General features: G+C 40.9%; 1 protein-coding gene across 3 annotated transcripts; it reads left to right on the forward strand.

Moving 5' to 3' along the window:
• Positions 1–7,202: 7,202 nt before the first annotated feature.
• AEBP2 (AE binding protein 2) lies at positions 7,203–50,090 on the forward strand. 3 transcript variants are annotated; one of them, XM_041398692.1, is made up of 10 exons: positions 7,203–7,875; positions 25,190–25,397; positions 28,398–28,505; positions 35,903–36,089; positions 41,062–41,186; positions 43,879–43,946; positions 46,175–46,288; positions 46,546–46,612; positions 47,925–47,951; positions 48,554–50,090. In XM_041398692.1, the coding sequence occupies exons 1-8, from the start codon at positions 7,232–7,234 to the stop codon at positions 46,598–46,600; spliced, it is 1,509 nt and encodes a 502-aa protein (XP_041254626.1). In that variant the 5' UTR covers positions 7,203–7,231; the 3' UTR covers positions 46,601–46,612; positions 47,925–47,951; positions 48,554–50,090. The 3 variants fall into 3 exon arrangements, with proteins under 3 accessions (XP_041254626.1, XP_041254624.1, XP_041254625.1); XM_041398690.1 differs by lacking the exon at positions 46,546–46,612; XM_041398691.1 differs by lacking the exon at positions 48,554–50,090 and having other exon boundaries at positions 47,925–48,052.
• The last annotated feature ends 21,311 nt before the right edge of the window (positions 50,091–71,401 follow it).

Consider the following 71,401-nt stretch of genomic DNA (forward strand, 5'->3'; position numbering starts at 1 on the left):
CCCACGTCAGGCTGGGGCAAAGCCAGGTTATATGGTGATGTTTGGGAACCCAGACAAATACTTACTGGCTTTGCAAGGCCTGTGTCTCTGTGTAATGTGGGAATAATATATCAATTTTACAGAATCACAGAAAAGTTAAGGTTAGAAGGCACCTCAGGAGATCACAGAGTACCCCACTCCAAGCAGCAACAGCTGGAACAGGCTGCTCAGGACCGTGTCCAGATGTGGTTGGAATAACTTCACAAACAGCAATATCACAACCTCTCTGGGCAATCTTTTCCACTGCTTGAAAGTGAAAAAGTTTCTTCTTACATTTAAACAGGATTAATGTTCTGCATCTCAGTTTGTGACCATTGACTCTTGCCCTTACCAGACACCCCTAAGTCTGTCTCCATCTACTTTACTTCCCCTCTCAGATATTTATACCTTGATAAGAACCCCCTGAGCCTTCACTTTTTGGGGCTGAACAGTCCCAGCTCTCTCAGCCGCTCCTCATCTGACATGCTCCACTCCCTCAATTATCTTCAGGGCCCCTTGCCCGGCCCACCACAGCATGTTCTGGGAAGCTGAGAACTTTGTTTGGAAGGACATGTGTTCACAAGGGTTTGATCTTGGAAGGATAGGAGATTCTTTCAAGAAAAAGGGGGGGAAAAAAGCACATAAACTTTATAACTAGATTTCTGCAAGGAGATTTTTGTTTAAATTTTATGAAACATTAATTTAAAGAAATCTAAAACCGTTCTATGGAAAATCCAGATTCTGCTTACCACCACAAATTGAAGAAGGGGAGTTACCACAAGCTGAAGAAGGGGAGTTTTAAAGTAATCCTAGAACAAGGAAAAGCTGTTGTAAACTTGTACTCCTTCCAAGCTGTGATTTGTATTTAATTAGCATTCAATTAATTATGTGTTTCTGTTTGGTTGTAATGGTTACACACCGGTTTTGCAACATGCAAGATCTTGATTACTTTTATGGTTTTTGAAAAGAATTTCCATGAGAGCAAAGAAGCCTCTGCTCCTGACTTCACATCCATATTTTTAGGGAAAAAACAGGATTTACTGTCTAATGTGCTTGTGCAGAATTGCCCCCTCAGCTGGGATGGCCTCCCTGGTTTTACTGTGAGGGTCTGCAGCAAGTGACCTGCAGAAAATAAAGGGACATCCTGGTGACAACCCTCTACATGTGCTCAGGCACACACCTTCATTTAATGCTGGAATCCAGATCTGTTTTGCATAAGAATGTTGAGAAAACCAATTCCCCAAATTAACAGCATGTAAAGACTCTGTAATCTGGAAGCAAATATTTTAATTATCTCTGGCTAAAATGAATCTAAATTACAGCATTTAAGGATGTTGATTCTTCTGAGACTTAAGAATTTTGGCTGCCTTTACTGAAAAAGAGCAAACTGTGCCAAAAAAAGAAAATGTACACAAGGAGCTTTTGGGAGGAAAAGCAAGTATTTCTGATAATTTATGTAGGTTTTTTTAGTCGTGAAAAAAATATTGACAATACTGATGACAGAGAAAAGATGCTTTATTTGCTTGTACAGTCCCACATATATTACTGTTTTACTTGTTCATGTGATATATTGCATCAGTTACTTAAATTTTCCACTTGAAAAACTTTCCCAATAGTTTCAAAGAGAGGCACAGTGCACTTTTAGCATGTACTTATGCAAGTCCCTGGAAGTCACAAAAATTAAGAGACATGGAGTGACAGGATTAATATTCAGCTAGAGCAGTGCAAATGTACTGAGAGTAGCTTTTGTTTCTGAAGCAAATTCTGAGTTCATTCTCAGTGGTATCTATAATAACTAAAAGGATATCACAGCTGAATAGTACCTACTTGAAATTCTGTGTTTATATTTCAGGTTTTGCAGCAACCTGTAGAGCACATCAATGAGCCATATTACAAGGCCTCCTAATGCCTTGAGCTCACAGCTTTTTTATCTTTCACTTACAAGAAATTTTCAGGCTTTATTATTTTGCATTTCCTGTTTTCCTTCAGTATAACTTGACAACAAATTGAGCATCAGTTAGTGTGCATTTTAGAGGTTTCATCTATTTGTAAGGTATGTGATTCCTTTCAAATACATCGGAATATCTATGGAACACGACCTTCCTTCCACTGTTGGTGTTTATAGATGGCTTTAGCAGAGATGCCCTCATCTCCACTGGGCTGGCTGGAGTTTACCAAAAATGCAAAAAGAATGAATGTTAGGATGTGCTTTTGGATGAGCTCCACAATGACAGAACATGGTTTTCCATTCCTGAAGTAACCCCTGGTTCTTCATATCACCTTAGCAAGTTTTTAACTTTTTTTGTTCCTCTTTTCCTCATCCCCAGAGAGTTACATTTGACTGAGCTGTCTGGAGCTTTCTGGAGTTTCATGACCTAACAGGAACAGAATGCCATTTTATTTTTTTTCCTCTTAGTTACCACTAAAAGCAGTTCCCTGGTCTAGATCATGGCAGGAATTTCAGGGACAGCTGTGCTGGCACCAGAGAAGAGGCAGCAGATCAGCGTGACACAAAGCAGGGGCAGGGCAGAGCGGGAGGAAGGTCCCAAGCAGTATCAAGAATTCATTTTGCTGCAAAATGTTTTTCAAAGCCAGTTACAATCCCAGAGAGGGCTCAACACTCCTGGGGAGGGAAGAGGAACCCTTTCCCAACATGCATTCCCTGCAGCCTTCTTCTGGTTGGCCCAGCCTAAGCATGGTTTGTAGTTTCTCAGAGTCATGGTTTCTAAGCAGACAGTACAGACAAAGATTAAAAGCAGCTTTAAAAGGGAAAGAGCATGGGAGCTGAGTTTAAAGGGAGAATTAACTGGGTGCTGCAGGAGAGGGTGGGGTCAGAATTGCATCACGAGGCAATTTCAGCCCAGTCTGAAGGGAAGGGTGAGAACCCAGCGCTGCTCACTCGAAGCAATGACAGATGGCAGCCTCTTCCTCCAGACCTTGGATTGGGATGGGGAAGGGTGGGGCAGAAAGAAGGGAAGGGTGCAGTTTCCAGAGGCTGCTGAGTCGGCAGAATATTGAGCAAGGTGAGTCATGAGGTGCAGGCAGCAGGAATTTCCTGCACTGCTTAAGACGTGAATGGGGAGACAGGGGTTGGAGAAGGGAGCTCAGGGAGCAAATGCTTGGCTTTACAGAGTCTCTCCTGGTATCCTAGCAAGTGTCAGACGGGACGTCACCTTTCCTGTACCTCAGGCCTATTTAATTTTTCTTCTCTCTTTATAGGCCTTTCTTGCTGTATTGGTTTGCTTGTATACTGTATAACATAGTACTATAATGTTGATCAAAGTTAGGGAAAAGCCTCAAGAAACCTGCCTTACTTACATCTTCTGGTGATCTCACCTAAGTGTCCTTCAAGAAAACCCCACAAAACAGCAAAATTGCTGTGAATCAAGAAAAGAAGAAACTACTTCTCTGGAGTGTGCTTGTTACTGATCCTGCTGACAGTGTGAATGCCCTGCACCCTGGTGTTCCTGAGGTAAGAGAATAAAACCTTCATTTCTTCTCCCTGCTCTGCTGCGTCTACAAGTTTTTCTTGAACTAATGGTCCTGCTTGGAATCTTTTGCCTGTGAACAGGCTTCTCTTGGTTTATCTACCGGCTTTTTAAAATGTGTTTTGTTCTTTTGCACTTTGTTTATTCCTCAACACAAATGTCTGAGCTTTAAAGCATCGTTGTAAGGTGGTCATACCAAGCTAGACTGAGCACATCAGAAACCCTTTGTGTGAACGACAGAGTAACATCCACCCAAGTGAATTATGTGGTTTTTTCTCCAAAGGATTTCCTAACAGGAGTCTCCTCCTTTGAGCTTTTATCACTGCATTCAAATGTAAATGATTTAGATGCTTTTGCAAGTTGTGGAATCACCTGTTCTCTGACAGATCTCTTTCAAGAGGTTTGAAAAGTCATGAAACCTTGGAGAAAAAGGAAATCTAGCTTCGGTAAGCTGCGTGGGTTTGTACAGAGAAAGCTCAGTGAGCATTATAATAATCACTGCTGCTTGCACTTGATTAGGACTTTATTACAGCACTCAAGGGCCGAGCCTGGACGCAGAATTTTGTGTGTTTGAAAACCTGAGAGCGGGACACCGAGAGATTACCACGGAGTTTTCCTTTGATGCCTGCCTGCTGCAGCAGTGACCCCGTTGGTACCGAGCTCTTGCTTAAATGCCAAGTGATTTCCACCAGGCAATAGAAAAGTCCCGAGGTTTCCTTCCCTGAGCCTCCCTGAATACACAGATTACCTAACGAGCTGGCGTCTCTACCGCCCTGCTTAGGAGAGCGGAAAGTGGGAGGTCGAATCACCCTGCTCGCTTTCAGTGCCAAACACAGGGAGCCTTTGCGTGCACACAGCACCTCAGGAAACCCAGAGAGACCTGGGGGAGGAACAAAAAAAAAAAGATATTTGAGCACACAGCGGAGCCGATCAGGACTATTGACTATTGACATCAGGGTACACGGAGTTCTTTGTGATGACTTTTCTACCCTTTATCTCATAAGCATCGTTCGTGAAAGGTGTTTTTTTTACCGAAGCCCTTCATATCTTTTTGGTTTCTCATGACTCGATACCTCCCTTGCTGCAGCACAGAACTGCAGAAGGGCATCAGTGCGTACTAGAGACACAGGAATTATTTCAGCTACTGCCGTTTCTGGGCTGAATCAGAGGCTGGGTTGTTTTTGAAACGTCACACTCGGTGTTTGACTAGACTGCAACACCCACCCGGAGCCCGCCGCCCTCCTCCACGGGGAGCGAAGCACAGCACACGCTGTTAGCAGGAGGAAAGGCAGGGCAGGGTACAGAAACTCCGGGTTTGGTGACTGCTTTGGCGGAGTTAGGAGACCTGCAATGCACGTCTTGCAAAGACGAGAAGCAGCATTGCAGCTGTTCTTGTCTTTTTTCCCCTCCCTCTGGATTTTTTTAAAGCATTCTTAGCATTTCTGCTTTCTAGCTGAGGCTGGGTTCTTAGAAATCTGAGGAATTATCATCACTTTTTCATTGTTGTTGGTTTCCAAAATTTGCTTATGCTCCTCTGCAGGCTAAATATGTTACTGGTTTGTTTTCAAAGATTAATCCGGTGTTGAGTCCCCAACCCCCTGCTGCTGTTTCAGCGCTGTGGCTCTCTATTTTGGCTGCTACACCACAGCTTGTTCTTGTTGCTGCTCACAGCTACATCTGTTGATGGGCTGGGAGCCATCTCCAGCTATGCAAATGCAGGTCTTGGGAGCACCTTCTCCAGATTTTAATCCTACGCAGTTAACTTCTCCTGGAATCCAGGATCTCTGTGGAGGTGCCAGATAAACCTGCTGTAACTTGAGTTGGTGATGTTCTTCCTCATGTGCAGAAGGCACAATGCTTTTCTGGACTGAGCTGTGGTTCTGTGTTTGTTTTTAAACTTAACTACCACGGCTTCATGATTTTTGTTTTAAATGTGGCAAGCTCTGTAAGCATTGGCTAAAGACTGACAGATGTAGGATATTTAAAATTCACATGGAACAGCATTTCATTACCTTTGGTTTATTTACCTTTGATTGAATAGCTTTCATTACCCTTCTCATCTCTCCAATACTTTGTCAATCTACCTGATTATATCTCTGTGTTCAGATTCTGCCTTTCTGTTCTACTGCCAATCCCCATCCTATGTACTTTACAGTAAACTTTATCCCATTTCACATGCTCATAAAATGACCTTAATTTTCCAACTCTGCTCTAAAGGCTTCTATGTGATTGACAGTCAACCTGCTGAGATTTCACCTCTCCCCTTTTACACATCCATAGGTTTAGACTGGGTATTAGGAAAAAATTCTTTCCTGTGAAGGTGGTGAGGCCCTGGCACAGGGTGCCCAGAGAAGCCCCATCCCTGGAAGTGTCCAAGGCCAGGCTGGTGGGACTCTGAGGAACCTGCTCTGGTGGAAGGTGTCCCTGCTGGGCAGGGGTTTGGAATGAGATTATCTTTGAAGTTCCTTCCAATCCAAGCCATTCTCTGATATTTCCTAGTCCCCTTTGGTCACACAGCTTCTCCCCGCAGCCGGGAAGCCTCTTCCCTGCCAAGAGAGATCTCAGGCCAGTTTGTTCTGGTCCATTCTCTCTCCTCCCTGCACAACGCGGTGTTTTTCACTCCTTTTCCAGCGGCGCTGGATCGCTTTCCCCGTCTCCTTCCTGCCTCGGCCGAGCCGAGCAGTGCCACTCCTGCCCGGCTGGCTCCCCCGCGCCCTGCAGCTCTTCCCGAGGAGCCTCGCTTCTCCCGTTCCCTGTGCTCCGTGTCCCGCTTCCCCGCCGCCGTGCCCGTGAGGGGACCCGCGGTGCCCGTGAGGGGATCCTGCGTGCCCGTGAGGGGACCTGCAGTGCCTGTGAGGGGATCCAGTGTGCCCGTGAGGGGACCCGCAGTGCCCGTGAGGGGATCCTGCGTGCCCGTGAGGGGACCCGCGGTGCCTGTGAGGGGACCCGCTGTGCCCGTGAGGGGATCCTGTGTGCCCGTGAGGGGACCCGCTGTGCCCGTGAGAGGATCCTGCGTGCCCGTGAGGGGACCCGCGGTGTCCGTGAGGGGACCCGCCGTGTCCGTGAGGGGATCCGCCGTGCCCGGTGCCAGCGGAGCCCTGCCTGCCCCGCCCTCCGCCTACCTGCAGTGCCTGTGAGGGGACCAGTGTGCCCGTGAGGGGATCCTGCGTGCCCGTGAGGGGACCCGCAGTGCCCGGTGCCAGCGGAGCCCTGCCTGCCCCGCCCTCCGCCGGGGCCACCCTGCTCCGGCTCTGCTCCTTCTCCAGCGCCAGCTGGGAATGTCCCCGCCCCGCTGTGGGACACTGGTGCCGCGGGGATTTGTCCTGGAGCGAGGCGCGGGGACCGGCTCCCGGCACTCCCCGCTGTCCATGGAACCGCGGATTGGGATCACGCCATTCCAGCGGGGATGCCTGGGGGATTCGAACCGGGATTCCCGGGGGATTCCAGCCGGGATCCCTGGAGGATTCACGCTGGGATCCCCGGCAGACTCCAGCCAGGATCCCACGGCTCCCCCGCCACCGCCCCTTCGCGCCGGGGGCGGCGGCCGCCGCCGCTCCGCCCTCCCCGCGTTGTTTGTCCCCCGGCGCGCTCCGTAGCGCGTGCGGCGGCGGCGGCACGAGCCGGGCCCCGCCCCGCCCCTCCCCGGCGGTGCGGGTGCGCGAGGAGGGCGAAGGTGCGCACGCCCGCGGCCGGCCCCGCGCGCGCGGCAGCGACTCGCAGGCGCCATGGCGGCCGCTCGCTGCAGCGACATGGCGGAGCCCCAGCGGCGCCTTCCCGGGCAGGCGGCGCCCGCCGAGGAGGAGGAGGAGGCGGAGGTGGCGGCGGCCGCAGCCGGTGGGGCCGGATCCTCGTCGTCGTCGTCGCCGCCGCCGCCGCCTTCGTCCTCGGCCGCGGCGGAGCCGGAGCCGCTGCTGCTGCTGAACGGCGAGGCGGAGAGCATGTCGGAGCCGAGCCCGGAGAGCGCCAGCCAGGCCGGGGACGGGGAGGACGAGGACGAGGAGGAGGAAGAGGAGGAGGAGGGCGGCGAGGAGGAGGAGAGCAGCCTGGTGGGCAGCAGCAGCAGCAGCACGAGCAGCGGCTGCTGCAGCGACGAGACCCGCTCGCCGAGCCCCGGCGGCGGCAGCGAGGCCGACGCCAAGGAGGAGCCCAAGGGCCCCCGGGGCAGCCAGGAGGACGGGCCGGGCCGCGGCGGCGGCGGGGGCGGCAGCAGCTCCAGCAGCGTGTCCAGCGGCGGCGACGAGGGATACGGCACCGGCCCCGGCACGGGCGGCGGCAGCAGCTGCGGCAGCGCCACGTCGGGGGGCCGCCGGGGCAGCCTGGAGATGTCCTCGGACGGGGAGCCCCTCAGCCGCATGGACTCGGAGGACAGGTCAGTGTCCGGCCCTGCCCGGCCGCGTCCCCGCCTCGGCAGCCCCCGCTGCCCGGGCGCCGCCCCGCTCCCGGCCGCGGGGCTGTCACGGCAGCCACAGGTTTCCCCGGCCAACTTGTGCCGGGCCCCTGCTCCTCGGAGCCCCCCCGGCTGCCCGGCCCTGGTCGCGGAGGAGGGGGCGATCCCCGGCCGTCGCCGCCGATCCGTGAGAGCCCCGAGCGGCCCCGCCGGGCGCTGCCGCCTCCTCCTCCTCCTCCTCCGGGGCCTCTTTCCTCGGAAGCTGCGGATTTTTCTCACATGGTGCTTTCGGGGTTCTTCAGGGCTGTGTCTTGCGGCAAAGCGCAGGTGGGGTGTGCTGAAGATTCGGGATGGGAAATGCATCTCTGGATGCGGTTTTACCTGCGCCCGCAACAGGGGCTCTGCTCTAGAGGGAGAAAACCGAGTGAAAGCCTCTTAAAACATGAGGGGGAAAACCCGAGTTTGCTAAAATAAAAAGGAGACTAGCTTTTCCTGCATTGCGTGTGCACAAGTAATAATCGTGCACGGTGTGAAGTGGGGCTCGGAGTCGTCTTTGAATGAGTTCTGTAATTGTGGATTTCAGAATCTGTAAGGATGAGTTCTTGAGCTTTCGTACTGTATGTTAAAGCTGCACATTTTACCAAGATTCTAGCTCGGTTCTGGTGAAAAGGCGCAACCGAGTTCTCACACATGGTTGAATTCGACCATTCAGGTCTGTTTCAGCCTACTGAGTCAAGCGTTTCAAAGAACACAGCTTATGTAGTAGCTCTCTTGGATGTTGTATGCAACAGTTTACTTGAAAAACTGAAAATAGGGTGGGAAAAGGACGTCAAAAGAGTGTGAAAATGCTGTGTGCCTCTTGCTAATTAATCCCTTCAAACAGTTTAAGAAACTTGTACGATTTTTCTGTATGTTTAGCAGAAAATGTATCAGACTTCCCTGCTAGAGTTACACTTAAGTAACAATTAGAATTTTATTTGTATTTTCTTAAGGTAGTTTCGCTGTTAAATGTGGAGAATTACGTGGTTCGGTCCAGAAATGTACTTTGAATATATATATGTTAGATCAAAATCTTTGTAAGTGTACAAGTACCCTTATTTCAGAATGAAAACGGGGCATGACTAGACCTAACCTCGAAGATTAAAACCAGCCCAGCAAACCCCTCGTGAGTCAGTTCCCCAAAACCATGTAATTGGCCTAAAAGTCTTAAGGAGACAGAAAAAAATTCAGGGCTTTGGTTTCCGTCAGACTTCTGAGACTCATAGAAGTCACATTTTCTTTCTTCTAAACTTGTGCGAGTGGAAAAGGGGTGTGGATGTTTGGGTTTGTTTGTAGGTTTGTTTGTTTTCTGTTTTTTTCAAAAGCTGAGATTTTCCGTGCAATTGACTAAGTATGGGAGTAGACTTCTGGAAAAACACCAGGTACATAAAGGAGCTTTAAGATCACAGTTTCTTGTTTTTCATAGAGTGAAAGTCTAAATCTAATCCTGATCTTATCCAAGTGCGTGGCAGGTTGAGGAAATAACAGAAATAACTTGCAGGGGTTTTCTGGAAGCAGCGTCATTTCGCCGTGCCCTCCAGAGCTGGTTGCTACTTTCTTTCTCTGTCATTGTTCTCGTGCTCCTCTTGCTGTAGGTGGTAAAATCCACGTGCGTGGGTTCTTGCTCCTTCCCGTTACCACCAGGAGTGGGACTCTTTGTGTTTAGTGCTTTAAATAAGGACTGTGCCTTGTTTTTAATCTTTGCAAAGTTTTCTCTTGACCTGCCAGGATGGAAACCTGGGGTGTTGAGAGTGTGTTTTGTGCTGTAATTCCAAGGCCTGCTTGTTGAGTTGGTGGGAGGAGAGCAATGCTACCGAGAGTGCAATCTGTCCTTCCTGGGGTTGGAAAATTTCGTTTGGTGCGCACTCTTTGCCGCAGCGTGTTAGAACGCTTTATTATTTTTGTCACACGTAGTCCAGCAAGTTGCTCGCTTGACGTTGCGATCCAAACGATTGCTGCTGCTTGGAAGGCAGCCACAGCATAATCCTGTGCCTTTCAGATGATCACACAGACGAGCAGAGTGTTGCAGAAGGTGGGGATGTGCTGAAGAGTTAGAGTGTGTAAATTGGAATAGTGAAATACCAAGGAAGAGCTGGAAGCAGTTTAGACTGAATATATTGAAATCCCGAAAGAATAAATAATTCGTTGATTTGGTCACCTCTGAATTAAAATGTAGGTTCTGTGACTGTTAGAGAACGATATTTTGTTGTTGTTTAAGTGTTGTTTTTTATGGGGTAGTTTATTGTACAGTACTTCATGACCTTTGCTGACTCCCTGTGTCTCCGAAGTCCTGAGGAACTCGGTGTCTGACTCTCAGCGTGTTGTAAAGTAAGATTCCCTGGGGAGGGAGTAGAGAGAAAAGGGAAGAGATGGAACTAACAGGCTTGACTGTTCAGAACCTGGGTTTAGCCAGAGGAAGCTGGTAGGAGAGTGTTCTCAGTAAAGACTCTCCTGCTGTCAGCAGGTTTGGTAACATTCACATCATGCCCCTGGGCTTGGGATTTTTTTTCTTGCTTCCTCTTTAGAAAATTTGAATGAATTAAAGGGTGTGGTAAGAAGACCTGAATTCCATGAGTGATCAAATTCCCATTTCCTTGTGCATGTTCTTTATCGTTCTCCACGTTGTGTTATCTCTGACTTTTCCTTTATATCAAATACAAATGAAGCAGATGAGGAGGAAAGTCTTGCATATGGTCAAAATAGAGCTACTGTTCAACAACTTTTATTTTTAATATTTTATTGTGTTTTGAGAGTATCTGTTGATAGAAAAAAATAATTTGTAGGAAATTGGTCAGTATTTATAATAACATGAGAAATAAATATAGAGGTGACTATCGATGCCCTGAAATTGAGGGTGAATTTTAACCCTCCATTTCCATGCCTGCAGGTGGATAGATAAATTTGTACTTTGTTACAACATGCTTATCTTCCCTCCCAAAAAACCCAGAAAGGAAAAAGCAAAGCCCAGACTGACGCCTGGGATAAATAACCAAGGTGGCATTTTCAGCACAGCAGGAGAGTTGAGTGCAGTAACTCTGGGACTGGCAGGTATCTCGTTGATCTGTACTAGTTCCATTTTTTTTCCCTGGGAATTGTGCTAAGTTCCCACTCTTGTGCAGGAGTTTGTCTGTGACTTTTGTGAGCAAGCTCAGATCAGCTGGCTGAGTAATAATAGTCTGCATTCGAGCCTAGTGATCCTCTGGATTTACAGTTGGAACAAAGACTATTTATCAGCACGTGAATGCTGCTCATTTTCTTGTGCCTCTCCCCAACTTGAGACCCGTGCTGAAAGGATGGATGTGTTCCTCTGGAGCTGCTAGTCTTGCTGCAGTGCTGAGAAACGTTTGACAGGACTTGAAAAGAAAAAATAATGGTTCAGTTAACTATAAACACTGAAGCTGGACCTAAGCAAATGCGTGGATTTGGTTATAAACCAGCTGAGCTGAGCGTGATGGAGATGCATCTGCAGCTCCCTGCTGTTGTTACTGCTGAATTATGATATTTTCTTACAAACACTTAGTTTACTGAAATAATTTAAATATTGTTTACTGGAACACTTATTATGGAAATATATTTAAATCTGAAATAGTTTCATCGTCAGATTTTGTTTGATTTAGAAAGCAGTGGTAGGTCTCGCAGTTGGAAGTTGTTGAGCAGAAATTCGAGTAGCAAATCTGTATGAAGAGCTTTTTGTTCACCCTGTGAATTTGTCTTGTGTCTTCGTGCTGTCACCTGGAAGCTACCTCTGCTTTACCATTCTCACATTATCTTTACTCCTCTTAGCAGTTTATCCTTTGCTCCCTCCTCCTGGCTGGGCAGTGAGCATGGAAAAGGTGCGTTTGAGCTGCAGGATCAGCTGTCTGCTGCGTGAGCTGATTGATGTGCTCCTGGGCCAAGTGTAACAGGTTGTCTTTGGAACTATGTGGTAATCTTTCCCTTAGGCACAGCACTAAATAATGCCCATCTTACAGGCAATTTTCATGAAACTTGCAAGGCTTTATTTTCTTTTGTTTTGTTTGTTTGTTTGGGATTTTTTGGGAGGGGACAACCTTTTCATGTTTTTTGTTACTCACCAACGAGTCAGTTATTGTGGGGCCCTGACTCAAGGAGTACTTAATAATACTCAATGACAGTTTTTGCTCTTAACCACATAAGACTTGCAAAATACTTCTAGAAATGTTATTATTCTGTTCCTATTTAATAGATGAGCAGTTTTGAAAACACATGTCAGATAAGTTTTTCAGTAGTAAACTTTCCTGTGCTTCAGATTATGATGTTTTTTCATTTTACTGAGTGAAATGACAGTGTGGAACTAATGGGTTGAAAGATAAGAGGTTTAGACATGAAAATTCCAGGCTCTAGCCTGAGTTTTTTTAAATCTCATGTAAAATGAAGGCCTTGTCAACCTTTAAGACGTATGCTGATTTAAAAAGACTAGTTTTAATTCTAAGCTTTATTTTGTCTATTTTTTAAAATCTTAAAAGTGAAGAACTTTGAAGATTGGCTTGGCAGTGGCACTCAAGTTGTATGAGTGACATTTATGAAGGCAGACCAGTAAATTTAAAACACAATCCTGAGGACATGTGGTACTAATAGGTGTGTTTCATAGATCCATGTGACCAGATTAAAAAGTGCTTCAGGCCTCTCTCTGCTGCATAGTCTCACTTGTTCCTATGCAGGAAGTGAAGAATCATTCATTAGCACTTATGGCAAGGTGGTTAAGTCGTTAAATATTTTTTTTTTGAGTGTGTGTAATATTGCCATGTGAACTACACAGAGGTTTACCCGAGTTTCAGAAATTCTGCTGAAAATTGTATTTGCTGTATTTCTAACTGCATTTATTGTTGCTGTAGTTATTTGCTTTCAAATTGCAAAATAAACCCCTTGTTTCTGTAATGGTTATGTTCAGGCCTTTCTGGCACGGGAGAAAATAGCTTTTGATGGGTAGACAAAACAGCCCAGATATTTTGTATGGTGAGTATCTTTATTACTGAAGCTGTTGGTTGGTATAATTGAGTGGTTAACATGAGGTCTTTTTGTGAACTAGATGAAAGAGCTTGGTATAATGAGCTGTTATAGTTATTGTAGTAAGATGTAAATATACTTCATAGAATTTGAGAAAAACATTTTCCTATTCAGTGTAAGACAGAATTAGTTTTGCTTTTTTGTAGGATTTGAACGTCCACACCGGTCTGTGTGCATTTTTTGTTAAGTTTGTGACATCATCAAGTCTGGTAACTTCTAAATACAAGGTTTAATAGTTGGGTTTTTTCAGGGAATTGCCTAGGCAGTAATGGAAAAAAACTGTCTTGATTTTTCCTTCCCCCCCCCTCTTTTTTTTCCCTTTCCCTGTTTCACTTTGCAGTGAAGTTAAACAGGGTGTCACACGCAGCCTGAACAGCAGAGATGTGACATCATGTTCTGGAGCTGGTCACAAATAAATCCAACTCTTTTGGATGATGCAGTGGAAATGTTCCACCATACCACTCGTGCTCAGACCTTTCCACAGCTTTCTATTTCCTTTCATATATTTACATGTTTTTTTAAAACCCCTGCCCAGCTGGAGAGGAACGGTGGGGGAATGAGCAGCAGGGAGAGCAGTGTGGAAATCCACCTAGAACCCCTTGCCTTGGGCTGGTTGTAGAGCAGTCTGGTGTTGGCTGGCAAAGCGGTGCACGGCAGAGCAGGGAGATGAGAAGCAGATGGAGCTTTCGAGACAAGAATAGAGGTTTCTGGCAAGGGGATGATGTGAGATGCACACAGAAAACTTCTGGGATGAGAGGGAATGAGATATGTCTAATAGCCTGAGGGGGGAAAAGAGAACTTAACCCAAAGAAAGTGAAAAATTGGTCTCTGCTGTAAAGTAGCCAAGTAATTGCAGGGAGTCATTGAGACAGGTGGGAATGTAATCTCCAGTGAAGTTGTGCAGGAGACAGAGCAGAAGAGGGTAAGGAACTTCTTTGTATGAGCAGTGAGTTTTATCCACTCTCCCCGTTGCTGTTAAAAAAATACAGTGGCATGACTTGCAAAAATACAAAGTGGTATTTTGTAAGATTCCCTGAGGTAGAGATTTCTTTGGTTCTCTATCCGTGTAAGTGATTCTTTTTTATAACTGTGTGCTTTCTGTCTGGGGTTGTTCAAAAAATGTTTGTTTTAGAAAATGAAATAAATATTCCTTGTTGTGCTTGCTGCTTATCCTTGCTTTTGTGATACACAAAGATAGTGATTACAATTGTGGTTTTGCAGCATTCAAAAACAACAAAGAACTGGGGAAAATTTTTGAAGCCTTTTGAGATGCTGAAGTACTTTTTTCCCCCCTTAAGCATGGTAAAATGTAAAGCAAGAAAGACCTGGGATTTCTTTTCCCATATCTAATTTTCTTCTCTGTACTAGAATTTACATTCTTAAATGTTGCTGAACTTCTGTTGCTAATGTTTAATGAATACTTTCTTTATTTGATAGAGGTTACTTAAGGTATATGCCAAGATATTTGACAGAGAAAAGCAAAAGATTTATGATTTGGAAAGTCCTGTTGTCATCCTGGTGTAGCTTAGAGGAGTGCTGTAATTCAAACAGCTTGTGTAATGTCAGAGGGAGAAAACTGCACCTTGGTGGTTTGACTTGAGACTTGTGAAAAACTTACTATCTGCTCATGCAGTGGTATTATGATTTATTAAATATGCCTAAATAAGAACCTAGCATAAAGAATTTCCACTTACTATTAATGTCATTCCATGTAGCCTTTTGGTAAATTACTAGTTCCCCTGTAAAATTGCAGTAAAGTCCTCATTTTGAGCATTTAAGTTTATTGTGCTGTTGTAATGACTTAGGTTCCAAATGAAAAAAAAAAATCTTAAAAATGCAAAGAAAATATTATCAATGTGTGCAAACAAAGAAATGTAAATATTTCTTTTTCCTTTGAAATAAAACTCCTTTTGGCATGTCTTTAAGTAGGCTTCCTTAGCTTGACTTGAATGCCAAGTTACAGCTTAGACAGTTGGTACAAGTAGGAGTTAATTCAGTGTCCCACAGAACAGGAGTCAAACCTTCATTTATGACCTTTTTGTCATGAATTAAGCCAGTCAGTGGAGTTGTGCTTTGCTGGTTTCTTTGCTTTTGATGCATGGTTACTACTTGAAGGAGCAAGTATTCACTGAGGTAGAAACAGACAAGGCTGCTACTTTCTACAGTGCTATCCCAGCTGTGTATTTTTTTCTGTTTTAAGTTTAATTTAACATGATAACTGAAACTGGAAGGATTTTTTTTAGATCTGCTCTGTAAGTTTGCATCTTTCTTTGGTCATTTTATGTTCCATTTGTTTTCTGTGTTCTGGGGTGAGAGGAGGCATCCTGAGCTTGAGGGAATGGCAGGGCAATACCTACAGCAGGTGAAATTCCCTTGACACCACACCTGAAGGCTGTTGTCTTTCAGTGCTGATTAGACAATTTCATAGTGGTTCTCAAAGTGGGAAGCACTGTTAAAAGAACAAATTATTTCTGGTGGTTCTTTAGTGAGTGTTTTTCTCTTTTTCTCTGCTTGTCCTGAGCTCTGCTAGTAAACACACTCCTTTATCAGTAAAGACTGAAAATTGTGAACCACTTGTTGCTGTTCTCTTAACTTTTCAGGGAGATTATTGAGTTGAAGATGACATGGTTCCCAGAAATGAAAGGCAGTTTTATTTGTATCTTTAAGGCAGAGTCGAGTACAGTTTCTTGATTTGTGTAATCCTTTTGCAGAATGTCACCTTTGTGCTGTCATATCACAAGGCACATATGTTTAACCTGCTCTTATTTTTGCACTGCTCCTCGGATATTTTGGCATTCCAAATTTCCTCCTTGTCCTTCCAGTTGCTCTTTGTGCTGCAAATCCTGTGATGCCCTGGGTTTCTGTTATGCAACTATTATGAGCCCAAATATTCTAGGAATAACAATCTAAATAATCAAATTAAGTGATCCAGGAGAGTGGAAACAGCTCTAGAGGTGGTGAATCATAACACACTTTCTCAGTCTTGTTTTGTTTCCTGTGCATGTTTGTTATTTTAAGTTCCTTCAATTTCTGTATCTCAAAGAGCTTTCCTATCTTCCCTGGTTTTATATTATCAGGCTGAAGTGTTTGCAGTGTTCCCTTTTCTAGGTGTTTATACCTTATCTAGACGTAGCCTTACTCTAAAATAAGCTGCTGCCTCAAAAAGAATTTAAAAACAAGTTTTTAGTGTTAGCACTTGTCATGCTGTATAAAATTCTCTCCCTTGACTATTTTATTCTCTGCTGTGTTCCTTGCTTAGTAGTCATATAACAATACATATATTTAATCCAGAATTTTGCAGTCTTGTTTTGAAGATTGATTTATGAACACTTTTTAAATCTGTTCATTTTGAGAAGTTTTTGTTAGAATAACATAATCAGTGTAAAGCATAGATTTGATAGGTTTGATTTCCAGAAAAATCCTTACGTGATTCACAAGTGCTTCCAAGTGAGTGGGTGCTTTCTTCAGTCATGCAGCCCTGGAAGTGAAGGTCTTTTTTTTTTTTTTTATGTTGCCTTAATGTTGCTTTTCCTTATTTTTACCTGTCCTGCTTTGCCTGCTTGCCTGTGCAGAGCTGTGGAGTCAGTTGTTCTGTCTGTCTGCTGGGGTTTGTGGGTGCCATGTGCCAAGAGAAGGCGCTGCCTTCAAAACACAGTGCTGGACTTTCACTTCATGTAGTCCTGGCTTATTTTTTTGATTTCTTGCTGCCACATGAGTAATCTTTCTCTCTGGCAGTCATTTAGTGTTCTGCGTTCTCTCTTTGCTCTGTTGTGTTGTTTTGTTTTTTTTTTTTTTGTGGTGGTTTATCCACATGCACTATTTTGTTCTTATTGGTGGTAGGATTTCCTGAACTCAGCAAATGATCAATATCATGAAATTATTTTGCATACTTTCTGTATAAAGGTTTAAATTTAAATTGTTTTCTCAGCAAAATCAGCCAAAAAAAAACCCCTTTAGATATGCAGGTAGCTGGAGTTGCTTTCTGTCTCCTTTGAAGATTCTCTCTGGGCTGGTTGCTGGTTCAATGAAAAGGAACTGTGAGAGCTCTAAAGCATAATGGTATTTTCATGCCACAATCAAACTACATCCATTAAAGCAAGACAAACTGTTTTGCTTGTGAAACATAAATGTTTGGTTTAAGGAATTAAATTGATAAATTACTGGAATTTAGTAGGAGTTTGTCTGTTACCAATGTAGATGCATCATAAAATACCAAATTTGCCAAAGATAGGCAGAGGAACAAAAACAAAAATCAGGCAAATCTCAAACTTTGCTGGCTCATGGTGATTGCTCATGTTTTGGGAGCTCTGTTTTTCTTAAGACCTCTTTTAATATTACTTTTAAATTGGCATGATCATTTGGATAACATATAGCCAAAAAATGAATTGAAATCTCCTTGGCCACCTGTGTGTGATTTCCTCGAGCCCTGCATTTTATTGTGTGCTGACCCATGTCACGTTCTGACAGTAGCTTCACAAAGACATTGGCATTAAAGTTTGCTTAATTCTCACTAAAATGTCAGCAAAAATTAAATCTTAGTGCAAAAACATGGAAATTTATTCTTCCTCTGCTTTTGTTTAGGAGCTAAAAATCTAGTGTTACTACTCTAACCTGTTAATAATCTGTTGTACCCTTGGCTCCTCTGTTTGGAATTGATGGAGAGATTTTAAAATGGGACAGGCAAAGATCCTCCCCTGAATGATGGGAGCTGAGGGTTAATAATTTGATAATTTTGAGATTTTGTGAGGATTTATCTTCGCTAGATCTTGATTGCATTAGGAAGTAGCGAGCACAAATTACTTTGAATTTGGTGGTGTTGAAAAGCTGTTGTTTTTGTGGAACTTGTCCATTGGCCAGAGCTGTACACCACGATTTTCCACCTCTTATCTTGGAAAGTAATAGGAGTAGTGGGGAAAATTGTGAAGTTTTTGTTTTCACTCTCGAGTTTTCGTAGTGAAATGAAAATAATGAGGTGCTGGGGGATGTCACTAAGCATGTCATTATTATTTTCTTTCAATGTTTCTGTTTTGACTTGGTGTTTGTAATGGAATGATTGCAGTTGGTGCTGTTTGTTTTCTTTTGGGATTAGTACCTAGTTGTGATTTAGTCTTCCAGGTGGTAAAAGCTTTTCTGTTGATTTCTAGGTTTTAACCCTTGAAGTTGCTGTGAGATGTGACTGTCATTCACATTGTTCCCATTATTCTGAGGTTGTTTTATCTCTCTGTAACAGTTCAGGTTTTCTTTCTTGAGCTTCCCTCATGGGTTGAACCAATGTAGCTGCAGCTGTAAGGGGAAATGACAGACTATTTCACTGACTAGTAAAGAGAAAAAAAGAAGCAGGGTATTTATTTTTATTTGGTTTATTTGTTTGTTTTTATAATCCTTAACCTGCTAGTCACTTCCAGTGAGGTTTGTAGCATTTGTTTTCGGAGGCAATCTGCTGATTTGATGTTTTATGGCTGGGTTATCAGTGTCTTTCAGAAGAAACTGTTCTCAAAACTTGCACTGGTGTAGTGTGGATGGCTGCTCAGCAGCGTTGCTATCAGCCACCCTGCAGTGTGTGCTCGCTGCAATTGCTGTTGGTTTTTAATTTGATGCTTTCCAAAACGAGGATTTTCCATCTAGGATCTGTCAGGATCGTTTGGTGTCGGCTGAATTCAGCTGGGTCCTTTGGTCACCGAACATCTGGGCGCTATGAGCGGGCTCTCGGTGGAGGTGCTCTGAGCCAAATGAGCTCCTGTTGATCAGCCTGAAGGGCTGCTTGTTGACCCTCGAGGGCACGGTGTAAGGCCCATCTGTTAGGGCTGCTTTTTGCCTCAGGGAAGGTTCCTTCAGTTAAGGTCTACGGGGAGTACGTTTAGCAGACATTAAAAGTATAATAGCAAATTGATTGGGCTTCTGTGCATGTGTTCGGTGCCTGGCTCTGCTCTCGCTTCAAGGGGGCAGTTGCTAATGGGACTTGGTGGAAACGAAAAATGAAATTGTTTTGCTGCTCTTTCAGGTTTTTTGGTGTTATTCCTTCTTGACTCTTGCTCTCTGTTGTTCTGAAAGATTAACAAAATCAGGGAAAGAGTGAATTTTGGGCATTTCGTTCATTAAATTCAATAGAAGGAATTACTTGCAGTAGCGAGGAAAACAATCTCCTTGGAGGGCCATGAGTGTGTCAGCAGTGATGTGCAGTATACCATTTTATTTAATGCATTAAATCATAGTCTCATTATATTTTTATTCACATTTAAATGTGCACAAAAATTAGGGCCCGGGTGTATAATATGTAGTTTAAATTTTGTGCATTTTAAATTGTGAATAATTTAGATTTCGTTTTTCTCCTTATGTGGATAATATCCACATTTACAAAGCTCCGACAGTGGCTTAATTTTGCTCAGATCCTTAAAGGAACAGAATGATCCAGAATGTAAAGTGCTTGAAAAATGCTTTTTGTTTTCTGCGAAGTGAAAATGACTAGCAGCTTCTTACAAGCTTTTAGGTATTTTTTTTCGTTTCAGGATTGTTTTTAAGTAGAGTTTGAACTGAATTAACCAGCTAGACGCATTTAATTGTGTAAGCACTAACCTTTTAACATGAAAGTGCTGCTAAAAATACCTTAATGTTCTTGATAATGAAGATCGTATTATTTCTAGCCACAGGTAAAATAAGTAGAGGTAAAAATAAGACCTGAAACAATGCCTTTGAGGTAATGATTCCTCTATTTAAGCTTGCATGGTTTCGCTTAATGAACATATTTTAAATGTCAGTATTGTTTCAAAGCTGTTGATCTCTTGGTAGAGGGAAAATTTGTAGGAGGAAAAAAAAAGTCTGACCCCTCTGAGAAGATTCTGTGTTTTCAGTTCTGCCTTGCTGTGTTTGGCTGACGCTGCCAGCGTTTGCAGACTTGGTGAAAGGAGGTGTGGGTTCAGTGAGGCATTCGGTTCTTGCCTGTAGACCTGTGCTTTTTACGTCAAGTTGATTCAGGTGCTCGATTAGGTTGAAAATAAGGCCAACATAAGCTCGAAGATCATGTTGTGCTTGCTGTAACAGTTCTAAATTTTAGTAATTAGTCAGTCTTTTGAATGGAGCTTCTTAAAAACTGCTATTGTGTATGCAGGCTCTCTCCAGCAGTGACTGTTTTTGATGCTCTATTGTTTGGGATGACCCCTGAGCTGAACTCTCTGAAACTCAAATGTCTAATGTTCTTCATCAGGCCATGGTCTATAGATCCATTACAATGGAGCTGGAGCCTGCCTACAGCTTGGGAGCAAACCCAGACCTGTCTGTCACTGGCAGGAGGGGAATGCCACAAGCGCTTCAGTTCTGCCCGTGTCATTCTGCTTTGGTAGTGGCAGGCAGGCTTTAAACAGATCCCCTGCCTGCGAGAAAGGGACTGAGAAAAAGGCAGAGAAACTTGCTTTAACTTTGCTAAAAATCTGTTTCAGTGTCTCTGTTCTATTAGCAGGATGTCTGTGTTTTTCTTACTTTGTTTTCTCCTCTTATACACACGATTATTTTCCCACTTGTAGGCTTTATGGATTTGGGGTGAGAAAGCAGAAAGGTGTAATTTCCATTACTTACCTTCCCTTCGTTAAGGAACCTTTCCCTCTGTCAGGTCATCCCAAGCAGATAGAAAGTTGTATAGGATTGAAAAGCCCCTTTCATAGACTGAAAGGTGCACACACTTTTTCTGTAGTCCAAGCCCATCTTGGGCTGAGTGCTTGTGCACACATCTTATTTGCTTGTGTGTCCTGTCCTCGTGCCCTTAGTGAAATTCTGAGAAACAAAAAAGTGGGTGAATTGGCAAGCTCCATCAGACACAGTGTTGCAGTTAAGTCTTCAGAGACTTAGTAGCAGCCACAGCTCTGACTGTAAAACTTATCTTTCTGCTTCATCTCGAAATGGGCAGGTCAAGAGACCGCCCAAGTCAGTGCCTTTGGTGTTACATATACTGCAGACTATTCTCTGAAAAGCTTCCTGATATTTTCTCAGTGTAAGAAAGACGACAGAAAACTACACACACTTGAGCTGTGCTGGGCACTGGTCTTTCACAGATTCTCTTTGCAGCCTTTACCTCTTTAGTGAGGGACAGAACTTGCTAAGTGAGACAGAAAATAATTCTAGATTTCTTGGTACTGGGAGGCACCTGATCACCTGAAATACGCTGGTTCTGGAGGCACGGAAGAGGAAACAAAAAATGTAAATTGTGTGTTACATTTTTGTTTAACAGGTACTAGAGAAGGAATGGCTAGGGCAGTGAGTTTCTAGAAGGAAGAAGGGCATTTTATCTTAAATATTAAGCTGTTGTTGCTTAACTGGATTTGACTTATATATTTTCCCATTTTTGCCCAGGATTTTGAATAGCTTATAGAATCATAGTTCACTTCATTCTCAGTTTCCAAATTCTATATGCTACTACTTGGTTTAAGTGCTATGGGCAGCCTTTTTTTGTTCCACTTCCTCTGACACAGAATTTTGATACCACGTTAATCTGTTAGCCCTTAGCAAACACTTAGGCTATTAAACCCGAACCAGCAAACATTTAAACAGTAATAGCTAAATTAGCTTGTTACTGGTTTCTTATGTCATTAATAACCCTACTTGTCACGATAGCTTTTGCTGGGATCAGTTCAATTTTACATATTTTTCTCCAGAAGGCAGGATAGCTTATAAAAAACCACAAAACCTAAGCATTTGCATTCCTTAGGCTGCAAAATTGGAGGCCTGTGATTTTGTATCGAGGTATGTTGCACTGCACTGGCAATGTGAACTAAACTGTCATGCTTTTGGTTGATCATTTTCAGGGGGTTTTTGTCTCTTCTTAGAGAATTAAGTGGATTTCGTGCCTGTGGAGCAGAGAAACCACACACACACACACACACACACGCACCTGTGTGAGGATGCACTTTTCCCCTGCCCCAAAATGCTTTCACAGAACTTGTTCAGGGTTATGTTTTCTCCTTGCTTTCCCACTTCAGACCAGACTGTAAACGCAGGGAGCTGTTAAATACCCCTCATACTCTGCCCTGTGGGGCAAGCACCACACATCCTCTCAGAAGTCTGCTTGTAGTGTTTGTGGGGTGTGTGAGAACAGACCTAATGCTGCCTGTGGGTGTAGAAACTCGTAGTGACTGGAAATAGCTTTGAAGCTTGAACTCCTCCTTGCAAGTGTTTGGGAAGCAGTTTCCTTTGGCACCTTTCAGCTGTGGGAAAGGCAGGGTTATTTCTGGAGCTGAGCTGGTGTGAGGCAGCTGTTGCACGAGTGCTGTGTGTGCAGTGCTTTGCCATCCTTGGCTAAGCAGCTTCCTGTCGGGACCACTGATCCGTGTAACAGCGCTGTCTGCGGCAGAAGTGGTTGGGCTTTGTGCCATCCTGTGTGTCCAAACCTACTTCCAAGTGTGATTTTGAGAAAGCTGCACTTGGATAGCTTAAACTGAGGGGGAGGTGAGGTGGTGGCACAATTAACTGTAATTAATTATTCGATTTTGCTGTCATCGTGGGTAAATTTTGCTTTCGCAGTGCAGTTTTACAGGCTTTATTTTTGGGATCATTTTTTGGCCTAGGCATCAGCTGAGGAAGGAGAAGACGTCAGTCCCATAATTGCATCTATTGTGAGCCTGCTACAGTGGAAAAATTAGGATTACTTGCAACAGGTTTTGCAGATAAAGCTGCTGACAATTTCCTCCAGGGATCCTAAGGTGCTGTTACAGTAGATGTAGTTAGTGGCTCTTAATGCTCTTGGGGCTGGGGGCTTCAGCTCAGGACCAGTGGAATACTTTTTTACTTGCTAGTGACTGGTTGGGAGGTTGTATGTCATAAAAAAAAAAAATCAAGATTACTGGGGAGGGAAGGGAGACACGGGGAGGGATCATGAAAAGGGTGTAGAAAAGGGAAGAAAGTAAAAATAATGGGCACATGGAAATTTTCTGTGTAGCAGCAAATAGCCTGTATGACTTCCATGGATAGGACCTATGCCTTCTAAATTGCTAGACCTTGTTTGAAATGGGGAGGGGGGCTTGTGATGTCTGTGTGGCATTTGGGAGCTCTGTATTTGATATACCTTCATTAAAGCAAAAAGGTGTTGAAAAGGTACCTGAAACTTTCTAACTTGGAAGACAAAGGCCTAAAATATTTGGTCAGTTTTAATAACAGGTGGAGCTGGAAGGTGATTTTTAAGGGTTCTGGGGTTGGGATATGTTATGTAGATAAGTGTTTGTTCATGAAACCAAATTACTCAGAGTAGTTAAAACTAAAGCTTATAACTAGGAGCTTTGCTAAAGGGAATCTGTTATTTAGACTAAGGCAAGTCACTTTTTATTGATAAAAGCAGTGGAATCTACATGGTGGGTGGGAATGGGATATCTAAACAAAGCAAATATCTGTGATTATTTTAAAATCTGTCACAGAAGAAACCTGCTAGCATACTAGTGATTAAGAAAGATACAGCTAATGTGAGAAATCACTAGTAGAGACTCATACAACAGAAGAGCAAACATGTTAATGGTGTCTTCAGATTTTGACTAATGGTGTTTTTTCTTTCATTCATCTCAATGTGTAATAGAACAATACTGGGTGTGTAAACAGTGATGGTAAAAATAATGAACAGCACCTGTAGCTTAAAAGCAGAATGGTTTAACACATCCCAGTTGTACTGGGAGGATCTGGTGGAACCTCTCCAAGGTGGTTGGGGTGCTGAAGCAAATCCAGAACATGGAGAGGCTGAGTGCATGTGTTCCTTCAGTTTTGGGAGGAGGAGGAGGAGGGCAGGGTTTTTCTGTGCTCTGTGATCTGATAGGGAGGTTTAACAATGGAGGAGGCAGAGTCATCTCAGCCCTGCAGCTGCCAAGGATGAGAGACAAGAGACAGAAGTTGCAGCACTGGAAATTCTGATGAGATGTTGGGAAACTTCCCCCCTCCCCCAGAACAAGGTTAGTCAGCAATTGAGAAGATTGTTCAGAGGTAGCAGAAATCCCGGCCTTTGAACACACCCCTTAACAACTCCACTGGACAAGACCACAGGCAAGCTGATCTCACTCGTTCCTGTTTAAGCAAATTTGACCACCTGGTCTTTGAGGTTCTGTCAGTGATGAGTTGTTCTGTAATTCTGTGGCTTTGTGGAAGAGAAAAACTTAAAAGGCCCTCATGGCAACTGAGCAGATGAACAAGATAAAAAAAGTGTATTTAGTGAGGAAGAACGTCCTTCTCCATACTTTTTGCTTATACAGGGAAGAGAGCATAATCTCTGCAAGCTTTTTCTGATGTGTTGGGTGCTTGTCTCTGTATCTGCTGGGGTGCAGAGCAGAAAGGCTGATGGAAGTGACCTCTGCTGGCCGCAGATTGCTGATTCTGGCTTCTCTGGAAACGTTTGGCAAAAGCAAAACAAACTGTTAGTGTAGACCATGCACGCGAGGGACGCTGTGCTGGGGCCGTGTGGGAGTGCCTTAAACCCTGTGTAGAACTGAAGTGCTGTATTCTTTTTTAAGACTATAGTATTGGCAGGGAATGCTGGACTCCATATATTCAGGCTTTTCCATTCCTCCCTTTTGTTCCCAGTGAGCAGAAGTTACACTGTTGAGTAACATTAGCTGTTTCCTAACTGTAGATTACTAATAAAGCAACGAACCACAATAAATAATAAATTTGTGCAAGGTTTTCTTTCCAACCTATCTAAATACATCTGAAACAAAAGAGCTACAGTTTCTATTTTCTCTATTAACATGCAGAAATACAAACTTTGATTTAGTTTTGGGGGTTTTTTTTTGTCTTGCAGCATAAGCAGCACTATCATGGACGTAGGCAGCACAAAATACCTAGTCTTTCAATTTGCTGTGATAACATGCAGCAAACACAAACTTTGATTTCGTTTTGGGGGTTTTTTTTTGTCTTGCAGCATAAGCAGCACTATCATGGACGTAGACAGCACAAAATACCTACAATTTCAATTTGCTCTGTTAACATGCACCAAACACAAACTTTGATTTAGTTTTGGGTTTTTTTTTTGTCTTGCAGCATAAGCAGCACTATCATGGACATAGACAGCACAAAATACCTACAATTTCAATTTGCTCTGTTAACATGCACCAAACACAAACTTTGATTTAGTTTTGGGGTTTTTTTCTCTTGCAGCATAAGCAGCACTATCATGGACGTAGACAGCACAAAATACCTACAATTTCAATTTGCTCTGTTAGCATGCACCAAACACAAACTTTGATTTAGTTTTGGGATTTTTTTTCTCTTGCAGCATAAGCAGCACTATCATGGACGTAGACAGCACAATTTCCAGTGGGCGTTCCACGCCAGTGATGATGAATGGACAGGGAGTTCCTGCCTCCTCTGCCAAAAGCATTGCCTACAACTGCTGTTGGGATCACTGCCACGCCTGCTTCAGCTCCAGCCCGGACTTGGCGGATCACATTCGCTCCATACACGTGGATGGGCAGCGAGGAGGGGTTGGTGTTACCTTTGGGTTTTCCTTCTTTCTTATTTGCCAATAGTTTGCGCCAAAATTTTGTGTTTCAAAATTCCTTTTTTTCTAGCTAGTGGCAGAAAAGTTACTAGCCTAACTGTAAGAATGTAGTCAGTTCTTTTCAATAAATTGAGACTGCCAGGGTTTTGATAGTGTGGTGACTTCTCAATATCCTGAAGCTGCTGATGTGTCTTGAAGTGCTTACACTTGGAATTCATTTTCTTAAAACTCTTTAGTGTACGTGTTCCTGCTTGTGAACTCAGGTGAAGTCACATCTTAATTACTGTTACCAAAGGAGTCTCACTACAGGTAAAATCTATCCAGAATGTACAGTAGGGAAGATGTAAGACTGACTCAAGAGTACAAAGTCTTAACAAAACAGCTCTGTGTGCATTACTGATGGCAAGTTTGCCTTCCATATAATTGCATCTAATTTTTTTTAAATTGAGTTGCATGTATAAATATGTAAATGCCAGTCTAATCCCTGGTCAAATGATAATTGGTCTCAATTTTAATGTTTAAAAACATCTTCTAGTAGAGTAATTTCAACTTTGTACTTATCTACCTCCCATCTTCAAGCTCCCAAATTACCTCTGATGTCTGGAATATATCATGTAAACTACCTTTACATCCAGCACAAGCAACCTGCCTGTTTTAGGCACTGTGTGTTGCAGCTCTTCAATTTCTGGGGGAGATAACAACTATTCTACTTAGAGAACTGATATTATCTTTTGACTTTTTGCCTTGTCAGTTCTTCAGAAAGAAAATGTTAGGCTGTTGCACTTTATCTTCAGTGAATAAGAAACTTAAATAAAATGCTAATTTGAATTCCTTTAAATAATTTATTATGTAAATATGTCACTGAGACAGCTGTGACTCTGGCTGTATTTTGGTAATATTTTTTGCCATGATTGAACTTTTCAGCTTCGTATTTGATGGCTTTTTTCAGTCCAGTATCTGAGCAGAATCATCCATCCAGTGGAGTGGCTTTTTAGCCACCCGTGAGATGATTTCTGAGTTCTGGCCACAGGTGTATAAAGGTGTTGCATGAAACCTGCACGAAACAATGAAATGAATAAGGTGTGTTTGGGTCTTTGCTAGAGCATCCATGACTCCTTTACATTTCTTAAAAAGAGGCTGGAAGATTGTGCAGATTTTAGTTTGGGGTTTTTTTTTTCCCTGTATTTTCTTTCTTGTCACTTACATTTCATGTGACATGATTTGTGAATATTTTTATTTAGAAAACATTGGACTGTATTTGTGTATTTGAAAGAGGAGGTTGTTGGAAGCACCAAGTGTCTTAATGACTGTTGCATTGAGTTCACATTTTTGAATGCCTCTACTGGGGTTGATTTTTTGGGAAGCTCCAAGGCAGTGCTGTGGAAGGGGGATATATCCTGGTGGGTTTGTTTCAGGGATTTGTCTGCCACCTGCCGGTGAGGTGTTCAAGTCTGTTGGAAATTGTCTCACGCTTTTGATGGGATTTCAGACCTTTCTTAACTGCAGTGCCTCTAAATTTGAAGAAAAGTGAGGGTTAAGTAATTGCTTATTGAGAATGGAAAGGAATAGGATAAATATCTTTGCATGGTAAAATGTACTTTTCCCAGCTAATACTGAGGGCATGGCTCCAGTCCAAACCAGATACATCCATTAAGAGCCTGGGAAACTTTTTAACAAAACAGTTTTGCTTTTGAAAGATGTTATTTCAGAAATATTTTGGGTTCAGCTTTTTGACAGGGGTTCCCAAGAAGCCTTGTATAGACTTCTGGCATGTGGTTGCAAACCCAGGTCCTGTGTTTCCCCTGACTGTAAGTTCCCAGTAGCACCTTTGCCAAGTGCCCTGCAGGAAATGCCAGCTCACTTATGGAGCTGTTGCAGAGCCAGAAATCTCAGAAATTCCAGTTCTGTGGCTTTGAGGGGATCTCAGAACTGAGGAGTGACAGACCCCAAAGGTTTGGGGGCTTGGGCCTTGTGTCAGTGGGTCTGGATCAGTCCCAGACACTGAGGGATTTCCAGCTTTGTCTGAGAAAAGCTGGGTTATGGATCTATTGTACAGCAAGAACGTAGAACTCCCGTGGCTGCTTTTTCAGTTTGAAAATAAAATCTTTTGAAGGTTGAGGGGGTTTTATTGTCCAAAAGAGAACAAGAAACTGAAATCCAATTAGTTTCCTGCATTTCTGAAAACCTGTGTTATGAACAGTGCTGTTCCTGGGAACTTTCTTTTGCTGTGACAAATTAGGGCTTTACCTCCCTTCACCCACAGACCTGTTGAGGAAATTCTAATGAAAAGCAAGTTCATTGAGCTTTTTATTCCCTCAGTTACAGATAAACACAATGAGAAGAGAGAGAAAAGCAGCATGAGTGAGTTCTGCTCCCCTTAATGCACTATTGTGCATGTGATTGTTCTGTACACTGGAATCACAAAACACCCATAGATTTTGAGTCCTATGAGAAATGGTAGCTTCCTTCATCAGGAGTTGAATGTAAGGCCCTAACTAGAAGTATCTGGTATTCCAGAATACAAAACTCCAGTATATAGACTGCACTGCAATTAAGAGTTTTTACTTTTTCATGCTCAAGGACTAAATTAATTGCTAATGAGAGCAAATAATTGTATTTCTATTACTGCTACTCAGAAAATGCAAATTTTTCATTTAAAAATGTTCTGACTCCATATCTGGTGGATACAGATACTGAGTGCAAACACAAATGCAGCAGACCCTGTTGCTCTTGATTGTGTTTATCTGCAGGAGCATCTGTTTGTTGGTATTTTCTTCCAGTGACCTGATCTTATTGAATACTTGGGGTTGTAATTATTTTTTCCTCGGTGAGATATGAGAAATGTGTTTCAAAATAAATGGTTATTGTTCAGAATTCTTTGAAGTGTTGTGAGATGTTGTAAAAACAACCTTCTTTGCTAATGTGCTTTTTATTTACTGTTCTCTCTGACTTGTGTAAACTTACCACGTTTTTACTCTATTAGGTGTTTGTTTGCTTGTGGAAAGGTTGCAAAGTATATAATACACCTTCAACAAGTCAAAGTTGGTTGCAGAGGCATATGCTGACACACAGTGGGGACAAACCTTTCAAGGTAAGGCTCATTGTAACATACATTATCTCTCATTTTTAGAAAAATTCTCTTTATTTTTCCTAATACAATATGTCAGTTGAAAAATACCATCACTGGAGTGAGCTGAAGAAAAGTGAGCTGAGCTTTCTTCTGTGCAGTAATAGTGCCCAAAGGTCTTGTTCTTTTACAAAAGCAGGTGAAGAAACTTACTGCTTCTCTATCCCTGTTTCTTTTAATCTATAAATGGCAGGGAGTGTAAAAGTAAATAGTGCTAAAGTTCAGGGAGTTTGTGCATTTTGAGGCTGAGCTGCTTGCACTTTAACAGTGAGATATTTTCTCTCATACTTTACACTTCCACAATGAGTTTTGGATCATGGCTGGTGGTGCACATTCCTGCTTGAGTAAGAGCTGCTTTTATTAAATTCAGTAGAAACACTGGCAGTGAGTATTTATGGTTCATTCTCTGAACAGAATAAGGAAGTCAGGAATGCAGGACCATTGACCTGAGTGTATTTCCTGCACAGTATTTTCTAACTTTCTCTTTCTTTCTCCCCTTAATCTGTACCTGCAATTCTAGGTATAGTAGTGTTTATCATTCCCATATCCACCAATCCGTTATTAATGAGTTGCTTCATCCTCTTATGGATACAGTTGGGGCAGTTCATAGCTGTCAGTCCTGGATCACTTGATGGTAAGTCCCACCCACACTACTTCAGACTGAAGTTCTTCCATGTAGGATATGAAAATGAAATAGGATTTGGGGTTTTTTTTTGAGTTTAGGTAGCAATTTATGCCTCCTTCTCTCCCACCCCTAACCTCACCAAGTTTTAGTCCCTGTCTTCCCTCTCTTCTGTTTCTTCTCAGGTAATATCTTCCACTTGTAAAAAAATTTAAGGCAGCTTTATTACTCAAAATATTTTTACAAGGGTTTCTTTCTGTAGTTACATTTTCTATATAGGTTTTAATAATAATTATGACAGAAAACAAAACTAAATTAAACTCAAAACCAAGAGAGTAAAAATAGTGCATTGCATGTGAAAAAAATTTTTTACCAAACAGATTTTTTCCATACTGAACTGTGTAGTTTAGACTGAAAATTTCTGACTCAAAGTAACCACAGGAAAATGAGTTTTAAGATTATCATACCCCGTGTTTGAAGGAATGAATTTGGCATGCTCATGGAATGATAAGCATCATAGATCCCTGCAAGTTTGCAGATGTGGTTGTTCCAGGAACTGACCTAATCTTAAATCATCATCTCTGATTATTATTATTATTATTAATAATAATAGTGGTAGTAGTAGCAGGAGTAGTAGTAAAGAAAGCAACCACCACTTATCAGAGGAAACTTGTACCTTAGGTTTTCTCTATTTTTGAATGAAATATTTTGTCTACCTCAAAGTATAATGGCAAGCTTTGTTCTTGGATGAAAGTCTTTTAATAGCTTAATCTGTGTTCTTATTTGGTCTAGATCAAAGAAACTCAATTGTAAAGACATTGGGTTGGAGAGGTGGGCATAGCTCAGAAACAGCTGAGTACTTCTGAGTCTGTCAGCCTTACCTAGCAAAGGCAGTTGGTACCTGAGTTTTTTTGGCTAGGCTGGTTACAGCTAGAGCCCTAAAACTGTCAACAGTTGTTTCTGATAATAATCATCTTGTGTTCACTATCTGTTGTTTCACCAGCTGATTTTCCTGTACTTTCTGCTCCTACTGAGGGAGAGAACAAAGCACTCAAGGGTTGCAGTAGTTAATCATCCTGCCTCAATGTGTGTCACTGCAGCATTTTTTCATACTGTTGTCTTGAGTCCCTCTGTTTGTTTTTTATCCCTGTATTTCTCAATCTGTTCCTGGGAGCTTTGAATGGAGGATAATTGTGGTCTGAGTAGAATTTTGTAACATCTTTTGTTCCCCTGTCATTTATGCTGAAATAAGCTTCAGGGCTCACATGAGGTAGCCAAGTATGTGAGTGTCTGTAATGGCAATCTATTAATTAACTGGCTCCTTTCCTTCATTTGCTGCTTCTTTTTTTTATGTTAACTTAGAAATCTACTCTCTGAGACGAAAAACACTTGAAGTGTTGGATATTAGTCTTGACCAGTCCAAGAACAGCCTTTTATTAATTGTTTTGTGGCAGCCAGTCAAAAATGGAGCCAATGTGTCCATTTTGTGCATTTAGCTTGTCTCATAAATCTTAATTGCTCACCTTTCAGGGAAAGCCAGATTTTTTTGAAGTCAGAGTTAGTTTAAAGACTTGTTCTTGATAATTACTGCAGACAAAATATCTCCCAAAACCTAAATTGCAAATGAAACTTCAGTTGCCTCATGAGAATATACTTGAATCGTAACATAAAAGGAAGGAATCTGTCATTTTAGAAAACTTGCAGAAAGTAATCCTTCAGTGTTTTGGTTAAAAAATAATGTTGGGATTTTTGAGGAAAGCTGTAAGAAGCAGTAGTGGAAATAATACAGCTCTATGCTGTTGTCTGAAGAACTGGTATTTAGAATGTTTAAAAGAAAAGCAAAGAATCTTAGCTAGGAAAATGACAATTAACAGTGTGGAAATCTTACTTTTGGAAAGGTAAATCAGTGACCAGAAGAGAATAATAAGTATATCACAGATTAATATATTAGTACATTTCTAGTGAAAAGAAGAGAGAAATGTAGTTTCTTAAACTGAGAAGCTTTGGGGACTGCTTCAAATGTAACTCCCTTTTGCACAGAAGGATATATCCCTGTCCAGCTGCCCTTTTGCTTGCAAACGGGCTCATTTTATGTAGTTGCACATTTTGGGTTTAATTATCTCTTTTTGTGATACACATGGGGTTGTCCTTTTAGTCAAAGCTCCATTCAGCTCTAAATGAGCTGTTCTGCTTTCCCATTGAAAGGTCTTTGTTGGTTTTACCTGCCCTTTCCATTCATTCCTGTCAGCCATGTGACTGGGCAGTTCATTTGTCACAGAAATGACCCCACTTCTAAATTGCAAAGGCAAAATGGTTCATATTTTCATAAGTTTATCCTTTTTTTTTCCTGATTGTGTGGCTTAGTGTGTCCCTCTCATCATGAATATTGCAGTACCTGTCACAGAAAAGGTAAATTTCCTTACAGATACCTATTTTTGAGACTGTTGTTATGCTAGCTCCTTTTGTCTGTGGGGCAATACCTTGGTAGTGTACATCCAGCTCCTCTCGGAGTCATTTCCTTCACAGTCTGATTTTAGCTAGTCCTTTTCATATTTTTTCCCCATTGTAGACATTCATTGAATGTAGGTATTCTTTCCAAAGACATTTAGTATGCTCATCTTTGTGTATGATTTTACAGACAGAGTTGAGAGAGTAAACCCTCAACATTATTCTTTTTTAGATCTCTTACTGCACAATTTTGCAGCTTCTTAGAAACCACTGGAATATTGTGGATTATCAGCAGCGTGCAGGGCTGCTCCTGTTGAGGGTTCAGCAACTTGGCTCTCAGACCTTATAGAAAGGATGTAAAGGAATAATCTGCTTAGTCAGAAAACATTCAACAAACTGCCCTTGGCAAGTTGAAAAGAAGTGATTATTAAGATATTCCATCTTCCTTGTCCTAAACTTAGCTGTTACAAGTAATAAGTATTGGAATAGTTAAAGGAGTTGAGACAACCTGCCTTTTCCAGCATGGTTTCTGGTGTAGGGGCAAAATTAAATTAATCAAGTATTACTTGGCACTGAAGGTTCCTTGAAGACACATCAAATGAGCTCTTAGATGTTGAGCACAATGAAAGAGCACGAAATAGTGGGAGATTTAATGCAAAATAACTGCATAAAATAAAAACAAAGTAAAATAATAAAGTAGTAATAATTTCATATAGCATTAGGATTGTGGCTGATGGTCTCAAAGGTCTCTTCCAATCTAAATGAATCTATAAGGATGCACGTGGGAGTTCTTGCAGCTGCTTCCACCCATGGATTCTTTGGATATGCTCTTCATGTTCAAGAGCAGTCATGCAAGCTTTGCTCCTGTGGGGTAAATGTTTCTAGTAACAGCAAATGGTAGCACACAGCTTCATTGCAAGCTTCTCCTTAAAATGGGGGAAGAAAGTAGTATTAAAAATGAAGTTTGGTGCTCCCTGTAACTTCCAGAATTCATGAAGGAGTGACTGCATTTGATACAGCCCTCAGCAGGGTAATGCTTGGTGAAATGTAGAAAACACAGGTGAGCAGCTCCAGTCTTCCTTGGCAATTCATGTCTGTTACTCTCTTGGCAGAATAGTTTCTGTCCATTAGAGCATTGCAGATAAAAAATGTAAAGGCACTCTGCCCAACCACTATGTTGAGACAATAAGAAAGTTTATTCAGATGTCTAAGCTATTTCTGTTAGATTTACTAGAAGAAATTACAGTATGTTGAATAACCCAAATAGGAGATTTGGTTATTTTGAATTTAGAACAAAAACCTGCATTGCTGGGTACTTTTATATCCTGTTTGTTAAATTCACTGGTCATTTCTGCCCATGAATAATGGTGGGTATGGGTACACTGGAGAAATTAAACTTCTTACATGTTTACGTACTTTCTCTTGAAGTAACATATCCACCAATCCGGACCCAATCTGTTGTACTTGAAATTCAAAGCAAAATTTTGAGATTTAGGTTTTGGGGGAAAAATGACAAGATTGGTTCAAAGTTGTACATAATAGTTGAGTTTGATTTATTAGAAGCCCTCTAGAGCTATGTAATTATCTGGTGGGAAGCTGATTTGGTGTGACTTACCGTCCAGAGATCCTGAAGTGACAGCCTGAACTGCTCCTTTATCTTTGGAGAGAAGAGACTTTACCCATTAGTAACGGATTGCTGGATATATTATTTTAGAGAAAAAAAAAAGAACAAACAGGTAAGATTTTTTCATTCTCCTCTTCTACTATTTCCTGTCTACTGCAAAGGCATTCTCTGTCATCTTTGATCAATCAGATGTTGATTATTTGAAGATATTATCAGGTAGTCTCAAAGTACACAAAATCTGAATGTAATAATTTCTACAAATATTTTGTACTGTGGCTGTAGACTATTAATACACCTTCTGGAAAAATACAATTTCTATTTGCAAATAGCAGATATTGAGGATCTAAGGATGTTGGTTTGGGGATTTTGAAAGTAAAAGTTGGGTAGAGCAAGAAAAGTTAGGGGTAGCTTCTGTAGATAATCCATATAGAATATTTGGGATTGTTTGTACATGACAAAAAAAAGTTATGACATCATGAGTCAACCTGCAGCTTGTCATAAAACAATGTTTCCCATCTGACAAGAAGTACAGTTATGGTTTGAAAACTTCTAGAAAAGTGCCTGGCACATAGTTTGTGCTTTTTTCCCAAAGGTGTTGCCTTTTTGTTGCCTTTGGAATATGGTAATGCATGCACTGTACCATGGCTTTAAGTTATTTTTGATCTCTAGCAGGCATTGGTAAAACTAAAGTTTTGATTTCCAGTGTGACTGAATTTCAAGATATGGGCTGGTTTTGAGCTAATTTTTTTTTTTCTGACAATGTTTGTATGATCAGAAAGAGCTGGAATCTGAAGTCAGGAGCGCATTAATTAAAGTTAATCCTAAATTAAAAATTGTGGCTTAGTTTTGTGAAGCTGCTTTTATGGGCAAGATAGCTATTTCAAGGACAAAAAAAAAAAAGGGAGAGCAAAAAAATGCTAAAACTGATGCACACATGCATTTTACATGTATCTGTTAATTGTGAGTCAAATAATGACTTGTTTTTCATAAAAACAAGTGGTTTGGGTTTAAGGTCAGGTTGAGAGGTTTAGCAATCTAATTTGGGGGATGCTGGCCCACAGCAGTTGGCTTGGAACTGAATGACTTTTAAAGGACCCTTCCAACCCAAACCACCCTGTGATTCTGTAAGTGTAAATGTTAATGTTCAGTATGAATTTAGAGTAAGGAAAATTGTGTTGGAGTTGCCGTAGTGTAATGAGATCACACACATCATTAATGAGTGTTGGGACTCACAGCTGTGCTGGGATTGCTTCCATTGCCAGTCACTAGGAGTAGACAATATTGCTGTTGTTTGAACATGGGAAACCTTAAGGCAAGGTAAAAAAGCATAGGGAGGATTTTGGAAGAAATCTTCACAATTCTTAAGATGCTTATTAGTGGGGGAGAGAGGGAGGAACAAATACAATTCCTCAAGTTTTTGTCAGGGAATTTTACATTTGAGTTAGTTCATTACTTAGAGAACTTTCTCTAACTCCCTCTAGGAATTCTTCCCTTCAAAAAAACACAACAAACACACAAAAAAAAGTTAAAACATCCATTCATTTTTTGCCTTTACTGTCTTGAAATCTGTGTACATATTTTTAGTCCTATAGCAAGTATTAAGCACAGGTTTTTCTCTGTGGACACTGTATTTTACTACTGATCATGGAAAACCAATTGCTAAGTCTGGGGCAGAAATAGGCTTCTCAGTTCTGGGACCACTGTTGAAAACAACACAGTTGGGATTTAGGGGCAAAAAGTGGGACATACGGAGTTCTAAAGCTATTATGGATACACAACTAATTGAACTAATTGCAGCCAGTGATGAAATGCATATTCTAAAATTATTTTTCTATTACCCATGTAAGCTCAGAGCACAATAGAAAAGGGTTGTGCTTCCCTCTCCAATGGTGTAACTTATTTCTTTTGCAAATGAAATAATTGTAAATATGAATCAGATACTTATAAAAATACCAATAATTGTAGCCAGTACAAGCTTAGTTGCTGCTGTCATTGTTTGTGTAATTCTGCTTGATTATTGTTGGATCTTATTTTTCTGTTGAGAGAGGACATTTCCTTTAAATGGGAACTGCCTTAAATGGTCCTGAAGTAATAGCAGCATCCCCAAATAAATGTATAAATAATTGTTACTACAACTTTACTGAGTTAGTTTTAGACAGAACTGTAAGGCAGCTGTTCATTGGCTTTTTATGGTGTTTACACAGAGCGTTAAGCTGTTTCAAATTTCTTGTGGGTAAGGATGTATTTGTTACTTCTGCCTTGTCACAAGAAAGGACGATGTTAGAGGATGTTACTGTTACCAGATGGGAGAGCTTTGGAGAGCTCTTGAAACAGTAACAGTGTTTTGAAAGGCAGGGGAATGTTCATCTATGAAGGGAAATTTGCCTGTGCATTGTTTGAGATTATTTTTATGCTATACAATATAAAATATAGTATGGCATAAAAAAAAAAAACTGTATCATGAAATAATTATTGAGAGTTAAAAACTTCAAACAAATGCATTTCAGAAAATGTTTTTGTTTTTCTTTTTAAGAATTGCATGGTCATTAAGAATTTGGTTTTGCTTTAGTGTGTTGGAAGTTGAGGCAGAAAAGTCTGAGCACCAAGGTGTCTGAAGCTGCTGTGCCTCACAGGCACTGATGCAGTTGTTCTGTTTTCTCTCACTAGTGTGTGGTTGGTGGGTGCAACGCCAGCTTTGCATCTCAGGGAGGACTTGCCCGTCATGTGCCCACACACTTCAGCCAGCAGAACTCTTCAAAAGTTGCCAGCCAGCCAAAGGCCAAAGAGGAATCTCCATCTAAAGCTGGAATGAATAAAAGAAGAAAATTGAAGAACAAGAGACGGCGATCACTACGTAAGTGTTTCGCAGGAGTTCTTGAAAGGTTTGTCTTGGAATGAAAGTTCCTCCTCACTCTGGTGGTTTCTCTGCATATTTGAATCTGGTGGGGTTGAAATTCCTTGTCATGGGAAGAAAACAATTCCAGATTCTGTTTGTGTTCCTTTTCAGGGTAAATCTCTGCGTGTCAAGGAAAAAAGATCAGTTTCCTGTGAGCAACGATTGGAGTTGCCAATTGAAAGAAGCTTTTCATTTCAGAGTTGCTTTTTGTTTACTGACTATTACTGTTGGAAGGGGTTCTGTTTAGTGCTAATGAGATCTGAAGTTCAGACAGAGATTGCAGATTCATATAAATTAGAGATAAATGCATGTTATATAAGCTCTTTTTTGAGCACAACATTTCATTATGTTAATGACAGTTTTATGAGCATAACCAAGATCTAATTTTGGGCAGAATTGACTTGCTATGTTTTTTTAATCTGTCTCCATATAGTTGATGTTCATTAATTTTATATGAACCAATGTGCTGAGGGGTGTGATTTGTCATTTAAAGTGAGAACTGTTTCCTCTAGCAAGAAATAAGCACCTACCCAGTACCTTTTCTAGTCCCTATCTAGTCATTTTCTAGTCCATTTCTAGTCATTGGTAGTCCCAAACTACCATCTGGTAGTTTGATTCCTGAGTTGTCCTAGCATTAGACTAACAAAACATCAAATTTCTATGGAGATTCTAATCTACAGAAATAGTTAGGAAAGATTAGGCAACTGTTAAAATATTTCATTTTGGGCTATAAGTGCTTTGGATGCAACTCTTCAGTACCAAACTGATCATTTGCTGATATTGAATTGTTACTCTGCCACCTGCATTTTAGAAGAGACATTAAAAAACCCCTTTACATTTTTTTTTCTGCTGGTATGTCAACAGCTGAAGAAAAAACTACATGTATTTTTACTTGTGGTGCAAAATCCATCTCACAGTATTGGAAAGTAGCACAAGATACTTTTTTTATGAACCATGGGACATCTTAAATCTCATTCTGTTCAGAGTTTTATTTCTCCACAACTCTTCTGTAGCAGAACATGTAACTGTACCCATCTCTCCCTTCCTGTGAAGGAATAGTTACCAGTTATTCAAATGGTACTGCAACAATGGATTCACATACTGGTGGTCTTGGGTGATTTCTCTTTGTCACACAATTGGGATTTGGTCTTAATGCCTCACCTGTGTTTTAAGGAACTTTATGGAAATTTATGGAGCAGTGGTCTGCCTTGCATGCAGACAAGCATGTCCTGGGAAAAGTTACATTATCCTCTGGAATTCTGAAAAGTTTTCCTTCTTATTATTCTTAAAAAATATATGAGCAAATTGTATTGTGAAACGCATCTTAAAAGTAGAGATTTCAAGAATTCCTCTGGTTTTGGTTCAAAATTTAGAGAAATTAGAAAACTTTTTCTGTCCTTTTCAGAATTTGATTTTCAAAGAGCTTTCCCTTTCGGTTTGGGAATCTGGGTAAATGGGAAGGTTGCAGAAGGGAAGGCTGATCAGTGAAGGGTTAGGGGCTCACTTTGCAGTATCTTTTTGCATGTTAGATGTAATGAGAGAGACATCTTGAGATAATTGCAGGTTCCTAAAGGATCATCATGATTTGTTGAGTGTTACTCAAAATATAAATGTCTGAGAGCGGTCACTTGAAAATTCTCATTTTCGGAAGTTCCTGAGTTGCATGTTAGCTTGCTTCTCCATACTGATTTTGTTAGGTGGCTGATGTAATGCATCTTAATTAATTTGCTCCCCCACTATATACAGGAGTAGTTTTTCAGGTTAGCATTTTATTAGTAATTGATAAACATCATATTGTGTTATTTGACTTACAAATTTCAAATCAGAGCTTCATTAATTAAAGCTTCAAATCACCTGTTAATTTGCTTTAGTTGTAATAAGAATTTGCTGCAGAAGTTCTGAATGAATTTGTGGCAAAAAATGGAAATAATAAAAATTGTGGGAATATTAAAGACCAGACTGCAGTATTTGAATGGTCTGCTGTCTTGATCAAGTGTTGCACAGGAAGAAAAATGACAGCTGCTTGAGCAATTTCTTATCTTCTTGCCTCTTGAGACAAATGCAGTGCTGGCTGTAGACTTTTGCCTTAAGGCAGAAATCATCTCTAACTGAACTGGGAACTGACTACTGTAATGTATTTCTCTAGAGGGTCTGTGACCCAGAAATGTATCCAAAGTTGATGGCATTTTCTGACTGAGTATTGGCAGCTTTCCTTTCAAACTTTGGGTGGAGTATTGTTGGTGAAGTGAACATGACAAAGGGCTGAGACAGTCTTGCTTGTATTTCTGTTTCTTAGCTTGGTTTTAGTTAAAGAATGAAGTGTGCAAGTTTGTGTGTTCTGTCTTTACAAGAAGAATGGGGGAAGACAAAACCCTTATCTAAGAAGCCAAAATAACACAATTAACATCATTAAGTATTTTCAGTTTGGAGTATATAACTCTAAATACCTAAGAAGGATTTATATTTAGATATTTTTAAGTGCCCAGAAGGAGAGTTGTTTAACACATGTAACCAGGCTCTCTGCAAGTTCTCTTCTCTTACAAGGGCTTAATGATATGGATGTGAAACAAAATGCCATTTAATAGTGGACAATCTGTTTAATCAATCACTTGCACATAATAATGTGACAAAAGCTGGAAGTTTTTCAGCACAAAACAATTTGTCTGAAAAAAAAAATCTTGTCAGTATGTTCTTTCTACCTCATGGTATTATTAGACCCTGGCTTTTTTTAAAGGTGTAAGTGGATTACTAAATATTGGCCAATATATACTGTTACTGAAGCACTCTCATGTATAAATTCTTAATAGTTTAAGTACAGCTAATTTATACTTTTGCTTCCTCTTTTCGTATCTGAAGGTAACACCTTTTTGGGAGAGAATGTAAAATGAAAAAGGAGATTTTACTGTGGCTATATGTGATGAGACTACAATCTTCTGATACTTTTTAAAGATAATTTCTACTATTACTTAATTGCCTTTTTAAAGATCTTGCCGTTTTAAAGTATTTTACTTTTCTTTTGTCCTGTCTTATGTTTTTATGTTCTTCCAAGTTTGAAAATCAGCCTTTTATCATAAAGCTTGTTTTACTGGTGACACCCCTTTAACTGGTCACATTCATAGTGCTGTAGAGATATTATTTATCCTAGGAATTTTGATGTAGAATAATTCAGGATTGGAGTCTGTGGCTTGCTTTCTCTTCTGGGTGGCCTTTACATGTTCCCTCAGTCGTGCAGAGTGGCTTTTAGAATCAAATCTGTTGGAAGTGTGTACCTCTAAAACAGGTCACGGTATTGCTGTTCCGAAGCTGCCTTGACCACAATATTGCCACTTGCTTTTTCATTGCAAAGATGACACTGTAGTTATTAACAAGCATGACAGTCAAGTTCACAGGAGGAATATAAGAGAGATAAGGCAGCTTACTGTCCCTGAAATTTGCTGTAAGACTCTGTTACTTATGGAGGGCTTGGATTTTCATTTGGTGGGTTACCCAGTTGATGATGTAATTTGACTGAAGGAACTGCTGAATACTTGGAACTTGCATTATTAAGCATGAAGGAAGATATTTAAATCCATTTCCTCAAAATCATTTTGGGGTAAAGGTGCATAGAAAATACTAACACTTAAGAATAATTTAAATATTCATACACTTTGGAAAAATTGTGCCCTTTCTTCTCAGTCTGCTGAATGTTTTCCACTGTAAATCCTGGAGAAATTTGTTGCATAAACCTGAAAGCAAAAATCTGTTGGTTTTTTTTTTTTTCCTTCTTTCCATCCTGCCTCCTTTCTTCCCTCAGATTTATTTATCAAATATTTATATGCTTGCATCAGTGAGCACCTGCAGCACGAGCTGTGGGCCTACATTGCCACTTAGAGCACATTGCAGTGAGATGATTGCCTAATTGGCAGTGTCCAGCTGAGATGGAGCAGGGACAGGACAGAATGTCCAGATGAGTGCTTACCAACAGTCAGCCTCAGGAGTGCAGCAGGTGCTAGCTCCAAGAGGGATTTGTACTTCATTTTGAAATAATGCATACAGGAATACAAAAGCTGTTTTAAGTGAAGACAGCAAAAGTTTTAATCACTGTTTGTGCAGATTTCAGGGTAATACGTAGTTGATGATGTAATACCAGTTCCTATTCTTAGTTTTAATTTCAATGTGGTATTTAATAAATTGCTGCTCTCAAATAAAGCTTAAAAATGTGAATATTTTCATTCTGACTTCTCTGCTAATGTAACGTAGTTGCAGTTTTATATGGTATATTTTAAAACTTTTCTGTGAAATATTTCTAATACAATGCAGATATGTTCTTAATAGCAATTATTTTGTAGTTTAAGTACTTTTAGTATAGAATTGATGGACTTTATTTTATGCCCTAAATCAAAATTCAGTAATCTTTCTACTGTTCAAGAAACACTTAACTATAAAAATCCTTTTCTAAAAGGAAAAGGTGTTTATAATGCCTGCTGCTTTCATACTGGTTGTAAAATCTCAGATGGGTGTTAGTTGTACTTTATTCATTATAAATTGAAGGTTAATATGTGATGCATGCAGCTTGTGCTTCTTAGTCAGGAAATGTTTACTAATAGTCCAAGAACATGGAATGACAACTTGTACAGAGAAAGAAATGTGTGATAGTGTGGAGTTTTTCACCTGACTGTTCAGAATTATTGAAACTGAAATGAGTGGATGTGGTTGCATTTTTGGAAATAGCTGTTTCATTCACAGGGAGTGAGCAAACTTGAATTGTGCTTCTCTAGGAATAATTTCTCCCTCGCAGTAAAAATGATGTTTGCAGTTGTCTGACAAGGTATTGCTGCTGACAGAAGGATAAATGGTTTACTAATGACACTTCAGACCTATTTACATGCTTGAATGTGTTTGAATGCTTTCAGTGTGTTGAACACTGAGGATCTCTCTTCCTTTTTTCCAGCAAGACCTCATGACTTCTTTGATGCACAAACACTGGATGCTATAAGACATCGAGCCATCTGCTTTAACCTCTCAGCACATATAGAAAGTTTAGGAAAAGGCCACAGTGTTGTATTTCATAGTACTGTAAGTATATATATGATGAATTCTTTTTGTTTACCTCTGTGTCTGAAAAATCCAGTCTTTAAGAAATATTTCTGTTTTCCTCTTACTGCTGTAGACATTTAATCAGAAATAAGCAATAGTGGCTCTTTAGTGTTGTTGAGCTGTCCACTGTTAGTAAACAAACTTTTAAGAGGTGTTGGTGGTAGTTGTTCTAGCTCACAGACTGAGTGGATTGCAGCATTTACTGTTTGATCCAGTTGGGGAATATCTGACAGCAACTTTGTGTTGCAGAAGAAAATTGGTTCTTTCTTCTAAATAAGAGCACAGTTCAGATGGCATTTCCATGGTCATGAGTGACAGTGGTCATTTATCACAAGAAGTATTTTTGGTGAATAATTGAATATATTAAAGATGCTGATGTGAAATATGTGTTTGTTCCCTTTTTTCCTCCAGTTTAAAAGATAGAATCTTGAATAAATTTATTCTCATCATCCCCATTTTTCTTTGAATAAACTCACCACCAAAATATTGGGGAATTGCTGGAAGGAGGCAAGAACCAAGTGGGGAACTTGTGTTTGGATAGGAAAGACATCAGTATTAATCTGGAAGAGTTTAAAGCAGGGATAAAATACTGAATTGGGGTAGAAGGATCAGAAGTTTAAAAAGTTGAATAACCTCAGGTTTTCTTAAGCATGTTGGGAGATGAGTGCATGTAAAAGATGGAGACTTGGGTGAAGAAAATAGGTAAGAGATGGGACAAAATGAGGAGGGATGGTTTTAAATTGGTAGAATAGTCAGACCAGGAGTTCTGGCTGACAGGTCTTCAGCTACAGCTTTATCTTGGTATGGGATTCAAACTCTTGAACTATCAGTCTCTTTCCATAAATAAAAGATGATTTTGTGTGCATGAAGCTTATTTCACCTTGTTCTGCAAGACTGATGATTGCTCTGAATGAATACCTGTGGCCTGTGTTGGAAATCTTTTCCAGATTATTTCTGCTGAACTTTATGTACATTGTGCACCAGCTGCAAGTGGAGCTTGCAGGTGGCTTAGCTGTTACTGTATTTAAATCTCATTCTAGTTTCCCTGGCCAACGTGGATTTTACAGTGCTGTGAGAAAAGTATTCTTTTCAAATTCACAGCTTGCTTTAATCTGAAAGGTGATCCAGGCAGTCTGCTCTGTCGTGGAATAACAGCTCTGGCTATTGGAATAATTCGTAAGGAGGTGGAATTAGAGGGAGGAATCTGCTCTAAAACTGCTTCCCATGAACTTGAAGGAAGTTGTGAAAATCGTTGTAGCTCATCTGTGCGTGTGTCACTCGAGATGGTGGGAGGTTGATTACACCTGGAATTGCTGAGACCTCAGTTGTGGGAGAGCTGCTCTGTGGTTCCAGCCCCCTGCTGCTCTTGGCTGCTGTATTTTGGGGTGCTGGCTTGTGCTGGACATCAGCTTTGTTGATGAGACTTAGCCTAAAAATCACCTTTAAAAAGAAAAGGTAGGCAAGAGGCTGTTTTGTGGACTGCTACACTGAGCTAACCTCAGGTACAAACACTCATTTTGCATCACTTAAAGGCATTACACATGAGATTTGAATGGTAACTGGCTAAATGGCACAATAAGTTTGTGTGGTCCACCTTCAGATGAGGATAAAAGGCGTAATTAACAGAGACATTAATTTGGAAGGTGGAAAACAGGAAGATGAAATTGCCATGCTGTCTGAAAAGAGACATAAATGATGTGGCTTTATTGTTGAGAATAATGTCAGCACAATGCAGTATATTTCAGGGCAGATATTCTAATATAAAGAATTTCTAAGCAGTCACTGTGGATACCTTTCATGTTCTCTGAAAAGGCACATCCTTTCATTTACATATACTTCTTTAACACAACCTTTTCTTTTAGATATGGGGAGATTTAGAATGCAGTTATTATTAAGACCTTTTTGAAGAAATGTGCTTGCAATCCAATACACCTTTGACTTGATTGTGGTTTTTTCTGCTTGCTTTTTAAAAAATTCTTTGTATTTTAATTCTCCGAATTAATTAAAATCTAAAGTAAGGAATAAATAAAATCTAAACTAAGGAACAGAGATTACACTGATTAAAAAATGTGACTTAGAGGTTACCCTGTCATGCCAACCCCAGTTTTGAAGCGGCTTGAATTAATTCTCTGAAACATTTGAACACTAAACTGTTCCCTGGTTTTAGCTTTTTTTAGGTATTTTAGTTCAGTGGCCACATGTATTTTAACTAGTTACATAGTTTCATAATTGAAACCTTGTAAGCAGTAAATGAATCCACTGAGATGCCTACCAGTTTACAGTGTGAAATTGTTTTCTTTTTCCAGAAGAGGTCAGCAAAACTCCATGTCTGATTTGAGACCACTTTGATGGATGTTTGCTTGGAATTTCCATTTTGTTTCTGGGGCACTGCAGGAAATGTAGAGAGCGTAGTAAGAATATTTCCAAATAAAGCTGTATTAAGTGGACATCTGCTGGCTGAATTGTGGTTTTCACTTAAAAACATAAATGGATTTAAGTTCTTTGCAAAACAATTTTAAGTCTTCAGAGCATGTTTATTGCAGACACACAACTTTTAAGGAGTATAACAGTTTGCTTTCTATGAATGTCTAGTAGGACATGAAGAACAACAACTTTTGAGAAAAAAAAAATCTGTAATTTGGTTTTAATTATGATTTTGCAATTATTATAGGTAATAGCTAAAAGAAAAGAAGATTCTGGCAAAATAAAACTCTTGCTTCATTGGACACCAGAGGACATGTGAGTATATTGCTAGTGATACATTTTAAATGGGGAAGGATTTACTGTGGGATCAGTGAACTGTTACTAAATTATTTTGTGCCTCTGAATATTTGAGTTAAAGTTAATATTTTAAAAATGCTTTTCAGAAAGTAAGAAGTTTAGAAATTAATAAGCAAAAGGTTTATTGATTTTTACTTTCACTTTCAAGTCTTTGGGCTGTAATACCAGTTCAGTTAAATTTGTATCTTTATTTTTAATGCATTTCGTCACAAGTTTCAATTCATCATGAGAGACAGGAGCTAAAATATTCTTCTAAAATAGGCAGTTTTTTGATTCCTTCTAGAGCAGATGGTAATATTATATCTAACAGCATTCTGAATTTTGTCTTTTTAAAATTAATACAGATTATATAATTTTACAGATAAAGACAGTTAATTTTATTCTAAGATAAGCATTAAGTAGTATGCAACACTGGGAACATGAAAAATAAAAGAGTAAATTTTTTTTTTAATACAGAGTTGAGTGGTTTTTTTGTTTGTGCAGGTGAATTCAGTACTAGAATCTCTGCATTGGAGAGAGGTTGTTCAGTCATGTTAAGACATTCCCAAGGGAATTTAGATTTGGTTGGTCAGGTCAGAGAAAAAATATGTTTTGTATTGCTGTTTGCTGCATCTTGGTTGGCCTAGATGGGTTAGACAGAGTGGGTATTTCAGAATGATGTGGTTTTGATTTACTGAGTATTCAGTTCATCCTGATTATTCCGTGTGAGCACAGGAGATGCCGAGGTGTCCTGGCACACACCCTCAGTCTGTGTTACTGTCAGGGCACTCACACTTCAGAAAGCAAAATGCACTCAGGGTTGTTCCTTTCCACTGGCCTGAGCTGCTCATCAGCCTTCCCCGTGGAGCTGGGAGCAGTGATTTAGCTTCTAGGCTGAGCAGAACTTCAACTTCCACACTGAATCCTCTTGAGAAACTGCCCAAGTTCCCCAGGATGTCCATATGTTCAGAGTTTTGGTCAGCAAAAGTAAATACAAGTCTTGAAGTAATCTCCTCTACAAGAGGAAAATAACTTTTAGTGGGCTGGGAGGGTCGGGGTTGTTTTGTTGGTTTTGGTTTTTGTTAAGAACAGGAATTTATTTTCAGTGCCAGTAAATCAGCTCACTGACTTGTTGTCTTTCTGGATATTTCAAATCTCTGCATGTGAAAAATTTTCTTTTTTGCTGTTTGTATCTTGAGCATACAGTTGCTACTGAAAATGTCTTCCCAATGTTGGTTGTCCAAAAAGTGATTTTTGGCTTTATTTAAAATACTTCTATGATATTTTTCCACCTTTCATGATCCATGAGATTTAGTGAATAAATGGATTGCCTGTTGGGTTCTCCCTCCCCTTCTGCCCTGTTGTTTTAAATTTTTTTGTTCCTCCTTCATCTGAAAGGTTTAATTGGAGAAACTCCTTTTCCTGCTGGATTTCATTTCATGTTTTGAATAGCTTACCCAAAAAATTCAATTTGAGTTGCAGCTAACTTTTCATGCAAAGTGAAATCTTTGCAAAATACAGATTCAGTGACATAATTGGCAAAAGTCTGTGAAATTTGGCTTTGCAGAGGAAGAGCAATTACATTTAGTTTTAGATGTTGGGCTTCTGAATTTGAAACCTGTTTCTAAGACTTAGACACCTTTATTACAAACTCCTCCCCCAATGTGAAGTTACTCTTTGGTTTCTAGGACATGTAGAAAATTTTTAAAACCCCACCAAAAACCTAAAGAGGATAATCAAACAATTAACTTCAGCAAAGTTGGAGCATTTTGTCTTTGAAACCTTTGAGCATGGAGCAAGCAAATTAGTATAACTCAGTGTATCCTGTCCTTTAATTGAACAGAATCAAGGAATTTCTGCCTAGTAAAATAAATTACTTTTTAAAGGTCTGGTTGTTTTTTGTGTTACCCATTTTCACATTAAATTGTTGCTATGGAGAATGTAGGGCCATTATCACTGGAATATACTTCAGGAATATACTTCTGGAATAATGTAAATTCTCTTCAGTGTCTTTTCAAACTGAGAACCTGAAAAACTTCAAAGTATAATGTGTAAAGATTGGCTGCCTTTCCTCACTCTGGTGAAGATGCTTTTTAACCAGGGAAATGTGAATTTTGCTTCATGTGTACTAGTTTACCACATAATGTTATGGTAAGAAAAACAGTTGATCTTTTTTGAATATTTTTATTTTATTTATTTATTCATAGTCTGCCTGATGTGTGGGTAAATGAAAGTGAGCGACATCAGTTAAAAACTAAAGTAGTTCATTTATCAAAACTACCTAAAGATACTGCCTTGCTTCTGGACCCAAACATTTACAGGTAACATCTTCATTTTGTAACTTTCTTTACTTGAATGTAATCTTAAGCCTCACTTAACTTTTTGACGTTGGAAAATCAGGATTGCTAATGTATTATACACCAGATCAAGGAGCCTTGGTACTGTAAACGTCCAGGAGTTAAGTTCTGAGGTCTTAAGTTATTTCAGAATTACTTCTTGAACTAAACTCTAGTGACTGAGAAACGGGGAATGTGTGTATTTACCAAGTGTATTTTACTTTTTTGTGCTTGGTGTACAGAAATTCTAGTAAAGGAGGTACATACAGTGGAATCCTGAAAGATCACTTCTGTTAAGATCACATACTGGTTTGTATACCAATTTTTTTAAAGTCCAAATTTATCTTTCCATATTATATTCAGCTGTAATACATGCAGTATTACCTTGAAACTTGTACTTGTGTTCAAGTACTGTTATTTTTTATTACAAGATTCTTTATAGGGGGACAAAAGGGAACAATCCATGTTACTTGTCTTTAAGCTACTTTCACATTTCTGTTTTTAGGCCCTCAGATTGGCTTCTAATCCATCTGGTTTCTAATAATTTCCTGATTCTCCCCCCACCCCTTTATTACTGCTCTCCCACGATTGTCAGTACCCACAGTTCTGTGTGTACAGTTTTTAAAGGTAATCTGAAATGCTTAATTCATTCTGAAATTTTGGGCATCCGTAGATCCATATGTGATTATATTAAAAATCCATGAAAATGGCTTTTGGAAAGGAAGTTTATCATAGCAGAAGTTCAGTGTTCTGATGTTTCTTCATTAATATCCAAGTGACCAAGAGTCTCAAGGAGTAAATGAAACACTAATCTGAGGTCTTTGAATGCAATAAGCCTTTCAGTTCACCTTTAATACTCAGTGTATTTCACTAATCAAATTAATGAAAACTTGCTTTATTATATGAAAACAAATCCTACTGTATTTGCTATCTTTGTAAATGTGTTTTAAGTACTTAGCTTAGTCTATGAATCATTGCTATTAATGGTAAAATCATAAAAATGTTATGGTGAGATTGGATTGTGTGTTTTAAAACTGCTTAACACAGTGACTTTTATAATCTATTGAGGTGTTAATAATTTTATATTGATTACCTTTGCTAAGCTTGATAGATTAGTTTGCTTTGAAAAGAAAAGAATTACCTTTTAAAATAAAAATATAATGATCTCTGGATTAAACCCCTGGAGAAAAATTAGCAAACCTTTCTATCTCTCCCAAATAAAATTAAGGTCCCCACATGTAATGTTGTGCTCTATTTTTAGCAGTATGGATCAGTCTGTGATTCAAATGAGCTTTTGGGACCAGCTGAGGGAGCTTAATGATGTAAATTTTAAAACCAAGACTTCAGAAGCAGACTTTAAAAACCAAAATCTCTTTTCAAGAGGAAAGGGTAGTTAAAGAAATTCAATGGCAGTTATTAATGTCATGCTAAAATGTCATGCTTTAATAGAAAGTCTGAAATAATTATCTGAAATGTGCACTTTGGTGAGATCATGTGAAATGGCTCTTGGTTTTAATCAAATGCAAGTAGATTTGTATAGTCATGATTTCATAGTGCATTCAGCTGACCAATGTATACATCACAGGGCCTTAATGTAAAGCTGTACCATCTTCTTTTACAGAACAATGCCCCAGAAGAGGTTGAAGAGGTAAAAACCAAGCAAGTGGGGACACCTGCAGTCTTAGTCACTGACAATGGATTTAGAAATAAAGTTGCACATTAGTCAAATCCCATCTTTTTTTTTTTTTTTTCTTTTTATTATTTTTTTTTCTTTTGGTTTCTTTTTTTTTTCCCTTTTTTTTTTTTTTTTTTTTTCCTTTAATCCTATCAACGATATGAAATATTTATGCTTAGTGTAAACATTCTGTGAATGAAGTTGATGCTTCCGTGGAATATATTAATATATTACTGTATATCCACATTTTCATGGAATGGTACAGTGGGAGACTGAGCAAACACTCTTCTGGCAACTTAGTGGAACAACTAAAAGGCTTTGCATGCTTGCTTCTTTAAGCTGCTTTTTTCTTTAGTGAATACAGTAGTCTATATTTGATGAAAAGAAAAAGTAACCATCACCATTTCCTCCCGATTCCCAGGAGAACTGTTAACAAGCTATTGGGCTTCCTGTCAGTGTTAACTAAACCTAACACATGCCAGACAACAGAACAGCTACCAAGGGATTATCCTGTTGCCCTTTGAGTATGGTGGATAGTAATCATTCGTCATTTGTGATCTTGTGTCCTTTTGCAGATCCCTAAAATATGTTGGATTATGGTGTTGAAACAAACGTTGATGGAATGCTTGTCTTTTCCAGTCAACTCTGAATACGTATAGTACGGTGGCAGGATGTTCAGAGTGTTGCAGTCTGTCTGACCCCTTTGCAGGAGTAGTGTAGTGTGTTCATCAGGTCTGCTTTGGTGTGATCCGTGTCAATGGACGGGTTTGGGAAACCTCGGTGTAAGCAGTCAGTGTTACTGGTGATTTTTTTTTTTTTTTTGCTTTTTTGACCCTCTAGGATCCCCATTCACTTGTAAAGTATACTTTATTTGGCCTAATGTTTTCTAGCTGTAAAGAAAATGGTATTTTTTAAAAAAAAATTAATCTAGAAATTCAATCCTTTATGCACCAAAGTTGGCTTTGAAAAGGAAAGTAAAATCATTTTCTTGCTTAATAAGCAAGGAGCCGTGGATTTTTTTTAACTGACAAATAGAGATGCGTCTAACCTGTTAGTCTTTGTATGGAGACAAAAATGTTGCATATAGATAATAGGACATTGCTTGTAAATATTTCAGCAGATTTGTAATATATTTTTATATTATGAAATGTACTGTAGATGTTTTTCTAGAGGCATGAAAGTTAAAATGTATATATTACGGTAGAAATAATATTGAAGGATATTGTAATTCACTAGTGCTGCCAGAAGAATTGTTTTAAAAAAGCACCTTCCTTAACAGTAAAAAAAACCTTCTTTTACATACCTAAGGGACTATATACTACTGTTAATATCTGTTGTAAGAACAAAAATACATTGAACATCCTTCCCAGAAATCTTAGAGGGATGAATAGTACCCATAATTAACTCATGGCACTCCTTTCTAATAGTGAACACAGAATTAGTTTTTTCCTTACTGTCGGAAGGAACTAATATGTAAAATTTGTATGGATATATGCAGTCAAACTGCAGAGTTAGTCCTCCTTATTGGGGAGGAATTTACTACAGTGAAACTAATAACCAGCAGTTTTTACACTAAATTTTTATTAAATAGATTAAGACTTAAAGTAACCCTTTGGTTGCAGAAGTGAGCACATCCTAATGTAATACAAATGCGTTCTGCATTGGTACTGACACGAGTCTTGCTTAGCTCCAGTGGGTTAAAAATGTTACTTATATACACAAAAAATAATCCTATCAACGATATGAAGTGCAGATTAAAAGCACCACTAATATAAGATGTTCTGGAATGGTTGTTTAATAAGGGTATTATTCATAAAATCTGTAGTGACGTGACTTTATTTTTGGAAGAAATGCAGTGTTTTGGTTTTTTATTTTTTTGCTTGAGCACTTCACCTACTGCTTTTTCTGTACCTATAAAGTAATCCGTAATCTTTGTTTCTTTTTTTTTTTTTAATTTGTTATAAAATTGCCAAATAGAAGTGTTTCAGATATAGTTTGTATTTGTATTTTTTTAATTTTATTGCTTCATGAGTTTCTTGTAAGTCATTTATAATTGACAGATGATTGTAGACCTTGCCTGAGTATTTTTTCTAATAAAACAAAGCAAACAAACCTCATAAGCCTCAAAATTGTGCAATTTCGATGGAGTTTTCAAAACCAAATATAAAAATGATGCTGTTTCCTCTGTAACTTGTAACACACACCTTTACAGAAGGGGGAATTCATGGATTCAAGTAATGTGGTATTCATGTAAAATGTGACTTCTGGGTTTGAGAAAACTGTTACCTGGTGTTCTCATGGCAGAGTTTCTGCTTTGGAAGGAAAAATCAGTTTAAATAACAAACATCTGTGAAGAAATGGATACACTGGAGTTAATTAAACTTTCCATGATAGTCAAAAGGTAAGTGGACATTTGGCTGGGGTTTACTTGTAGTTATAGAAGTGAATTGCTAAAACTATTCATGCTTGAAAGTTATTTGCATTCTACAAATTTTGGAATTACTTGGTGGTGTTTTGTTTCAAATGCCAGTCTGTTCTCTAAAGCTCTGCTGCAGTTTTTTGTGTGCCCCTGGGTGGATTTCACTTTTGTTGGAATACCAGGTAGGTAGAACTGCCACTGTGTGCTGGGGGGCACTGATCATGGTTTTTTTTTTTTAAATAATCTTATTCTTACTCTTGAACAGTGTTTCTGAAACAATTGGCCTCTCCCCTTTTAAGTAATTCCATGTGCTTTGTTTTGGGCTGTTTGGGATGTAACCTTTAAAGGTTTCTCCCTGTCTTTCTCCAGAACATTTTTTTTGTGTTAGGTTTTCCAGACATCTACAGATTGCATTCCCTCCCAGCTTGAGTGTTTATTTTCTTTGTAGAGAGATGTCAGCTCCTTGAAAGTCACACTTTTCAGGAGTTGCAGTGCACACAAATATCTGTATTCAAGCTCCAGTTCTTTTGGAATGTGCTGGCTTGAATGGTGCACTTTTGTAAAATGGAATAACAGGATTTTGGAGCGAGGGATTGTGTTTTGGGCTTGAAGACCAGCTCTGCCTGTTGCTTAAGTGCATGGAAATTCTTGTCTGGGAAGACTTGCTGGCATTTGGGCATAGCACAAATTGTTTGTTTGATACTAGATCTTACTCTGTTTGCTAATGCACCTTAATAATCTGTTTATTAAACACGGAGCAGAAACAAATTGGTAGTTTTCTTGCACTTGCTTTGAATATAATTTTCTCAAGTTACTGTAGGTCTTTCAAAATCTTTCAGATTTTGGCCAAAATGTGCAATAGAGGCTGCACTATATTTTTCCTCTATAGTTGATGAAGTAATTATATAAAATTGAATTTCTAATTGAATTGCACATTAATTCTGGACCAGCTTAATCTGGAACAAACAGGTGAATTGTGTTCAAACATACATTGGTTTTAATAATTGAAATTCAAGTGGTTGATTTCTGTGCCCTTCAGCTTTTCAGTGCTGTGTATGAATTAATGAATGCAGAACACTGGTGTTTAGTACTGCAGTCTGAAATTGATGGTTTACTTCCACTTGATGGTTTACTTCCACTTAATGCTTTCCTGCCTTGACATTTAGGTGAACCTATTCTAAGTATTCCTCTTGTCATGTTAATGTATGACAAGTACAACAGAAAAACAATCCTATAATAGGAAAGTTGGCCATTGGTGTTTGTTTATTCCAACCAAAGAATATTCCAGTAAACTTTGTTGAATCAGCTTTTATTAAAAAGTCTGTATTATGTTTTGGGGAAGGGGGAGATAAGCACCACCTGCACTACTGCTGTGAGCAACACAAACCCTTAAAGTTGTTTAATTTCTAATTTCTGAAATTACTTAAAAAGAGGTACCAGTTCTGATGTACAGCAGCTTGCTGTCCTTTCAGGGGTGATGGCAGGATTGGGAGTTATTTGTTATTCACAAGGCTCTGGTGCTGAGCTGTCCTCATGGGGTGACCCAGCCCAGGAGTCACTGTGATCTTGGCTGCAGACTTGGATAAAGAAGGGAAGAAGGAGATGTTGCTGTGAGTTTGGTGGCTGTTGGAAGGTTGAGAATTCATGATTCTGTGCTCAGCTCTAGAATGGAAGGAACTGTAGTCTAGAGATTTAAGGCTCATTTCCCCTTCTCTCCCACATACATCCGTGCACTCACCTCTAACTCTTACCTAGAGAAGAGTTAAAATCAGGATGTGTCTGATGTCACAACGTAACTTAGAGTGGAGTAAGGAAATGTAGTTCTAAGAGTAAAGAGAATAAAATTGTGTTGATTACATACAAAAAGTGGGCTCTTGGTTGTCAGCCAGTTGTGGATCAATTCAGGTCCTCCAGTTGTTTGTGAAGATTAATGTGCTGTGATTGATGCTACATTATTTGTTTTTCCTAAGTCTGAAACTGGCCCTTTGAACTTTTGTAAATTGCCCTTGGTAGTAAAGCAACAAATACTAAGTAATATGATAAATCTGTTTATTTCTTCCCAAATGAGAGATAATTGCTGATAACATCCCCTTGGCTTGGCTTGTGTACAGGAGATTTGAGTCGTCTGTTGGATATGCTGTTCAAAAGAACTGTCAGATTTTAATATCCTTGGTGTTTTGCCTGTGTTTGTAGCCTCAGTGGAAGATGAGAGATCCCCACAATGATTTACTGTGAAGAACTGCCTCTGGTTTGAGACAGTCAGTAGCCTTTCTGACTAATCAATGGCTACTGTCTGCCTCAAAGGGTCAGGCTTGGAGAAAAAGATCAACTTGGAGACCTTGTGAAATGATGACAGAATATCCCTGTGGTCAGTTGGGTCAGCTGCCCTGGTTCTGTCGTGGGCACCCCCAGCCCACTCCTTGGCAGGGCAGCATGAGAAGCTGACAAGCCCTTGACTGAGTGTAAGCTCTGCTCAGCAAAAAGTAAAAAATCAGTGTGATACCAGCACATTTGTCATCCTGAATTCAATTGAATTCCCCATGCACACTCTGAGATCTCCTTTTTCTCAATGTCACTGCTCAGTCACGTTTCTTGGCTTGTTTCATCCGTGAAACGTTGTGCCTAAGCTCAGGTGGCTCAGTGGGATTTGCCCAGACATATGGAGTCTGACCAATGCCTCGTTGATTTTAGAGGACATTGTTATGGATATTTGACTTGTCTACCTCTGTTCAAATCTCCTGTCTGAAACCCAGATTGTGAAATCAGGGGGAATGGAACACGATGTTGCTCGTGATTCATTTAAGCCAAAATGCTCAACAAGAGCCACTTAAACGTGTCTAGGCACTGAAATATATGTTTGGATTTACATAATTTCAAGGCAAAAAATTAGTAAATGTATTGTTTTGGGAGCAAAGCCTTGGAATGTGAGATTCAAGACTGCCCCTAAGCAATAAAAGCATTTTAAACAGTTCTAATTTTAAACACTTTGCAGCTTTTACTTCCTAGTGAAGGCAGGGGCTTGGACCCTGCTTGCTTTTTCTTTCTTCTTGCCATAAATATTCTATCCTAGAGCATGAAAAATAAGTCAATTACACTTGAAACTGTTTATTGCAGAGCAGATGTGTGCACACAGCAACTGTAGCTGAAAGCCCAAGTATTTAATTAGCAGTTGCCTGCAGCTGGATTCTTTCTTTTTAAACAAGTGAGGAGGTAGGAAAGCAGAAAAGGATGTCAGGAGACATTCTGCTGACAGTGAGCAAGTTCATGTGTAAATACTTATTAAAAAGTATTTTTAATAAGTATTAAATTTTCCTCTGCCTCCATCCTCAGAGCCATCATGTGGTGTTGCTGCCTTTTCATTGTGCTGTGCAGCCATCAGTGAATTCCGTGTCCTCGCTGCCCAGACACCTGTGCTGCCTCAGTCAAGTAACATTTGATGGGCTTCTGTGGCCTTAAGAAAGATCTGAAGATGGATCTGAAGGTTTTCTAACAATCCTGTGCTCGTCTGGTAGTTTTGTTGTGGCTGTTCGCTCTGCTGTTGTTGAGAGTTCACCATTGATGTGGAGACTGAAGATTTATGTTATGGTCAGAGCTCAGAGTGGGGACAGACTTTGCTCATGGGCAGAGCTGTGTGGATTTGCTGCTGGAGGTGTCACACAGGCTCTACAGGTCAAATCCATGGTGGTGCTAGTTCTTTGTGTGGTTTGCATCTCATTGACTAGTTACAAACAGCTTTTAAAATGGGCAGATGCAGATTGTAAAAATTTCAGAGAGCTGGTTTGTGGATAAAATGTGGCCTCTCTATTAAAATAAGCTGCATTTCTTTTTGTTCAGAAGTGAATTGCTGTGGAGGAAAGGTGCAAACAAAAGCTTACCTTGGCTGATGCCTCATCTGGATAATTACTACAAGCTGTACAAACTGCTCACAGTAGTTACTGATGTATTTATCTTGGACCGCCCCTTTTTTTAAATTCTTGGCTAAAATATTTGTTAATTTTAATCTTAGAAGGTATTTAATAATTTAATAACTATCACATGCATTCCAGTGGGAGCTGATTTCAGCAGTAGAGGATTCAAAGATGTGTTAAGCTGGAAGACAGTAAATATCAAGTAAATACCAAGACATGCAGCCCCACACTGTGCAGTTTACAGAAAGTACAAATTATGTTCCTGTCCCACCCCACTGTTCTCCCAGGTGCTCAGATCCCACACGTCACAGTACATTTCCACTCTCTGTGTGTTTTAGGATTAAATCTAATTTCACGACACTCTGTAACCAAAAGGTGGCAGCAGCCTACCACGCTAAACTGCAGAAATTAAAGTATCCCTTGGTGCTGAGACTGCTGAAGGTGTTTGGTTGCTTTTCTACACCAGTCTCCTTGTGTGCAGTTTGGTTTGTTGATACAGGATGCAGTTGTGTGTTAATTAACTGCGGCTCTCCTCACTGCTTTTCTGTTGGTCTGTGTCTCTCAGATGTTGCAGAGGAGAAGAGTTTTATCTTTTAATAAAACTGGCTCCTAAGACTGAAAATTCTTGAAACAAGTTATGTTATTACCCAAGTACTGAAAAGGTTGAACATTATCACATTTTGTAAACGTGTCTGGGTCATTATGGTGCTTGGGTACTTTCTTCTCTTTTCTTTGCCAGTGATGCCCAAGATTGCACATTTGACTGCCTGATTATTTTCCTAAAGGCGCATGGAATTCTGTGTTTTGTGTTCAAGTAGGTTGCATATCAAATGCAATTGTTTAGGTAATCAGATTATTGATGGTTGGGTTTTTTTTCCCTCTCAAAATGAAACATTGGGCAATTTCAGCATGAGCTAAAAACAAACAGACCCAAACGAAACAACTTTTATGTTCCTGTGAATTGCAAAGCTTTTCAGATTATTATCCACTTCATGAAAAATGCTGCTGGAATCAGAACCATGGTTTTTCTGTATCTGAGTAATCCTTTCACAGGAAAATGAATTTTTTGTCTGTAAGATGGGTGGCCATGTACAAGGCAGGATTAACGCAAACTTCCAAAACTCACAGCTGCAGTTGCCCTTAGACTTGTCTAGTAGTATTTGTAGAACTCCGAAAAAAGCCCTTTTTCCAAAAAGTGGTGTTACTTGGTTTGCTTTCTGCTGTATTTCTTGATTGGTGTGAGGGCTCTAATGACATCTGCTGTTTGTAGCAAAGACCTACATAACCTTTGTCCTTCAGTGAGTGAGCGCTGGTGGAACGTGGTTCTGTTCCCAGTAAGAAAGGGAGTTTATTTGCATTGCTGCATGAGTGGTGCAGGATGATGCAGTGAACACAGAGCTGTTGACATGCCCAGGGAAGTGGGTGAGTCACCGTCCCTGGAAGTGTTCAAAAAGCATTGATATATTACTTGGGGCATGGTTTAGTGATGAACAAGGCATCTCTGTGTTGACACTTGGATCTTAGAGATCTTTTCCAACCCTACCTATTCCATGTTTCTGTCATGTGCAGTGTCTCTCTTGCTTATGATTAAAGGCTGAAATTCAAACTGACATCTCAAAAACTGTCTTGCATGGCTACAAGAGGAAGGACACGGCAGTGGCTAAGCTGTGCCCCACATCTAACCCAGGAACTGCAGACCCTGAGCCTTCTCTCATCCCAAACCCTCTGCCTGGTGCTGTCATTGTGTCATTGAACGGGTGCCTGGAAAGTGGCCAGGTTCTCACCACCAGGGATTCCAGTGGTGTCATTGCCAAGTTTCTGGTGCACTCGTGGTTAGCCTTGGGCTCCTTGCACTTACAGGTAGAGCTCAGTACACTGTGTGCAATGGGGTCATACTTTCCAGTTTCTGCACAACAATGAAGACTAAAAATACGTGAGATTAATGGCAGATAAATGTGAAACACAGACAGCCCCTCAATCTAGACTTAAATCTCACTATTGCTATGGCAAGGACTTGGAAGGGGAAGGTGATAAGAGGAAGGTTTCTCACACAGCCTGTTTTCTCTGCCTGCAGGTCCAGTTCTTGATTTGATGGGGAGTGGACATGTGTTTGTTGGGAGCTTGTGGGAAGGGTTGGCAAGCATCTCATCTATATAAGAATTTGTTGAGTGAAATTCAGTGTTGTTCAACTCAGTAGTTATCCAAAATGGGTGCAAAACACTGCCAAAGCAGAAGTACAGAATTTATTTGCTTGTTCTTCCATCATGTGAAAGGCAAGGGATGATTATGAATCTAGAAATCATGGGATAGGTGTAAGTGAGTCACAGCTGAAAACTGGACTGAGATGCTCTGGGCGATTTTTTGCAGTGATAGAAATTTTTTTTTTTTCACATTTGTGCAAAGTAAGTTGTTTTCAAATGATCCATGTGGTTTTGAGGGTTTTTTTGATATTGGCAAGGTGGTCATTAGAAGTTGCAGAAGAAATCAGATTGTCTTGTTTGTAATCTATGATGCAAGTTGTTTTTTCTTTATCTACAAGCTTTCTAATCAGCATCTTTGTTTAAGTGGAAGGTGAATTTGCTTTCCTTGTGGATTTTCTCCCTGCCCCCAGCAGCAGTGGCATCACTTAATAATCTTTTGAGTTTGAGTTCTGTAACTTGGGTAACTGTTTCAGGTTCATCCCTGAAGTGCCTCCTGAATGTGAGTTCACAAATGCTGAGCAGCAAATCACAGATTGCCTGTGTACCACAAAGCCAAAGGTCAGCTCGTGTAAGGGGTGATTTGAGTCATAATAATGTGTGTTCCATGGTCCTTTGTGTGCTTCATGGGATGCACTGTCAGCTTTATAGTGAGATCTGTTGTTTTGTGGTTTGCACAGCCAAAAGGAGCACGTTTTTCCTATTTTCTTTTCACAAACAAATCCACTGGTTGTCGTGCTGTACACGTGACAGTGATCTGGCAGGTGGTGGCGAGTATGTCACCAGATTTTGGCTGCATACTTAGGAAAGGTTCAGGCTTTCATGGAGCTTAGGAAACTCTTGAAATTACAAGTCAGTTATTGGTGTATCTTCTTTGTGCATGGTCACCATTTGTTTTCAATTATGGATAACTTTTTCCAAAGCTGATTTCATTCCAAATGGTGCCTAAGCATGAGGTCAGTAAGGAGAAATGATTTCTTGGGCAGGTTTTATCTTTCCAGTGGTTAATTTATCACTTCTGTAAATAAAAGATAATCTGAACTCTGCATTCTTTTGTATTTCATTGTTATACTCGAGCTGTGCCAAAGAGTAGCGACAGGCAAGATATTTTGCAGTCCTATAAAGAAAAAAAAATTGCCAAGTGATAATCCCACTTGTTATTCCAGATGGATGAGGTGATCCATTTCATATCCACCATAATTACAGTTTATGAAGCAGCCAACTCAATACACAAGCTGCCATCTGCACTTCATCCGTTTCTTTTATAACAAGGGACAAAGTTTTAGCTGTCAGTGAGACAGATGATGTGCATTTTGAGTGATTGTGTATTTTAAAAGTATAAATCCAAAAGTCAACATATCCTTCTGTTCTTGTGTGCACTTTCTTCCTCTTTCCTCTTTTGAAGATCAGTTGGCTTCAGTTTGGAAGCTTTTTTGTGGTCATACCACAAAAGAAGCCAAACCGATTTGGTTTTGGTTTGGGGCTTTTTTCTTGGTTGGTTTGGGGTTTTTTTAACTGAAAAGGAACAAATGGTTTATGGGGGAAAAGTGTGAAAAGTGCCTTGGCATTGCCGGTTTGTTTCTATTCTGACCTTTGTTAGATTTCCAGTGCTTAAACATCCTCCTTATCTGGAGGCTTTTCAGGACAAATCTGGGGTGGTGGTAGAACAGAAAAATCATTTCATATGCACTCTCTGTTGACGTGCAGCAATTTCTTCTGTGTGGGTTGTCATGACTCAACATCTACTCCACAGTTTTCCATTTTTGCCCTGCAGCTGCAGTCCTCTGTGCTTCCTCTGGCTCCCTTCCTCTGGGGCCTGCTGTGCTGCACGTTCCCAGGACACCAGTGAGACGGGGGGTTTGGGGGCAAAGACCTGTGTTCTGTTACTGCAGGGTTTAATGGACTCACTGGCAGTGATGCTTTGTGCAGGCTGCCCTAGAGCAGGCTGGATGGAGTTCCAGAATAAAGCAGGGATTTATTCCAAGGATCTCCTCCATGGATGCACCTTGGGCAGCACCAGAGCCCAGCCAGGGCTGCCCCCAAGATGAACCCAAATGGTCCCAAAATGCACGAGCGCTCCCGGGGTCTCTCCCTGGGATCAGCTCTGCTCCATGTGCACATTGCAGTTCAGTGTCCAATTCCAGCTCAGCCCCTGCACTCCCATCCTGCTTGTTTTTCTCTCTGCAGCCCACGGGGTTTGTGCTCTTGGGCTGAGATTTGGATCATTTGTCCTTGGTGCCCAGCTGGAGCAGGAATTGTTTTGTCTCCCTGCTCTGTGCACAGAGCTCACCATCCCATAATATGAAGCTCAGACCCACACACTAAAGCAACACAGAATCTGAAAATAGAAAAGCTAAAACCTGAGGCATCAGCAGTAGGTTTGTACCTTTTCCTGGTGCTGGCAATCATAAGGACACCTCACCTAAGCATGACGTGTTTGCCAAAGTTGATGGAATTTGGTCCTGAGTTTAACATCACCACCTGAGAAAGGGGAGAAAGGAGGAGTGAAGGAATATGTTTCTTACAACCTTCATATCTGCTTGAAACATTAATTCTGTGATCAACACTGAATGTAAAAATGTGGTTTCAAGCTTCTGTTCCATACCAGCACAAGTGTTACACTGTAATGATCAGGAAAACTCCCTGCTACTTTTAAAAATTGTTACAAAAAAGTAGCCACACACACTGAACAGGTGTTGAAATGCCACAGAAGTGTGATGTGTGACTTAATGCACAACTGACTTCAGAAATCTATATAAAAAGTAAATTGAGTCCCAACACTTGGATATTGCCCTGATGGTCTACATCTGACCATTTTTATTTCTATTGATTAGCATACACAGCTTTCTCCCCTCTATTTCCTAAAACATTTTGATTAAAGAAAATCCATTTTATCTTAAGTCTTCTACAAAAGTAGGGGTATTTATGTTTACTGTTCAAATGAGTTTTATGGAGAAGTGGCTAGAGAAACTTAGGGTTTTTGTCAAGAGAGAGAGGTAAAGTGTATGTGCTGTGTACATGAGACCAGCTCTCTTTGCTGTTCAGGTTAACCTAATCCTACCTGAGAGAATTAAGGTGTAATCATCTGGGTGCTCTGCGGTGAATTTGTTGGACAGGTAGTCTCTGAAAATTCACTCTTTTAGAGCCAGAAGAACTAACTAAAGAGGTCTCTTTAGCTCTTCTGGGTCTAAAGGAGTGAATTTTCCCAAAGTCTTACACTTGTGCAAGATGTGAATTCCTCGTGGTCAGTTTTCTGCAATGGCACGAGGGCTTTTCCTCAGCCAGGTGTCAGAGACAGGACATGATACCAGACTGGGAAGTGGCTGGGATAAAAACCCAGATCCCTCTGTGCTTTTTATGCAGCCAGGCTCTGTTTTTCTCAGAGTAAAGTCAGTTTATAATTCTAATGTATTACACCAAACTATATTGGATGTCTTGTTTGGACGCATATATTTTTAAAGAAAAGAACACTTTTAGAGATAAAGGAGGAAAAAGTAAAGGTCTAAAGCCTAAAGAAATCTCTTTGATTTCTTCATCACTGAAAAAATTCCCCCTCACCATCACCGAGGGGGAAACATGCCCACAAACCACATAAAAAGGCAACTTGTCCTGCTGTTAATGCCCCGTTGTGCCCCTCGTTTGTCCTGCTAGCCAGGGGACTCTTCGTTACCCCTGCATGAACTCCTGGGTTCTGACACGATTGCTGGTTTTGCTGCATTCCTGGTCTGTTTAATACTGCTGGATAAACGACCCCAAATGACTCCCTCCAGTCTTCTGGACCTGTTCACTATTATTAGCAAGGTTCCATGAGAAACCCAGGGGCTGATGCATTAAGCAAGTCCTTCAGTAAACACAAGTTATCGGAAAGTCCTGTTTTAGCAGCAGAGAGTACAGCATGTCTGGGGCTGATGCTTGAGTTAGCTGTGCTAGTATTTCTAAATTAACAAAGTATTCACTGTGCTACGCCTGTTTTATCAGGCAGCTGCCTTTGAGATGATTACGTGAAAGGAAAAAATTCGGTAAGAATTTTTTTTTTTTTTTTTCAGCACAGGCTTTGTTTTGCAGCCCTGAGATAGTGATAGATTAACTAGGCTTAGCCTGGAGTGTGTGTGTAAATGAGAGACAGCAGGCTCTCATGCATGAGTAAGAGTACATGTAGTAATGGCCAGCAGGCTGCTCCTGGTTGTAACTCAGCAATAAAACATGAGGCACTGGAAATTGCATCTGCCTGTAGTACACCAAACCACAAGGTCAAACAAGGTCTGAGGCCAGGCTGCAGAAGAGAAGCTTCACTCCAGCATGCTGCTCTGTGAGAAATGTCTGTCCCTCCCTCCTGGTGATTCCTGCCTTATTGATTGCTCTGAAAGCACAGCGCAGAGCTTTTCTTTGTGTCTGGGTTCTTAGAAGGAGGCACAGGGTGAGTGGGTTTGGAAGGTGCAGGCACATTAATCCTGCTACAGAGAATTCAGACATCCAGCTTGAATTTTGTGCACCTCGCCCTGTGGCAAGCATCAAGCTCCAAATTTTCCTTTTACTGTAGGCAAAATATGAGGAGCTGGTGCAGAATGGTGCCTGAGAAGTGTGAGACTGGAGGTAGCTGGATGTCACACCAACATTTTTGAAGTCAAGAGCTAAACTGAGGAGAGTATTTTCAGGTAGCTGTGTTTCATCATCCCCCCAGTGAGGTGACATTATGGGTTATTTAATTGAATTTCAGATGTGCTGTATACTTCTGGGATTTCCAAAACAGCCATAAATCCTTAAAACTGCTAACAGGTAAAGGTAGGGTCTCTTTAGCCTCACTGTGAAATAGAATATGGTTGATAGAATAGAGAACAGGATATTTTGTATTTATTTACATACAATATGAAACATATATCCATTATCTACACAGAATATATATGCTGTGCTTATCAGTGTCTTTTCAGCACTTTGATGTATGGACAAATTCAGAAAATCAATGACAAATTAAAAAAAAAAAAAGGTTGAAAACTCCATGCTGCAGGAGAGTCAGCTGTGCTACAAAGGAAAACCAAATTTTGTAGGTTTCACTTTTCATAATTCTTATTTCTTTTTTCATAATTGTTATTCATTAATTCTTTTTATTAAGAAGCTGTGGATTTGTTTGGCTTTTGTTGTTTTGGTTTTTTTTTCTTTTTAAATTTTGTTTTGTTTTTTAAATTTCTTTTTGTTTGGGTTTTTTTTAAGATTGTAGTTTAGTGTAGACATCTTGCATACTACCAGGTGCTGTTGGAACAGGTCTCTTCCCAAATATGATCAAATTAAAGGTAACAGTGTAACACAGCTTTTTCAGCATTGGTAGTCCACAGCTGCCTAATTTGTTTTGAAGCCTCTTGCCTCGAAAATCTCATTTACTGGAGTTTCCCTCATTTACTGGAGTTTTCCTCTCTCCTGTGTCTGCTGAGTTGCTTTCAGAGAGCCCCAAGCTGCACTTTTTGTGTCAGACTGCTCAGCCCCAGCCTAGGTGCAATCCTCACTGGTTAGAGTCCATGGTTTTCCTGATCTCTCTATTTTCCAAAGTGTAAAGCCATTGTTCTGTAAAAAGGAGCAAGATGAATGTTTTTAAATTAAGGAGATGGCATGATGTGATGTCTTGAATAGAAAGTACTTATTTTTCTGGTGGAGTACCAGAAGTTTGATTTTTATTTTTATTTTTTCTGTGCAGCTTCATTAATGATGTTTTATATAAGCTTTTGAATGATGTCATTTTCTTGGTTGCAGATGATATTATTGCAACCAGGTGGTTTTTTTGGGGAAATTTGAGTGGAGGAGAGGCTTTTCTCACAGGCACCTGAGACCTACTCTGCAATGTGGCTTTAGGATCTGTGGGACAGCAGGACCTTCACAGGATTGTGTGGCTGGGCAGGGCAGATGGAAGCGAGGTCCTCCAGAATTCTCTCTCTGATGGATGATAAGTTGAAGCAGCTGAAAGCAGTTGTAATGACAAGCAGACAAGGTTTATTGCAGACAGCAGAAAAGGTGTACTTGGCAGGCTCGTGGCATTTAGTTGATGTGAGAGATAAGCTCCATGTAACCCTAAGGGCTGCTCTTATAAATCCGGCTGAATTTGCAAGTCAGGGTCTGAGCATTAAATCTGTTTTATCTGAGTAACTTAATCCATCTTCTGCAATGCTCTGGGATTAGGTTGTGTTCTGTGATGTTACAGTTTTTAGCTGTGGTGGTGGGAGGGGAGCCTCTAGCCCTGCAGGGAGAAATGTGCTCCAGGGAGCTCTGTGAGTAGGCTCAAAAGAAGGATGTTACCATTTTTATTCCTAATTATTTATTAATTTTTAAATGTATCACCAGTTACACGTGGGACATCAGCAGAGAACCGAGTGTTTAGGACCTGCCTGTGTTCTGGCTTTGCCAGGTACAGATTCCAAAAGGAATTGCATGGAACCATAAGCAGAGTGTAAGAACTCTCTAGGTGTCAGTGTTGGTTCTTACCTATCTTGGGGATGCTCTGATTTTGGGCTGTCCTGTTGCAGGTGTGGGTTATTCCAGGGAGGGCTGCAAGCCCTTGTTCAAACCATGGTGATAATGAAATCACGGAGAGCCCTGCCTGCAGCCTGAGGAGCAGCATCACTGCAGCCTCTGGCACCTTCCTGCAGCCACAGCCATTTTTCTGGTGCTCTGTCAGCAGGAAATATCTTTCATTTCCAGAGTATGCCAGGTGTTTGACGCTTGCAAATCTGCAGTAATTGAGATTCTCAAGTGGGGAGCAGGAGAATGTCCTGGCCAATATTATTGTAGCCTTGGATATTTCAAAAAACAGAAGGGCAAAGTGCTAAAAAGAATCAAAATGCACTGGGGTATGCCCCTTTGCCCAGAGCAAGTTTAAATTTAAATGTCTTCTTTCATTCAGCTCCTTCCTTCTTGAGTACTGCACTTGCTTTCACTCTTACTCATGTTCTGTTTCTTTTTCCTATGTTTTTGGGAGCTACATCCCGTTTTCATGAGCATGATTTAGTGCTTCCTACTGTCATAAAAATAAGGCTGGTTTACAAATTGGGCCACCCAAGTGTGGACTGTTATGTCAAATATGATGGTGTGGGAGGTCTGGCCATTTATTTATTTAATACATTATTAATTAATTTATTTATTGCTTTGGAGGTGAGTGTAGTTCCCAGGAGATGGCCAGAACTCTGTGGAATGGGAAGTTTATTTCAATTCACCTCCAGCTAGAGTGGATGCAAGCCCCAGAGCTTTGGTTGCTCTTGATCCAACTGTGAGTCCAGTTGTTTTTCTTTCAGTCTAGGAATTATTTTTTTTTTTTAAGCAGCTCCATGACAATGATACCTCTGTTTCGTTCTAACAGCACATGCCAATAATTCCGTTCTTCAGATGCACAAAAGAGGCTTTTCAAGAAAAAACGGATATTCAAGTAGAAATTGGTGTAGGTGTGCAGAAGCCCCAACTGCAGTAGTGTTGGATTGTGGTCTTCTGAATATTGACCTCCTTTGGAGTGCATTTGTCTCCCTGTTCTTCTGGCCAGGATTTGAGACCCTTATTTTTGACCCCAGCAATCTTGACAAGCTGGAGAGTCTGTCTCTCTTCTGTTGCTCTTTGTTTCTTCCTCCAACTTCTTATGAATTTAATTTTGTTGTTTTTGTTGGGGATTTTTTGGTTTTGTTTTGTTGATTTTGATGTTTTTTTTTATTTGTTTGTTTTTTAATTCCAAGTGCTCCAATGAAACAGGGGTACAGAGAGTGAGATACCAAACAAAGCACTACAATCATGATTTATCACCTCCCAGGGTAGAGAGAAGTTTGTACGTTCATTCCCTGCTCCAAAACCAGGGGCACGTGTTCCTGCTTGTGCTGCTACAGTATCTAGAGAAAAGGCAAATGAATAATGATTCCAACTGTGGCTACAGAAGTCATTTTGGGAGCAACCACCTACCTAAACATTGCCATTTTCTAATCTGCAGGGTGTTTGCATAAAGGCAGTGCAGATCCTGTAGGAGACTTTGCTCCTCCTGTGGCAATGGCTGAAATTTCATGGCACCTGAGCTTTGTCACCAAAAATCATCCCTTGATAATCTAGGTTTGCAGGGGAAGGGCTGTGAAGGAATAAAGGCAGCTGAGGATGGAGGAGCACTCTCCTAGGAGCAGAGGGAAGCTCCCTGGTGTGATGGATGCTTCCCTTGCTGAGTGACTTGAGGCGCTGCTCACAGCATTTCCCCTGTGCTGCCAGGTGTTGCCCCCAGGAGGGTTTGCCATGAGGTGTTTTACCCCTGCCTTCCCCATGGAGGAGTGGCTGCTCATCCTTTCTGTCTCTCCTGCCTGCTCCCAGCGTGCTGTCCCTTTCCAAAGGCAGCCTGCTCAGTGTGGGTGAATGAGAAGCCCACGCCAGAGCTGGTTGGGAAACGGGACCTGTTCTCCTTCACGTGGCCAGAAGATGTAGTATTTGTACCTGACTAACCTGTTTTTCCATGCTCTGGAGGAGTCTGGCTCCTTTCTCTCTGCTTTTTAACATTGTTTTCCTCAGAACTGGCTGTTTTGCTTCATTTCAGAGGGAGATTCCACAGGAGGAGTTATATACATACTGAACATATATATTTAAATTCATACTTGTGTATATCTGACTGAAGATGCAGGTGCAGGGGGGATTTCATGTCACATGTCCTCAGGAACGTTTTCTAACTCTGAGCTTCCAGGAAATGCATATATTTTACAATGACACAGCTACAACTTATCAGAGAGCAAAATTATTACAACCTGCAGCTACAAGAGCAGCTGGTTGGCAGCATATCACAGTGTGAAACTAAGTAAGGTGAATTTGTGTTCTCCCCTGCTTGTGTCTCAGGTGCTGTGTAAGTTGAGAAGACAATTCTCTCACCTGTTACAGCTCCTTCTCTGTTCATTCACCAGATATCTTCCTGAACGAAAACCAGTGAGTGGGGTGGAAATGATTCACACTCAGAACTTGACTCGTCAGGAGTCTGCAGGAATTTGTCCAGACCTGAGCAAAAGGAGCCACCCTGCTCAGCCCATGGCTTGGAAATGTCCTCAGGAATCTGCAATAAGCTGAGGTTTGTTCTCTGGTGTGAGGGAACTGCACAATGGGAACCAGAAGAAAATCAGCTAAGGATGGTTTATTCCCATTACAAACATTATCTAAATTAGTGCTATCAGCTGAGACTGCAACAATCTGGTCTTTTCTTATTAATCCATCTTCTTTTCAGACTTCAGGATTTGTAAATAGCACTACAGCTTGGACTTGGTCTGGTTATTCTCTCCCAAACTCTCTCGTTAGTACAACGGTGTAAGCACAACCTGGCGTTGTTCCTTGTGCCACTTGTGACACCTCAACACTGCTGATGTCCAAGGTGGGTGGCTTTTGTGCATTTTTGTGGCTTTTGTGACCATAATGTGCTCCGGAACATCGTGGGGCACCAACTGGAAAGCTTGTGCAAGCTCTCAGGAACTTCTGTGGTCTGCTGTGTAACACAGCTGAGTACAGCTCCTCAGCCACTTCTGGTGTGCAGCCTCTGAAACCATTCTAACTCTCACTGGGCAGTGCCAGATATTTTGGGAACTCGGTATTCTTGGTGGTTTGTGAAACTCTCTCCATCAGACAGACTTGGGTGGTGTTCTTGGTGTGGGGGGCTGATGTCAGATGTGCAGAATGATGTGTTGAGCAGTGGGCTGAAGCAATCTGTGCTGCTGGATCAGATCATCCATCCACCATTGCATCTTCCATCTGCACTTAACTGTGCAAGGTTCCCCTGACTCTGAGGGGTCTGTGCCCCTTCTGTTACCTTGTACTAAATGGTGATGGTTTGAGAAATTTCTGCCAAAACCCAGAACCTGCCTCTGCTCTTGAACTTCCAAGCACAGTTTAATAAAACAAGTCAGGTTGCAAACTTGGTGCCTCTTTCGTGGGAGGAGGAGACAGAGGAGGGCATGTGTTTGCCACGTGATGGACAAGAGCTCTCCACAGACTGAGGGACAAACACTGGTGGTGAGATCTGTGCTGGCTGGGCTCTCAGTGTTGTTGCTGGTAAGCTAAGTGACCTTTCTGTACTCTGCAAACACTCAGGGCACCGTGTATTTTGATTTCAGACTACTGGAGTTAAGGGAAAACAGCATTTTTTATGGGGTCTGCAGGATTTACTTATGTTGCCTGCAAAGCTGCTGTTATCCTGTTTCTCAGCTGTTCCTGGGATCACTGTCTTAGCTTTAAGCGTGGTCACCAGCTGAGTTAGAAATTGCTAACACCTGAGTACACAGAGGGCAGGGAAATGCTGGAAAAAAAGGTGGAAGAAAACGTCACAGGCCTGATCCTGCTTGGTCTTGGGTGTCAGCCAGCTCCAGTGGGGGTGAGGTGCTTGCAGGGTCAAGCCCTGAGCTGCCCAAGAGCACGGGCAAAGCTTTGAAGGGACCCTGCTTTGGGCTGTTCTGTTCCAGAGTGCTCCAGGCACCACTGCGAGTGAGGGTCACAGGGGAAAACTGCAGAACTGTGGGTGTACCCGGGTGTGCAGGGTGTGAGGCTGAGCAAACACCCCCTCTGTCCAAGCAAAACATGTCAATCTACTTGAAATTTTAATTTTTTTAAATAAACTATCCCTTTTCTTCACATGGTCTTGTGCAGAGGAGCTCAGGGCAGCAATACTGGCTGGAGATCATGGCAGCACAGTGGACAAGCCAAAAAGCAGTGAGTTCATGTGTGGTTATGTTCGAGGGGAAGAGATGAGAATCTTGACTCTACGTTTCAGAAGGCTGATTTATTATATTATGATATATTTTACATTAAAATGTACTAGAACTAGGCTAAAAAGAATAGAGAGAAAGGATCCCTCAGAAGGTTTGAAAGGAAAGTAAAAGAACGAATAACAAAATCTTGTGGCTGCTCACAGCCTCGACACAGGTGACTGTCATTGGTCATCAAGTAAAAACAATTTCACCTGCTGGGTGAATAATTCTCCAAATCACATTCTAAAGCAGCGAAACATGGAGAAACTGAAGCTTCCCAGCTTCTCAGGAGAAAAGAGCCTGGCAAAATGATTTTTCATGAGATATGTCTGTGACATTCATTGAAATTTGGGCAGCAGTGGAGGTGGTAAGCAAAGCTTTGTCAGGACTAGAAATCTAAACCCTGTGGATGGGTCCCAGCCCTGGGATGTCTGCTAGATGCTCTGGGCTGGGTGCTGCACCCTCTGGAGCCCTCAAGGTGCTGCAGGAGGAGATGGGTGCTGGCCACAGCCCTGGTGGCACATTCCTGCTCCCAGCCTTCCTTCTGAGCTTGGCCCAGCTCTGTCCTTGTTTCAGGTCTCTCTGCAGGGCCCCAGGCACATGAGCTCTTTAAGGGTTCATTTGTTAAGGCCCTGAGAGCTTTAGCCTAATTCTGCTTTCTGATCTTTTGGCAATTGTAGAATAACAGGAAATTTTGAAGCAGAGCTGCTCTTCTCCTGGCAAGCAGGAGTGCAGGCAGTTGAGTTTGATCCATGTAATTTCCTCTGCATCCAAAAGGACAGCAGGCAGATCCCCTTTTTCATCTTGGGGAATTAACCTCATTGTGCCAAGCTCAGGGCTTGACACGTCTGTCTTTTAGGGAATGACAAGTGCCCCTGTTTTAGCAGGATAAAGCTCTTGCTTTTTGACTTGTATTGAGGGGAAAACAGAGCCCCACCTCAGACCAGTGGGGATGATAGCTGCCCGTTGCCATGTGCTTTATTGGAGAGGTCTCAGACCCTCCTGGAGCCTGGATGAGGAGCACTGCTGTGTTTGGAGGTGCCAGAAGGACTCTTTGGGCTGAAGAGGATTTCACCTGCGTGGTCTGTGTATCCTCTGGCAATAAAGCCCCCCTTTAATCAGTCTTTTCCTCACCCTGTCCTGCAGTGGGTGGATATTTGGCAGCAGGCTGTGCTTTACACACCCCTGAATTTTCAGCCCTGACCCTGGAAGTTAATGGGAGCTGCAGCACTTTGGGATTGAGTTGTTATTGTCTAACTGGCCGCCTTGATTGGTTTTTCTTGGACTCTTAATCATCTGCAGTGTTTGATGTGTGGATGACTTCAGTTTGCTTTGAAAGAATAGATGTTTTGAATTACCTATTATCTTGCAAAAAGTGAAACTATTTGCCCAGCCCCGTGGTTGCCTTAGAGACCTGCTGCAAACAACAGATAGAAGCATGAGCTTAATATGAGGAATGTCCAAAGGACAAGTATGTGAGTGTTGAAACCAGAAAAATGAAACAACAAGATTGCAACATCTGTCAAAGGGTAGGAGACTTTGAAATATTTCAGTTTTATTGTACACTGGTTACAGGCTTTTGGAACCTTAGGTCAGCACCTGGCATTTGTGTTTCTTCCTGAAGGACCTTAAGTGTTTCAGTCAACATTTAATCCATCTCTTCCCCTCTGAGCCCTCAGACTGCCTTGTTTGAAGGCAGGAAAAATCTGCTTGTTTCAGACAACATGGGGAAAAAATTAGTTCTTAGCATTTGGGAAATAGAAACCCAAACCCTGGAGTTCAGCCTTGGATTTCATTTGAAATCATGGTTTCTAAAACTGTAATCCTTTTAGTAGTTTTATTATGTGTATGTAAAAATTAGAGATGGGAGTTGCTGTTAAGCTTTCATTTAAAAAACAGTTACAAGTGGTGATCTAGCACATCCTGCAAGTTTACAGAAACAGAGTTTGTTATATAGGCTTGTAAGCCAATTATTAAAACATCTGTGAATCATTTGATTCTACATGTTGCAAACAGAATATTAATGGGTACAGCAACAGTGTGTGGGCAACTTAGGATCCCACTCCTTTAATGAACTTTGCCCAGACGGAACTTTTATGTTCATGCATTTCCCTACATCTCAATTACTTCTAGAGAATTCCCCAAAGAACCCAGGATCTGCTGGCAAAACTCTATTGAAGTGGAGCCTTAGGTATTGGGTTAAAAAAAAATAATTATTTTAAAGGTACCAGAAAGGAGATGGGTTCTTTTTTCTGAGCCATAACATGGATAGTACATAACCTTCTGTTTATCTGTCTGTGTGTACAGAAGTTGTATCTTTCTGCTGGGTTCCATGCTTAAAACAGTTGTAGTAGCTGTTACTAATGAGAATTTTGGGGTTTTCAATCCAAGTTAATTCTGCAGGCTCTTCCTCCTCTGTCCCCACTGATCTCAATGCCCTAATTTTATGCTTTGTTTTCCTGTCTTTCATTCCATTTTAAGTGTAGGTTACTTCTCATTGATGTCAGGACAAAAAGTTTCTGGGCTTCACTGGGGGAGGAAATCACTGGTTCAACTTGTATCTCAAGACAACTAATTGATACCTGTGGAATAATTTCTCAGATGCTGATGAATATTCTGGGCTTTGAGCTTAAAGGCTTTCCAGGGTAATTCACATGGTGAATAATTGGTGCCAAACAACAGAAATGGGATTTTTCTTCTGAGCAATTTTGTTTTTCTGTGTATTAGGGGGAGTGATCTGGTTATTGTTATATGACATGCTGAACCTTCAAAATGAAATAAAGGTTTGTTGTGTTGTCAAGGCATCCAGTCAGTAGTTAGGAAAGAGAGCAAACCAAGTTCTAGAGACAGGAAGTTTTTGTTACTGCAGAGTCCTGTCTATGCTTGAGGGTCTGCCTGTGCAAAGCCAAATTGCTTTTTATTTCATCAGTGCTGCTGCAAAACTCTGAAGTCCTATTGGCACACAAATAATTTGTGTTTTCAAACTAAATTTCATCTGCCCTCTGCAAATCATGGCTGTGCCCTTGCAGATGAGAGCAGAGAGGCGTGACTTCTCCCTGCTCTGACCCATCTGGTTTCCAATGGGATTTCACAGGATGTGTGTCCTGGAACAACCACCATCAGGGCCTGGAACTGCTGCAGAGCAGGGGCAGCACCCCCAGACGTGCTCGGGTCACTCAGGGCCTGAAAGGAGCTGAGGTCTGTGCAGTTACTTCGCTGCAAGTGGAATCCCAGCAGGTCTTGCTGGGTGTGAAACCCTCCCTGGGCTGCCAGCATTCACACTGGGAGGTTGTGTGCCTCTTGCGTGGGGTTTTGTGCCCAGCTCCGCTCAGAGCTGCTCCCTGGGGTCCCTCTGCAGTGTTTTTACAGCAGTGCTCCTGATCAGTGACTCCTCACTGAATCATCTCTGGGGGAAATGGTCCTGAGGCATCCTGGTGGAGCATCCTGCTGGGACATCCTGGTGGAACATCCTGGAGGGACATCCTGGTGGGACATCCTGGAGGATCATCCTGCTGGGACATCATCCTGCTGGGACATCATCCTGGAGGAACATCCTGGTGGGACATCATCCTGGAGGAATATCCTGGTGGGACATCCTGGAGGAATATCCTGGTGGGACATCATCCTGGTGGGACATCCTGTAGCCCTGCAGTTTCAGGTTTCATGCGCAGGATTTGCAACCTGGTTTGGGTTGGAAGGGACCCTAGAGCTCCTCCAGTTCCAGCCCCCTGGCCAGGTTTCATGCGCAGGATTTGCAATCCTGGAATGGTTTGGGTTGGAAGGGACCCTAGAGCTCCTCCAGTTCCAGCCCCCTGCCAGGGGCAGGGACACCTTCCTCCAGCTCCATCCCATGGTGGATCACTGTTCTAGGGAGCACCATTCCATCCAGCCCTTCCCTGATAACAAGGTCGAATCCAGTGAATTCCTGTACAGATGCAGAGCTCTTGTTTTGAGAGTCAAAGTAATCAGTCAAATGCATGGCTGCTGCACTGGAAAATAACAGTAAAAAAAAAAAAAAAAAGAACAAACCCAACAGATGTTTGGTCTGTTCTGTTTCCTGCTGCTTCCCAGATGCAATGTTTTCCTGTAGGATACTCATCTTGGAAATCTTTGACATGTGCACACCTATTTTTTTTTTTTTTTTTTTTTTTGCATGAGGAGCAAGCATGTGGGCTAATTC

Source organism: Onychostruthus taczanowskii, unplaced genomic scaffold (genome assembly GCF_017590055.1).
Source record: "Onychostruthus taczanowskii isolate IOZ18803 unplaced genomic scaffold, ASM1759005v1 scaffold15, whole genome shotgun sequence".
Lineage (NCBI taxonomy): Eukaryota > Metazoa > Chordata > Aves > Passeriformes > Passeridae > Onychostruthus > Onychostruthus taczanowskii.

Coding starts and splice junctions, on each gene's coding strand:
- AEBP2 (XM_041398690.1), top strand. CDS start 7,232: ATGGCGGCCGCTCGCTGCAGCGACATGGCGGAGCCCCAGCGGCGCCTT. Junction 41,187..43,878: donor GTGTTGTATTTCATAGTACT/GTAAGTATATAT, acceptor CAATTATTATAG/GTAATAGCTAAAAGAAAAGA. Junction 43,947..46,174: donor CATTGGACACCAGAGGACAT/GTGAGTATATTG, acceptor ATTTATTCATAG/TCTGCCTGATGTGTGGGTAA.